Source organism: Adiantum capillus-veneris, chromosome 14, assembly GCF_014529385.1.
Source record: "Adiantum capillus-veneris isolate H3 chromosome 14, ASM1452938v2, whole genome shotgun sequence".
NCBI lineage: Eukaryota > Viridiplantae > Streptophyta > Polypodiopsida > Polypodiales > Pteridaceae > Adiantum > Adiantum capillus-veneris.
The window spans coordinates 64,294,677-64,366,765 of NC_140944.1; the positions used below are offsets into that span (position 1 = coordinate 64,294,677).

General features: G+C 42.1%; 2 protein-coding genes across 4 annotated transcripts; both read left to right on the forward strand.

Moving 5' to 3' along the window:
* The first annotated feature begins 48,535 nt into the window (after nucleotides 1–48,535).
* On the forward strand, nucleotides 48,536–51,859 carry LOC147442501 (uncharacterized). 2 transcript variants are annotated; one of them, XM_086528667.1, is made up of 6 exons: nucleotides 48,536–49,272; nucleotides 49,410–49,603; nucleotides 49,957–50,010; nucleotides 50,107–50,160; nucleotides 51,240–51,305; nucleotides 51,577–51,859. In XM_086528667.1, exons 2-6 carry the CDS (start codon nucleotides 49,451–49,453, stop codon nucleotides 51,682–51,684), a joined length of 435 nt encoding a protein of 144 aa, XP_086384793.1. In that variant the 5' UTR covers nucleotides 48,536–49,272; nucleotides 49,410–49,450; the 3' UTR covers nucleotides 51,685–51,859. The 2 variants fall into 2 exon arrangements, with proteins under 2 accessions (XP_086384793.1, XP_086384791.1); XM_086528665.1 differs by having other exon boundaries at nucleotides 48,540–49,272; nucleotides 49,405–49,603.
* Nucleotides 51,860–57,106: 5,247 nt separating this feature from the next.
* Nucleotides 57,107–60,532, forward strand: LOC147442502 (uncharacterized). Of its 2 annotated transcripts, none has more exons than XM_086529672.1 (4): nucleotides 57,107–58,158; nucleotides 58,254–58,920; nucleotides 58,999–59,838; nucleotides 59,916–60,532. In XM_086529672.1, exons 1-2 carry the CDS (start codon nucleotides 57,905–57,907, stop codon nucleotides 58,351–58,353), a joined length of 354 nt encoding a protein of 117 aa, XP_086385798.1. In that variant the 5' UTR covers nucleotides 57,107–57,904; the 3' UTR covers nucleotides 58,354–58,920; nucleotides 58,999–59,838; nucleotides 59,916–60,532. The 2 variants fall into 2 exon arrangements, with proteins under 2 accessions (XP_086385798.1, XP_086385797.1); XM_086529671.1 differs by having other exon boundaries at nucleotides 57,112–58,158.
* The last annotated feature ends 11,557 nt before the right edge of the window (nucleotides 60,533–72,089 follow it).

Here is a 72,089-nt window from a genome sequence, read left to right on the forward strand (position 1 = left end):
CCGGAATATTCTTTTTTGCCGGAATATTATGGCCGGACTAGGGCCGGAAAGTGGTCGGAAAACAACCGGTCGGTTGGCCGGTAGTCAATGGCCGATGGCCGGTGGTCGGAAGTCAATGGCCGGTGGCCGGTGGCCGAATTCAATGGCTGGTGGCCAAATTCAAAAGTGGACTTATTCGCACAAGGGCGGCTACACATGGCTGTCTCTCATAAGAGAGGGCAGCCCTTTTGGCCTATAAAAGGAGGCCATTTTTACACACATTTCATAGTGTGAAGTTGATGCAACAAGGTGAGTGTGAGGTGGTGAGAGTGAAGCAAGGCGGGAGCTCCATTAAGGGTATAATCCCTTTGTAAACTACTTCTTGTTTTGAAGTACTAAAGCCATTGAGTGGCTGCTTTCCCGTGGACGTAGCCCACATTGGGTGAACCACGTATATCGTGTGTACTCTCTCTCTCTCTCTCTACTCTATAATCTCGTGTATATAAATCTGTCTCTCTCCATTAAGTAATCTACTCAATTATCTATTTAGCTACGTCTTATTTCCTAACAACTGGTATCAGAGCAAGGTTTGCTCGTAGCTAAATTATCTCAAGGAAAGGATTCCTTGAATTGAGTGGGAGTTATGGCGGAGGAAGGGAAGCTCAAGATTGAGAAGTTCAACGGCAAAAACTACCAACATTGGAAGATGCAGATTGAAGACTATCTCTACCAGAAGGACCTCTATTTGCCACTAGGCGGTCTTGCGAAGAAGCCCGCAACAATGGCAGATGAATCATGGATTGTCCTTGATCGAAAGGCACTGGGAACAATCCGGTTAAGCTTGGCGTCAACGGTGGCCTTCAATGTTTTGGAGATGAAGACCACGGAGGACTTGATGAAGTCACTTGACGACTTCTACGAGAAACCATCGGCATCCAATAAGGTATTTCTTATGAAGCGCTTGTTCAATCTAAAGATGGCAGAGAATGGTTCAGTTGCAGAACACCTAAATGACTTTAACACAAACATAAGTCAACTTCGACCAGTGAAAATCAATTTCGATGACAAAGTGCGAGCTCTCCTTATACTATCATCTCTACCGGATAGTTGGGACAGCCTTGTGATGGCTGTAAGTAATTCTATCTCTGGCACAAATACTCTTAAGTTTGATGATGTTGTGGGTGTTCTCCTAAGCGAGGAAATGTGAAGGAGAAGCACAAGAGAATCATCAAGTGCTACACTATCAGTGGAAACAAGAGGAAGGCTTAAGGAGAGGTTCAAAAACCAAAAGGGTCGTGATCGCTCAAGGCGGAGCAAGTCATGCACAAAGTCAGTTCTTGAATGTTGGAACTGCGGCAAGAAGGGCCACGTCAATAAGGATTGCTGGTCTAAGAAGAAGAAGGAGACAGAGTCTCAAGACAACAAGCCAACATTGGAGGCCAATGTGGCAGGTAAAGTAGAGCAAGATGCTCTAATTCTCTCGTTAGACAATGTGTCTAATTCCTGGATAGTAGATTCCGGGGCTTCATTCCATGCGACACCACACAAGCAACATTTCCAAGACTATACCAAAGGTAATTTTGGGTATGTATACTTGGGAGATAATGAAGCTTGTGAGATTGTCGGCAAAGGTACAGTTTCTATCAAAACTGCTAACGGAAATGAATGGAAGCTTAAAGATGTTAGGCATGTTCCTTCTCTTCGCAAAAATTTGATCTCTACAGGACAATTGGACGATGAAGGTCACAACATTGCATTCGGAAACAAACGGTGGAAGATCTCAAAGGGATCTTTGGTGGTTGCCAAGGGTGAAAAAGTCGGTACACTTTACTTGTGTACTGTTAGCACGCAACCTTCAGCTTGTGCAGCAACTACAGAAGTTGACAGTGCGGTGTGGCACTACGGACTTGGGCATATGAGTGCCAAAGGAATGCAAATCCTTCAAACAAAGAAGCTTCTACCAGGTTTGAAAGAAGTGGACTTAGAGTTTTGTAAAGATTGTGTTTATGGTAAACAAAAGAGGGTAAAATTTCAAAAATCAAGAAATGAAAGAAAAAATAAAAAACTTGGGTTGGTTCATTCTGATGTTTGGGGTCCTGCAAGTACACCATCACTTGGTGGCTCATTGTACTATGTAACATTCATAGACGATGCGACTAGAAAAACATGGGTTTATGTCATGAAGAATAAATCCGATGTATTTTCCATATTTCAAAGGTGGAAAGCCTTTGTGGAGAATGAAACAGGTACCAAGGTTAAATGCCTCAGATCCGACAATGGAGGCGAATATTGCAGCCAAGCTTTTGAAAGCTTTTGTGCTAGCAATGGAATCGAAGGCAAAGGACAACCCCAAGGACACCTCAACAAAATGGGATTTCGGAAAGGATGAACAGGACAATCATGGAACGAGCACGAAGCATGCGGCTACATGCAGGCCTACCACTTGAGCTTTGGGCGGAAGCTGTAAGTACGTCTGTGTACTTAATCAATCGGTCACCCTCAACGGCATTGGATGGGGGAGTTTCAGAAGAGGCATGGACAGGTAAACCGGTGAATTATGCATTTCTCAAAGTGTTTGGGTGTGAGGCTTTCATGCACATAGATAGAAGCCTAAGATCAAAGTTAGATGCAAAGTCTAAAAAGTGTTTCTTCATCGGCTATGGAGAAGGAGACTTTGGGTATCGCCTATGGAATCCTAAAGATGGTAAAATCTTAAGGAGTAGGGATGTAATTTTTAACGAACAAAATATGTACAAAGATTACTTGGAAAGAAAACAAACAAAAGAAACAGGTGATGAGTACATGGAGCTTGAGGACGGTGAAGACTCAAGGACTGCAAACGGTGACAATGTGCAACAACGTCAACCAAATGAGGAGCCTCAACCTATTCCCCGAAGATCTACTAGAGCAAGTAGACCTCCAGAAAGGTTTGTTCCTTCCTTCAACCATCTCTTGATCTCAGATTCTGGAGAGCCGGAATCATATGAAGAAGCTATGCAACATGAATCCAAAGAAGAATGGACGAAGAGCATGCAAGTGGAGATGGACTCACTACATCGCAACCAAACATGGGAGTTGGTTGAGTTGCCTAAAGGTAAGCGGGCACTTCAAAACAAATGGGTGTACAAGCTAAAGGAAGAAGAAGGTGGGAAGAAAAGGTACAAGTCTAGGCTTGTGGTAAAAGGTTTTTCTCAAAAGAAAGGTATTGACTTCAATGAAATATTTTCTCCTGTTGTAAAAATGAACTCAATTAGGCTTGTCTTAAGCCTTGTGGCTGCTCATGATCTAAATCTCGAGCAAATGGATGTAAATATGGCATTCCCTCACGGTGACTTAGAGGAGGAAATCTACATGCTTCAACCAAAAGGGTATGAATTAAAAGGTAAGGAGAAAATGGTTTGCAGATTAAAGAAGAGCTTGTATGGTTTAAAGCAAGCATCAAGACAATGGTACTTGAAGTTTTATCGATGGATGTTGGATCATGGATTCACAAGATGCAACTCGGATCACTGCGTCTACACGGAGAATTTGGGAGATGGGAAATTCATCATCCTAATGTTGTATGTTGATGACATGTTGATTGCAAGTGATAACAAGCAGGACATCAAAGACCTAAAAGAGGAGCTGTCCAAATCTTTTTCAATGAAAGATTTAGGTGCTGCAAAGAGCATACTTGGTATGAAAATATCAAGGGACAGGACGAAGAAGACAATAAAGCTATCTCAAGAAGATTACATCAAGAAGGTACTAGAAAGGTTTGCAATGCAAAATGCAAAACCAGTTTCTACACCTTTGGCTGGTCATTTTAAACTAACGAAGGATATGTGTCCAAAGACACAAGAGGAGATAGCCTATATGTCTAAAGTTCCATATGCTACAGCGGTAGGTTCTCTAATGTATGCTATGGTTTGGACAAGGCCAGACATTGCACATGCAGTGGGAGTTGTGAGTAGGTTCATGGACAACCCAGGTAAAGAGCATTGGCAAGCTGTGAAGTGGATACTTAGGTATCTAAAAGGGACAACAACAAATGCTTTGTATTTTGGAGGAACTGATATTTTTCTAGAAGGGTATACTGATGCAGATATGGCAGGTGACAAAAATACTCGAAGGAGCACTACTGGCTATGTATTCACGGTTGGAGGCACAGCAGTAAGCTGGGCTTCAAAGCTGCAGAAAGTGGTTTCACTTTCTACCACGGAAGCAGAGTATGTAGCAATGACGGAGGCAAGCAAAGAAATTCTGTGGCTTCACAGATTCTTAGAAGAGCTTGGATTCAAACAAGACAATTGTGTCTTGTACAGTGATAGCCAAAGCGCTATCCATCTTGCGAAGAACTCAGCCTTTCATTCAAGGACAAAGCACATTGAGGTGAGATATCACTTCATACGCACTCTTTTGGAAGAGGGACAACTAAAGCTAGGAAAGGTGCATACAAGTGAAAATCCTGCAGACATGTTTACAAAGGTGGTCAACAAGGAGAAGTTGAGCTTTTGCTCATCTTCAAGCGGCATTCAAGGATAAGAAGCCAGAATGGAAAGCAGTCACAGGTTTGGTTTGGAGATCAGTCTCCAAGTGGGAGATTGTTAAGTATGTAGCCTGATTCACCCTTGTAATTTTCTGTGGTAAAAGCGCACATTTGTAAGGCCCCCATTATGAGGAGAAGCCATCGTGCGTGAAGGAAAATCACTCACCGGAAACCAAAATTTTCACGGACAAGAATCAGGGGCAACTTTAAAGGCCTCGGGGGCGGAGGCCCCCGAGACTTTTTTTCGCCGGAATATTCTTTTTTGTCGGAATATTATGGTCGGATGGCGGCCGGAAAGTGGTCGGAAAACAACCGGTCGGTTGGCCGGTAGTCAATGGCCGATGGCCGGTGGTCGGAAGTCAATGGCCGGTGGCCGGTGGCCGAATTCAAAAGTGGACTTATTCGCACAAGGGTGGCTACACATGGCTGTCTCTCATAAGAGAGGGCAGCCCTTTTGGCCTATAAAAGAAGGCCATTTCTACACACATTTCATAGTGTAAAGTTGATGCAACAAGGAGTGTGAGGTGGTGAGAGTGAAGCAAGGCGAGAGCTCCATTAAGGGTATAATCCCTTTGTAAACTACTTCTTGTTTTGAAGTACTAAAGCCATTGAGTGGCTGCTTTCCCGTGGACGTTGCCCACATTGGGTGAACCACGTATATTGTGTGTACTCTCTCTCTCTCTCTACTCTATAATCTCGTGTATATAAATCTGTCTCTCTCCATTAAGTAATCTACTCAATTATCTATTTAGCTACGTCTTATTTCCTAACAGAAAGATGCTACCGATCACAAATCTGGCACCGGCCACTCCATACTTAATAAGAAAGTTACTTTGATGGTTCAAGCGTTCCAAACGCTTGTGTAGAAGTAGGGACAATATAGGAGTGAGAATAGAAGAAAATCCTTCTTTGAACGAGTTTGGTTGGGCAAAGATGTGGGAACATTATTGCTCCAATATCCGCATGTATATCATTGAATGTGCCGGAGAGTCTATGTAGTGGCTGCTTCTCCACCAACGTGGATGGAAATATGACTATAAATGCATGACCAATCTTAAGTATGAATCCATAATAACATTACACTGTGATTTCACACCTAGCTTTGTATTCTCAAAACATGTACTTACAATGTGTTGGAAATCGAGGTGGTTGTTGCAAATGCATAGTTGACATTGAGAAAACATGTTGCACAATGGCTACGGTCCCCTTGTCTTTGCGATTCTTGAAGCCAAGGAGCTTTCCTTTCCAATGAAGATCCAAGTTTGCACGATTTCGCACACGATGAGGGCCAATAGCAGATGGTTGCATGTATACCCAAGCACCTTTGGTGAACTCTTGTGGCACCCACTCATCATCTACACCTCTAGTGTTGTGGCATGCAAGTGCTGTGACCTCATCCTTTGGCCGCCTTTGTGAAGTAGAGTTGGCCATGGTTGAGCAAAGAAAACTAGGAGGAGGAGAAGGACCTTGCTTGTTCCTACAATGTACAGAGGATAAAGTGATATGAGAAGGTGGATAACCCTTGTGGCAATGGGAGGAGAAGGTGGATAACCCTTGCTTGGTGTGGCAATGGGAGGAGAAGGTGGATAACCTTTGCTTGGTGTGGCAATGGAAGGTGGTAGGGGAGGAGAGAGGAGCTTCCTTGCTGCAGCAATGGAGATGGTGTAGAGAGAGAGAGTGTTGGAGTAGAGGATGAGTGTGATGGTTGCAACCAAGGAGGGGTTGGAAAAGGGGTTCTAAAGAGAGAAAATCACTTTTTGCCTAAAAACTACTTTTGGGGGAGCTCTGGATAGCAAAAAAATATTTTTCAAAAGTTTTTTAAAAAATTTGAATTTTAGGGTTTTTGGGTGCACGTTTTGACTTTTTGAGGTCAAAAAATGCTATTTCGACCATAAAATAGTTTTAGGGGGGTTTTAAGAAGATGAAATTTGAGTTTTGAAAATTTTGAAAAATTTCAAATTTTTGGGATTTTTTCAGAACCGGATCAAAAAGGAGGGAAGTTGGAGGTTCCATATGCCCCCCCCCCCCCCCCCCCAACTTTCTCACTAGGTAAGAGCCCATTTAAGAAGTGTAAGACTACTTTGTCCCCCTACATTTTTGAGGGCATAGAGTGTGTCCACCACCCTCTTCTCATTGGCTGGCCTCTAATTAACCTTAATCCCAAAGGGCCCCTAGAGGGTTCATATTTTTCCTAATGCATGCATCAAATGGAGCTTAAAAGACCTTATGATTAGCTTCATTAACGACCTCCAAAAGTTAGCGTTAAAAAGTCCTTTGACTTTAAGCAAGCTAGGACTGACCTTGAAGTGGGATCCTACCGAAGTATGAGGTGCTTGTCGGATTGCTAACTAAAGTGCTTACAATGTTTGTGGGAACCTTGCCCAAAGCTTTATGCTTAAATGACTAAGGCTCTTGAAGTGTTCTGAATCAATTCAAAGATAATCTCTCAAGAGGCACAAACGGTTTCCATGCTTAGTTGACTAAGTGCTTAAAGTGTTCAATTCAAACCAAATGATTTAAGAAGCATAAAAGACACATGTCAAAATCCTCCACATGTGGCTCTCATGATGTGCTTGAATCCTATTGGATAGGCTTAAAAGGGGTCCAATGAGAATTTAGATGCATAAAAATAAATAATCAAGTTCTTTCTCTCAAAGAGGAAAAAGAGGAGACATGTCCAAATGATATAATTAAATAATACGAGAGAGAGAGAGAGAGAGAGAGAGAGAGAGAGAGAGAGAGAGAGAGAGAGAGAGAGAGAGGTGAACCAAGCTTGAGAGGGAATATACTCTCCCACACACACACACATTCTCTCATTGTGTGGAGTGCAAAAGTGCAAGAGCTCCATCTCCTTCTCCAAGCTTGTTGAGAAGTTGAGAGCCTATACCAATAATCTTGGCTATGGAATGCAAATCCAACCAAGAGTCATGCTTCAATGCTTAATCTTGCCATCTTCTTCATCTTAATTACTATGCTATTATGCTATGCTAAGCAAGAAGAGTGATGATAAGTGAGGAACTATTTCTTTCTTCTATGGGCGAGTCTTCTTCCTCTTCCCTATCCTCATTCCTTGCTAGCTCTCTCCACCTTCGAAGGTGTTTGAGTCCTTGGAACTGAGGCTTGGGATAGTTAATGCTTTTTCAAAGTTTATGTTATGCTCATGATGCATGAAGCTTTCCATCTTATAGCATCACCAAGGTCACAAGGAACACAAAGATTGTATTGTACCAAGTCTCTCTTGATGGGAGAATCTATAATACAAGCGTCTTTTGGAGGGGGGACCGGCTCCAATTAAATTCGGTCCTCAACTATTGTAACGTTCTCTAATAATCTTTCTCTCTCTCTCTCTCTCTCTCTCTCTCTCTCTCTCTCTCTCTCTCTCGCAAAAGTATTGTTCATGCCAAGTTAATTAAGTACTATGTTTATGTTGCTACCATCAATTAAGTTCACCCTCTATGTTCTCAAAGTGATCTCATAAAAATCCTCACTTTAATTCTCTTAATTCCACTATTCTCAAAGTTGATAGGCCATTTTCATTACATTGGTATCAAAGCGTTTGATTTCTCTTTTCTTGCTTAAGAAGAGAGGTCCTTAAGTAACCTATTAAAAGTGGGACTGGGATCTATTATCGATTTTGTTGAGCCCACTGTGTAGGATATAATGCACACCTTGGGAGCTTTGGTATTAATAATGGGGTCTTTCTAGACTTGCCTACCGCTTTACCATTATTGAGCCATGAGAAGTTCAAAAGGAGCTATCCCTCGGCAATTTTTCTATGTTAGATCCACCCCACTACTCTCTATAAATTACCAATTCGAGTCGTGGGTGTAGATACTTAAGTGCTTATTTTCAAAGGCTAAGAGGAGTAGCAACTAAGGTTTTGAATTGCCAAAGGATACACTAGTAAACACATAAGTATAGTTAGCATGGCTGACAATAACCAAGAGAGTAGAATGAACATTAATAACTTTGATTTTGCACATGAAGGTGCTAATGATGATGCCCCCATGTTTATCAATTATCTTGTTACTAGGTTGCATCAAGCAATGGGCAACCCTACTTTGCAAGCCAAAGTTACCCAACAACTTTGTGCTTATGGGATTTCCCTTCCTCTCCAAGAGGAGACAGAGTTTAGGAGGCCTCTTGATGAGGCTCCCAAAAGAACACCCTCTCCAATAAGAGAGGAGGAATCCAAAGAACGAGAAAGAAGTGAATCCCTAAGTTCCTCTAAAGGTGTGGCTCCATGAAGATGGCGATCTAGACTATTGCCAACTTCTCCAAAGAGGAAACTGTCAACTCATAGTCCTTCTCCTTGTCACTCCAAAAGGGAAGAGAGTAAACAAAGGAAGAAAAAGGCAAGAAAGAGGTCACACTCTTCTCCTTCTTCTTCACCTTTCTCCTCTTCGGACAAAATCTATGACTATTCTCCTAGAGAGTACAAGAGGGGAGGACATCACAAATCATACCCTGCATGATGGCAAAGATCACAAAGCTCAAGAAGTTTAAAGAGGGAGTAAAGAGTATCTCTTTTCTCACCTATGATGGCACCTTTGGTACCATAGACAAAGTATTTGCCTTCATCCAACAATTTGATGCAGCCTTTGGAGACGAGGGCTTCATGAAGTCCTCCAAGCTACACCATGTAGCTATGCACTTCCAAAAATTTGTTTGTCAATGGTGGACTAGCCTTCGTGGCAATGGCGAGGCCCCAAAGACATGGAAAACTCTACGAGTTTCCATCATGAAGCAATTCCTTGCAAGCAATGCAAAGGACAAAGTGCTTACCAAATGGCAGAGCTTGAAGCTGCTGTTCAATGAGTCTATCTACAAATATGTAGACAAGTTTTGGAATTTACATCTCTAAGCTACAATCTTTCAAAGGATAGACTTCTCCGAACAAAAGCTATAATTTTGTTCGGTATTACCTGAAGAAATGGCCAAGTATGTCAACTCAAAACAGCCTAGCACTATCACCGAAGCCATCCACCACACTATGGTTGCTTCAAGGATCAATTTCCAACAAGGGGTCAGAAGAAATTTCAAGCCCATACAAAACAAGGATCGAAATGAAGCTAAAGGGAAGAGCAATGCTCAAAACTCTTCCCAAGGCAACACCAACACCAACACCAACAACAACAAGGCCAAGGAGAAAGGAGCTTACAAAGATATAAATAGGCTCCCTCCCAAATAATTAGAGGCCTTTCATAACGATCATAAATGCTTTGAAGTGTGGGGAGCAAGGACATGGTTATCGTTCTTGCCCCAAAAGAAATGTACACAATGACAGTCCTAGAGCTTCCATGGTTGAAGCTCCATAAGGGGATACTTATTGCAAAGGCTCATACCTCCTATGCTTGGGGAAAAGTAAGGGAGCATGATGCCCTTATTCTCTTTGACCCTTGCTCTACTCACAACTTCATATCAATGGAGTTGGCCACTAAATTGGGCATTCAAGCTTTTGAGATGGGAGATACTGTAATTGTCGATGGAGCTTTCAAGGGATAGCAAGCCTCTGTTGCTCCCTTGATTGGGAAGTTGAGGCTTCATGTCCAAAGCTACGTCGACAAAGAAGACTTTTTTTTAATCTCCCCTCTCCAACATGAGGATGTTATCCTACGGGCACAATGGTTCAACCGCATGGCTGCCAACATGAAGTTCCTTGAAAGGAGAATCTATTTCATCTACAGGAAAAAGAGCATGTATATAGATGCTAATGATTCGGGGAACACCATATCCCTGGTAAATATGCTTGCTTTTGATAAGTCAATGAGAAGCTCTATTTTTGCATATATGATTTTTGGTAGAGGATCTGTAAATGATTCTAATGTTTAAACAAGTAGTAATAAAGGGAATCGAGAGGAATTAGAGTTGTCTAATTTCCTACATTGATCCCAATATATTTTCATTGAGGGCATCCCTAGTGAGCTACCTCCAAAATGAGGGGATGATGACCATGCAATAGAGCTTCTACTAGGAAGCTCACTGCCTAATAAACCTCCTTATTGAGTTTCACAAGTTCAACAAGATGAGATCATGAGGCAAGTGCATGAATTGGTGGAAAAAGGGATGGTGAGGCCTAACTCCTCTCCATTTTGCTCACCAGTACTTTTAGTGCAAACAAAAAATTTCACATATCATATGTGTGTCGACTATAGAGCACTAAATATGATCACTATTTAAAAAAAATTATTTCCCGTGCCGTAGGTAGAAGATCTATTTGATAAGTTACAAGTTTTGGCATGAGAAATACTCCAGCCGCATTCAAACTCACGACGATGGACAAAAGTCTTCAGGCCACTAAAATTCTCTTGAGGATTATAAGTGACATTTCCAGGTAATCTTTCAACTTGTAAGAGAGATTAAGCTTTTCATTAATCAAAAGAAAAGTGAATTTTTCCTACAAGAGATTCAATATTTAGGTCACATTATCTCTCAAGATGGTATATGTATGAATCCATCAAAGTTGGAGGTAATAAAAGCATGGCCTAATCCAAGGAATCTACATGAGCTATGAAGCTTTATTGGTATGCGTGCATACTATAAACGCTTCATAGAAAAATTCTCTCAAATAGTAGGATCATTGCAGGACTTAATAAGAAAGAAAATTAAGTACTCATGGACTGCTAAAGAACAAAATGCTTTTTACAAGCTCAAAGAGAAGCTTACCTCCCAACCAGTCCTTATGCTTCCGGTTCTCTCAAAGCCATTTGAGGTCCAATGTGATGCTTGTGGTGATTGCCTTGGAGTAGTTTTGCTTCAAGAAGGGCATGCATAGCATATGAGAGCCGAAGGCTCAATGTTGATGAACGGGTCTTGGGCATATACAAAAAAGAACTTTTGGCTGTTCTACATACCCTAGACACATGGAAGCACTATCTCTTGGGGCCTTCATTCATCCTATGAATGGATCACAAAGCCTCAACAAATTCATGACACAAACCAAGTTCTCCGACACACAAATGAGGTGGGCAAATTTTCTTTTGCAATTTAAATTTCATATTGCTCACATTGCTTGCAAGCACAATCAAGTGGTCGATACACTTTCACAACAGCCAAGGGTAAAGGTGGTAAGTAATCAGGTCCTAAAGTTCTAACCATGTGTTTAGGAAAGAGAGAGAGACGTTTAGAAAGACGGTTAGAGGGAGGGCGTGAGAAAGATGACGAGAGAGAGAGAGAGAGAGAGAGAGAGAGAGAGAGAGAGAGAGAGAGAGAGAGAGAGAGAGAGAGAGAGAGAGAGAGAGAGAGAGAGAGACACCAAATTGCTCATTCATTAAGGTATATCCAATTACAATAAAAGCTTTCTTTTATAGAATTCCCATGCCCCTTGGTGCCTCGCCCTAGTCAACCCTTGATTGCTCGGACAACACCTTAATTAAAGGTCTAGGGATTAATGCATGTAACTTTTACGGTTTGACAACTTTACCAAATGATTTTCTCATATTAAATTGATCATTTAATTTGGGAAGATAAAAGGGGAACAAGAGTTAGGATATAGATATGTGCTTCTAGACCTATCTCAACAGGGGACCAAAAGGAGAAATGGTTGCATCTCAATAGAGATCCAAAAGGAGACAGTCTACCAAAGAGCAATGTGCAATAAGTGCTTCTAGATTTACCTCAGCAAGGGACCAAGAGGAGAGATGGTTACATCTCAATAGGGGTCCAAAAGGAGGTAATATATCAAAGAGCAACGTGCATCTAATGGAGCTTAAAAGACCTTAGGGTTAGCTTCATTAAAGACCTCCAAAAGTTAGTGTTAAAAAGACCTTTGACCTTAGGCAAGCTAGGGCTGACCTTGAAGTGGGAATCGTGCCCAAGCATGAGGTGCTTGTCGGCTTGTTAAATAAAGTGCTTAGAGTTTTTGTGGGAACCTTGCCTAAAGCTTGAGGTGATTTTTATGCTTAAATGACTAAGGTTCTTGAAGTGTTCCGAATCAATTCAAAGATAATCTCTCAAGAGGCATAAACAGTTTCCATGCTTAGTTGACTAAGTGTTCGAAGTGTTCAATTCAAACCAGATGACTGAAAAAGCATAAAAGACACATGACCATGTGGCCCTCATGATGTGCTTCAATCCTATTGGATAGGCTTTAAAGAGATCCAATGAGAATCTAGATGTATAAAAATAAATAATTAAGTTCTTTCTCTCAAAGAGGAAAAAGAGGACACATGTCCAAATGATATAATTAAATAATACGAGAGAGAGAGAGAGAGAGAGAGAGAGAGAGAGAGAGAGAGAGGTGAACCAAGCTGGAGAGGCGGTATACTCCCCCCCCCCCACACACACATTCTATCATTGTGTGGAGTGCAAAAGTGCAAGAGCTCCATCTCCTTCTCCAAGCTTGTTGAGAGCCTACACCAACAATCTTGGCTATGGAATGCAAATCCAACCAAGAGCCATACTTCAATGCTTAAGCTTGCCATCTTCTTCATCTTCATTACTATGCTATTATGCTATGCTAAACAAGAAGAGTGATGATAAGTGAGGAACTTTTTCTTTCTCCTATGAATGATTCTTCTTCCCGTTCCCTACCCTCATTCCCCACTAGCTCTCTCCACCTTCGAAGGTGTTTGAGTCCTTGGGACTAAGGCTTAGGATAGTTAATGGTTTTTGCAAAGTTATGTTATGCTCGTGATGCATGAAGCTTTCCATCTTCTTCATAGTATCACCAAGGTCACAAGGAACACAAAGATTGTATTGTACCAAGTCTCTCTTGATGGGAGAATCTATAATAAAAACGGCTTTTGGAGGGAGGACTGGATCCAAGTAAAACTATTGTCATGTGCTCTAATACTCTCTCTCTCTCTCTCTCTCTTGCAAAAGTATTGTTCATGCCAAGTTAATTAAGTACTATGTTTATGTTTCTACCATCAATTAAGTTTACCCTCTATGTTCTCAAAGTGATCTCACAAAAATGCTCACTTTAATTCTCTTAATATCGCTATTCTCAAAGTTCATAGGCCATTTCCATTACAATTCCTCACTTATCATCACTCTTCTTGCTAGCATACATAATAGCACAACAATGAAGATTGAGAATATGGCAAGCTTAAGAATTGATGCATGGCTCTTGGTTGGATTTACAATCCATAGCCAAGAGTGTTGGTGTAGGCTCTCAACTTCTCTGCTAGCTTGGAGAAGGAGAGGAGCTCTTGCACTTTGCACTTTACACAATGAGAGTGTGTGTGAGAGAGTACACCCCCCAAGAAACCCCCTTCCTTGCTTTGGTTGAGACCCCCATTGTAGCTCATGCTTGAAGCTCATTGGACCCCTCTAGACCTAGCCAATCACATGCAAGAGGCATATCAAGCAACAAGGGTAGCCTTGGGACAAGTGTCCCCCTTCCCCCTTTGAGAGACAGTACTTGATAAATGCAAAAATAATTATTTAAATAAACTAAATTATCATTGGACCCCTTGGGAGGCCAACCAATAGGATTTAGGCACACCATGAGGGCAACATGGGTAGGGGCTTGACATGTGTCCTTGCTGCTGCCTCTTGAGGCTTGGGCTTACCTTGTGTGTGTGTGTGTGTGTGTGTGTGTGTGTGTGTGTGTTCTGATGGCCATAACTTGATGTCCTGAGCTCCGATTCGCAATTTGAGAAGACATGCATGCTCCATAATTCAAGCTCTACACACGCATCCACTAACATCATCTTGGGCCACCTGTCCCCTGCTGCCTTGCCCGTCGGGGATCTGCTACACCTTCTAACTTTGTACTTCAGTATCCTTCACTCTGGGGCTCTGTTTGACGAGCCGTCTGGACCGGCTTCTATAGCACATCAAACACTACTTTCCAAGGCACCAAATCGGCACTTTGGACACCTTTATTTGCTACCCCATTTGGACCTTTCCTTTAGCTCTCTTGGCCTAAAAAAACGCTTTAAACATACATTCCCACTACCCTTTGCCTACCCAGGACCTTGGCACGTGCCCTAGCCTTCTGCACTGCACCTGCCTACAGCCTCTGCTTGGCATAGACCACTTTCTAGCTCGGACTGACTTACCTTGTGTGTGTTCTCTCTCATCCCTCTAGCTTTAGGGCTTGACCACTTTCTAGCTCGGACTGACTTACCTTGTGTGTGTGTTCTCTCTCATCCCTCTAGCTTTAGGGCTTGCCCCCTCATGAGTAGGGAGTACGTTGACTTTTGGAACACAAGCACCTTAGTTAGCAAGCACGACAAAGCACCTCAAGCTTGGGTAGTGTTCCCACAAGCACCTCAAGCTCCGTAGTCGGCAAGCATGACAAGCACCTCAAGCATCTTAGTCAGCAAGCATGACAAGCACCTTATTCAACAAGCACGAAAAGCATCTCAAGCACCTTAGTTAGCAAGCACAACAAGCACCTTAGTCAGCAAGCATGACAAGCACCACAAGCTTGGACCGGGTTCCCACCTCAAGCATAGCCCTAGCTTACCTAAGGCCAAAGGAATTTTAACACTAACCTTTGGAGGTCTTCAATGAAGCTGACCCTAAGGTCTTTGAGCTCCATTGGCTAGCCTTGCTCTTTGACATACCATCTCTCATTTGGGCCCCTTTACCATTGGCCCCGTGTTGAGATAAATCTATAAGCACATGTCTATATTCTAACCCTTGTTCCCGTTTATTCTCCCACATTAAATGATCAGTTTAATATGAGAAAATCATTTGGGTTGGTTGGATAATAGATTTTATGACACACCGTTACTTCTTTGGCCTTCCTTGCATATTACTCCATGCTACACCACCCAAGAAGCTTCTCTATTTCAAGCTATGGTTCCTGAAGCCACTAGGGCCCATGCACATAAGCCCTCAATGCTCTCATATAAAAATGGGAGGGACTCAAGGAGCCCCGTGTGAACCTCCACCCAAGGGGAACTCCAATGTTGCAAGCGACCACCGGCCATGGCTGCGATCACCAGCGCAACCAACACCACTACCATTGCTCGACAGCACCACAAAAGCGCGACGGGTGTCATAGCCATGAGCTCCATGAGTTCTATCTCCACCACTTGAAGGTCTATGGAGAGGATCCACCCCAAGTCTTATACTCCCCATTCCCAAATATCTTCATTTCATGTGGGTTAAGGGGTAGTTCCACATGGTAGCAACTCATGAAAACCTCCTTAAAGCCTTCAAAAAATCACCTTGAACTTTGTTAAAAAATCCATTTTTATTGGCCTTTTGGAGCTGGCATATCTCCTAGACCCCTAGCATGATGCACACAAGTAAATCCCCATGAAATTCCACAAAGCCACCTCAATTGCCATAAGCCGCACCGCATTTTGAATATTCCACGACCACAAACAATAGGTCCAAAAACTGAGAAAAACCATATGGCTCTACTACGTGAGCAACTGGCCCAAATATCAACCTTCCATATCTTGCTGCCCAAGACCATAATTGATGAGTCTTCAACTCTAGATAACTTCATATATTGCATACTTCCCTTTGGAACCCTCGAGAGCTTCAAAAAAACCTGGATGTCACACCTACCAAGGCGGTCAAATTGGCACATATAGCTGTCCTCATAACTTGACCGTTTGAACTCCAATTGTGGATTGAAAGGATCGATGTTCATTTTAGGTCCATGTATTCACTTCCACTATGAGCGTCCATTTGCTATTGCCCAATCCAACAAGGATCTACAAACCACTTAAAACTTCAAACCGCCATAACTTGCACTCCATAGCTCTGATTGAGGAGCCATTTGGACTGACTCATAGATCACGTGGAGGAACACCTCTGGCACTTCCATTTTTTCACTTTGACCAGCGACCTTTTATAGGCAACTTGGTAAGGCATATTGGCCCAAGAAACCACATCAAACATACACATCCCTTGCCCCTTATGTGCCCTTGACCTTCAGATCTACCTTATCACTTTGGCATGCCCTTGTTAGTATAGACAACCCTACATTGCACTCCTCATAGCATCAACCAACTTTAGCTACACCAACGTCAATTATCATGTATATTACCGCCTAGATTACCACATATATTTTGGTTACATGGATTTTCAAAAATAAAGATGCTCATTTGGGATGGCCCAAATGAGCATCTTTATTTTTGACCTACATAAACGTATCAAATATCAATTGCAGTTTGAAAAGTGTACAAAACAATAATATTGAACTTTGAAATTAACAACATTAAATTACATTTCAGACCTTACGTGCATAATTTGAAGAACAAAAGAACAATGTTGAATTTAATTACAAATAAAGCCAAAATTCCAAATGCATTATATGTACAAATGAGGGTTTTTTTGTGCCATATTCTCACTAGTAAAAGAGGACTCCAAAAAAAGTATCAATTTAAGTCCTCGTCCTCCTCTTTCTCATCAAGAGATACATAAGTTTGATTGCTTTGACTCTACAAAACCTAAAACTAAATTAGATAAATCAATAACTCAAAATGATTATTACAATCTTTATTAATTATACCTACCGCTTATAGAGATCTAATTGTAGAGTCAAATTTCTCATGAGAGATATGATTGTTTTCCAACAACCATCACCAAGTATCGAACTCCATGTGTCTCTCTCATACTTGACTAGCTTTCTAGTAGGACGGATCTAGTAGGACGGATCAATGATAATTCCTTGCCAGCTCTCTCTACCTTTGAAGGTGTTTGAGGTCTTGTGACTGAGGTCGGGGACAAGTTAATGCTTTCATTTAGCTAAGTTACGAGCATAATTGGGGTGCATGAAGCTCTCTATCTTCATTGCACCATCAAGGTTTCAAGGAACACAAAGCTTGTATTGTACCAAGTCTCTCTTTATGGGAGAAACTATGATACAAAATACTTTTGGAGGGGGGACCAACTCCACATAAATCGGGTCCTCAACCATTGTCAAGTTCTCTAATTCTCTCTCTTGCAAAGTATTGTTCATGCCAAGTTAATTAAGTATAATGGTTATGTTGCTACCTCTAAATCAAGTTCGCCCTCTATTTTCTCAAAGTATTCTCATAAAAATGCTCACTATAGTTTTCTTAATTCCGCTATTCTCAATGTTCATAGTCTATTCCCATTACAAATTGTAAGTCGTAAAACATTGTTGGTTGCAAGTTCTAAATGCTTGTTATTTGTTTTTGACTTGATAGTTTTTGTTGTTGTCATTGATATATTTCCATCCGACTTTGTTGAGGAACAACCAATCAATAGTCTCACCTTCACTGCTCTTCACGCCAACATTGGTTCTATGATGCTTCCCAACTTGCCACCTTCCATGCTGTTGCAATTTAGAATCTTCTTCTGCTCACATACGTATGTAGTGCTAGTGTCGGAGGATGGATATGGTAAAATTTTCTCTTGAAAAACCTTCATTAATGAGCATGCCTGATGTTTGGTCACTCTTCTCTGTGAAGGAGAAGATGCTTTTTGACATTTTTATTCATTAAAATTTGAGAAGGCTTCTAGATTAATAGCGCTCAATTGGTGTTGTCTCGTGCATACTTTTTTGTACACTTGTTCAAGACATTGCCATTCAATCTCACACCTACTATGTTCTATAGTAGGAATGTTATGTATGAAGCACTGAAACCTATATTTGGAGAAATGGTTGAGGGAGTGCACCAAGGAGATAAATACAAGTGCAAGGTTGGGGATTCCCGTACCACGATACAATATCTTAAAGTGTGTACTACTTTGTACCTATGCTTCCACTATGAGCATTGGATGTGTAAGAATGGAAAGTGAATACCCCTATAATCCAGTGTTCCTGACACAATTGTGCTGGTGATAGTGGAAATTCTCAATGCAAAGCAGAGTCATGTCATGGATGAGGAGTTTATTGCAACACACGCCAAGGTTGTTGCCAACCAAACTCCTATTCGCCATGATTCACCTGGTTCACACAGCCCCCGCAAAATTGATGATAACAAATTCTCTATGAACCTTGAAGCCACAACAACTATGGATGATGAGGATAAGCAACAAGAGGTAATTCTGAGCATCTTGTAATTTGATAATTCTACCTTTCTTCTTTGCATTTACTTAATTCCATTTTTGAAGGTTGTTTTGGACATGGACCTGTGGGCTGGCTAGAAAGGGGGGGGGGGGGGGGGGGGGGAGTGCATGGTGTTTGGGCCTCAGGTAGCCCTTGCACACTACATTGGTGGCAAACTACCAATGTAGGATGTATGCATCATACACAAGGATTTCTCCCCCAATGGCCATTTTGTTTTGTGGGTGCTTAAGGCCGCTAGCAAACTCCTATGCTTAGCCACCATCCTTCAAACAACCCATGTAATTATTATGGTTAAAAAATCCCTTGCAATTGCTGCTTTTGGCATTGGTTGTTGCGGCCAGGTTATGACACGCATAGCACTTAGTCAAGCCTTAAGGGTTGACAGTGCCCAAGCCATAGCTGCCTCTGTATTTGCATCCATCCTACCCAATGTTGAAGAACGTCGTAGAAAGATCGCAAAGTGCCTCCTGTCAAAAGATAGTTGAGTCTATTTGTTCGACCTTTTTAAATGAAAATAATCTCAACTTCTTCTTTTCCACGATCTATTGCAACTTTAGGGTACTATTTTGATCATGTTTAGTGACCATGTCACTGGATGCAATTTGTAAAAACTTCATCTTCAGTGATCTGTATTAACTGTTTGAATGTTAATTTTGTATATTGATAAGAAACTTTATATATTAATTTTTTTTGTTAATTTTGGATATCAATGATCTGTATTAACTGTTAAAATGCTAATTTTGTATATTAATAAAAATTTGTCCTATGATTGGCATGAAAATGTCGATTTGGTATTGCAGGTGGCTTGCATTTGCTAGAACATGGCAATTTTAGGCCTAAAAGGCCCTGTCCACGAGGGCCCGAGAAAATGCCCTGTATGACTTGTGTCTGGCACTTTCTTGCGCCCTTGTGGATAGGGCCTTTTAGGCTTAGATTGCCATGTTTTCGCATGAGCAAGCCACTTGGAATACCTATTGGACAACTAATTATCATCTCACCTTCAACCATTCAACAGAAAGAAATGTAGAGAAACAATCACTAAATTCATTGAGAATTATACCCTCTAGCATGCCAAGCAAAGGAGCTAAATTAGACAAACAAAAATACTTGTTTAAAGATCAAATAGAGAGACAATAAGAGACGTGATTTTTTTTATTGTGAAGTGCAAAATACACTAAGTTCCAAAGAAAACTTGATTCCGGTACAAGGGTTAGTTACAAAAAGGTTTGACATCAGAAAATATCACCCATGCCTAAGGCGATGTGCTAGTTGCATGTCCTTGGCCATGATTGTTACACGCTTAGCATGGACAGTACAAAGGAATGTTTCTTCAAAGAGAGTGACCAAGTAAGCCTCTACAGCCTCTTGAATTGATTCTAGGGCAACATCATACATCCGAAGCTCTATGCTATAGCTTTGGAGCACCTCTCTACACATCCATTCAAATGGTGACTTCCTAATAAGTAGCTCCACGGTCTTCTCGTAGTGCCATATTTTAGCGAACACTCTACAATACCATCGTGCTCTTTGAGTTCATCGCCATGGTGGCCTCTGAGCTCCTTGTGGGCATGGTCTTTGCGGATTCTTGCAGAATTTTGACTTGCAGTGGTGCTTGGGGGGTGACTCCGAGGAATCTTCATCAGGATTATAATCTTTATCATCGCTATTGTGATCATCATTGATGGGTGGATCAGAAGACATGGCACCCATCCCCATGGGCAATGACTTGTAGGCTATCTTTTGGTGACCTGGGCTTGATGGCCTCGTGCCCATCCCTCCTGGCAGCATCTTCCCACCCACCCTATGATTCACTAGGATCTCTTTCCCTTCCCATGGTAGATGCTCATCAAACATGTCTGTCTCTATGCATTTGGGGTTGGCTAGATCTTTTGGTTGTCGATTAGCATTCATCTGTTGCCTCCTACAAGTTGTGCTTGCAAGTCGTAGTATCTTCATCATCTTGTCAAATACCACCCAAACTTGTTGTTGGCTAAGCACACCGCTTGCATTTCTATCATTGTTTGTTGTATACTTTCAAAGATCCTTCCACAACTCCCACCCACCTTCAAATGTTGATGATCTTGCATGTGCGCTACTTTCCTTGGGTGGAACCCTCTTCAAACAGTGCCTTGCCTTTAGTCCACTCATGGACATTGGTTGGGTCACTTCCTCAGTGCTTGCATTGTTCGTCTGTGCAACGGTAGAGGTGTTGGTCTCATGACAACCTATTGAATTTAAGAGCCCTTCCACTTTTGAGATAGCATCAAGTGACTTCGTAGGATTCATTGTAAAAGCATAATCAATATGAAGCTTTAATAAACAATCAAAGATGTGTATAAAAGCATGAATTTGTGCAAAAATGCACATATTTGAGAGGGAAGTTAATTATAGGGTTCCATTCACTATCTTTTGTGGCACGATTAGGCTCCTCCAACATAGGACACCGTAGCACCAAATGCTCCCACATACGTGTGATTTGTGAATTGTCCTCTTCCTCTGCTTCGTCAATTGTTGCATTTTTTCGTGCATTCCCCTTGTAGCCCTTAATGTAGAATAAACAAGGAGACAGAGCTCTAGCCCCTTTTTTGCACCTAGTATGCACTTGATTGTTTTCAAATCGCCACCTAAGTTCCAGTCAACTTCAAACTCTCCTATGCCATCTACTTACAGTTTTTCCCGAGCTAGGTGTGCCTTTATGACATTTTAGTATCCACGGAATGCGTTCAAAAATCCAAGCAAGCACTTCATGGGTCTCCTTGGGAACATCAATCTTTCTCCAACTAGACACTAAACCATGGTACACAATCCACATTCATAGCTGTAGGTTTTGAATGAAATAATGTCTCGTTCATGGGAGTAATACTCATTCTTTGTTTCTTCACAATTTGACTTTTGTCTAGCTTGAGCACAAACACCAACTTTGATCCTAGCACTGCAAAATGTCCAACATAACAAATGAAAAACCATAATTTGGAAAAAAGAGACTATGCATTACTGTAGCCTCACCATTAGGTGGTAGACCATAAAATCTACCATTGCCATTTGAAGCTTTCTCAAATCAACAAGAATATTATTTGACATTGAGTAAGGAAATCCCTTGTCCTTTTTGTCTACACCTATGCTTGTATTGGTACATTTCCTTACTCCTTTTGACAACCTGATAAAGATGGATGAAGGAATTGTCTCCTCTATGTGCAATTAGCCCCCTATTCAAAAGTACACTTTCTCATTCAAAGCCTTCTGACCTTAAGTGGTATAGGAAAAACATTCTTAGTAATTCCTCTTTCCCTGAAAGCATCCTTAAGGAGACCATATAACACAATGTAGCCCTTAGTACTAATTTCCACTTCATTGCATGCCTTCTGCACATCAACATCCCTCACAAGATTTGAAAACTTTTGCATCACCACCTCCTTTGTAACAACATTGTTTGAAATGTTCTACATTTGGTGCTCTAGAAGGGCTATGACATATGATTTCTTCAGGCACAAGCTCAACAAATGAATGCGATCCTCCTCGCTGTGGCCACCGCCCAGCTCTTGGATAAAATTCCTACAAGAAGGAAACAAATCATTACCACCACAAAAAGCAACTTAAATCACAGATTGTAGCATAGCAAAATGCACCTTGTAGCTGTAACCGTTCTTTTGTAAGTGCCGCCTTCAAGGGCTAAAGTCTCTATGGATGAGATGCTCCTCTTCTATTCCCTTGCACCTAAGGGCTTCTTTTTAAGATGTAGGGTCTTATCTTCAAGCTTTGCAATCTTAGCATCCTTCTCTTCCACTTGTAGCTTAAGAGTTTCCACTTTCTTCTTTGCATGAACAATCCTTTTGTGCAATCCACTAGTGGTATGGGAAAGAAGTTGGCATTGATGCAAAGACCATTGTGTGCTATTAGCTCCAATAGTCGACAATCGCTTGCAAGACCTTGCTCCCCTCTACCTACATATTGTAAGAATGTAGCAAGGCTATTGAATGTTAGATACACATTGATGACTGGATCATTAGAGTAGAGGAAACCATGCACCAAAAGGCCCACATTGGTGTGACTTGCACTACGTCATTGTTGTGCAGTTTGCAAGTAATGACGCTTTTAGGGTACGAAGTCTTTGGTAGCTGAGGATGTAGAGAGACCATTTCCAAACTTGTCAATCTTACTGTGGATGGGATGTTTGTAATGTCTTTTAGCTCCATGGAGAGGGGAATAAAGTGACTCAAGCAAGAGAAGGAGAGAGGACTTGTAGAGGGGATTAGGCTGGACGTTCAATGAAGTAAAGAGCTATGAATTAGAGAGCTATGGGATGGAGAGCTGCAGCAAAGCTACAGAGTGGAGAGCTATTGAGAGGAGAGCTACGGATTGGAGAGCTATGGATTGGAGAGCTATGGGGGGGAGAGCTGCAACAAAGCTATGGGGAGTGGAGAGTTATGGAGTGGACAGCTATGGTGAGGAGAAGTGCAACAAGGAGACATGCAACAAGGAGGGGGAAGGAAGAAGAGTGTGTGCTGAAAAGTAGGAGATAGAAGAGAGAGGAGGGAAGAGGATGTGCTGAAAAGTAGGAGAGAGAAGAGAGAGGGAGAGGAGTGAGAGAGAGGGGAGTGATTTTGGAGGGAAATCCTAAATGTTATATGATACTTATTCTTAACTAACAAGTAGTCTTGTGAAAAGTACCTAGCTAATTGGGTCCACCCGTCTATAGGCATAGCTCCATTTGGATACTAGTCTCCAACTTTTCACACCAGAAATCATATGCTTTTTTCTTATGATAAAAAGACGGTTTAAGGAAATTTCTAGGCTTAGTTTGAGATTCAATATGTATAACAATGAAAAATTATAAATTTATCTTACCGAATATCAACATGTTTGACTACCTCTCGTGTTGGAGGTTGGGGGACTTCAAGTTCTTCCACAGTTGATACCTCCACTTGAGCTACAATTAGAATAGTTGATACCTTTGTTTGTACCTTCCTTGGAAGTGGAACGATAGGAGTATCCTTAGAGCTTCTTGTCACTCATTTTGAAGCCATCCATTGATATAGAGAAGAGGGAGAGGGAAAAGAGAATTCTAGAATCCGAGGGATAGCACAATAGCGGTAGAGATGGAGTTGGAGATGGAGATGGAGATGGTTTGAGGGTGAGAGCTTAATTAATGAGAGATATTGAGGGAGAGAAGGTAACTCCGACATCAAGGAAAGAGAGATTTTGCTTTTGAGAGCTTCTATGTGTGTCTTGAAACTGAGAGAAGAGGGGACTTTATATAGGCTCTCAAAGGCAAAACCAGAAGCTAAGAATAGTGAAAAGCAAGAAGGTAAGTTCACAAGTGTTCGTAGCTTTTTTTAATAAGAAAATGTATGCATGTATTTTGATGCATGCTTTGGAGACTCTAATTTGATAGAAAGCTTGTCTAAAAAGAAGAAAAGAAGCTCTAATCTTGACTTACCTCATTTGCTTCTCTAAAAGTACTCTTTCTTTGCTAAAAATACTCCTTCTTTCCTAAAAATACTCTTTCTTTCCTAAAAGCAGTCTTCCCTTTCAAAAACTACTCTTTCTTTCCTAAAACCTAGCCAAAAAAAATCTCTTTCTTTCCCATGGGTCAACTCATATCCTCATAGTCTTGAGGCATTAAATTGCTCCTAGCCTCAACAAAACTTATTGTCCTCAAATGAGTAAGGGCTATAATGAAAAGTTCCAAATTTTGATTTCTTATCCAATTATTCCATTAAAACTCTCTATAACTTGGCAAAACTGCGAATCTTAAATACCTTTGCAAAGTAATTGAAATAGTTTTTATTGATAAATCTTGAGTATGTTACAACTTGCCAACATGTGGTGCTATAGGAAACTCTGCAAAGGGTTGAAATCCCCTCTAAAGATTCCTATAACACCACGTGCTGACATGTTGTGCTATAGGTAGCTCCACAAAGCACTTAAATGAGCCCCTTTGAAGCTCCATATAGCACCGAGGGATAGCACAATAGCGGTAGAGATGGATATGGAGATGGGTTGAGGGTGAGAGCTTAATTAGTGAGAGATATTGCGGGAGACAAGGTAACTCCAGTGTCAAGGAAAGATAGATTTTTCTTCTGAGAGCTTTTATGTGTGTCTTGAAACTGATAGAAGAGGAGCCTTTATATAGGTTCTCAAAGGCAAAAGCAAAAGCTAAGAATAGTGAAAAGCAAGAAGATAAGTTCACAGGTGTTTGCAGCTTTTTTTAATAAGAAAATGTATGCACGCATCTTGATGCACGCTTTGGAGACTCTAATTTGAGAGAAAGCTTGTCTAAAAAGAAGAAAAGAAGCTTAATCTTGATTTACCTCTTTTGCTTCTCTAAAAGTACTCTTTCTTTGCTAAAAATACTCCTTCTTTCCTAAAAATACTCTTTCTTCTCCAAAAATAATCTTTCTTTCCTAAAAACCGTTGTGGATGATGCGACAATGTCAAGCCCCAATTTGCCAAAAGATTCAACCACGAAAAAGGAAAAAACTGTCTCGATCGAAAAGCTCCTTTTGAGGAAACAAGGGAGAAAATGGCCTCAGCTCAAGGGTTCAAATTCGAGGTAAAAACCCTCAAAGACGGGGTCCCTTAGGGTCCCATCTATACGAATGTTAAAATGCCAAGTACATCTGCAGCTCGCAGGCCAGACATTTCGCTTGCTCAAGGGGCCTAACCTATAAGGATTATGGAAAAGGCTCATCAGAAGGGATGTCGGGGGAAGGGGATATAAGAAAACTACAGAATACAAGAGCTAGACTTTAGCAAGACCTCATGGAAGTCAAAAAAATGATTAAGGCCAGCCCTAACAACAACAAAAAAACTTGCTCCCAAACAGATTACAATGGGCTGGTTGAAGACGGGTTGGCAGATCGGGCCTATTCTGCTTTAAGAAAGTCTTTGCCACAGCAAGTGGAGGTTGCCGAGGCTATTACTGTAGCAATTCCACCAACACTTATCAAAAAACAATTAGCTAGGCAAGCTCAGCTAACGTTGGTATTTGGGTTCAATGGAAGAATCCCGAACAGGTTTGAGATGATTCAATGGCTTCAAGGCCCTCAAATTCTTGGTCATGGAGGAGCAGTTGAAAGTACTTTTTACCTAGCTAAAGGGTTTTGTTCAGTGAGATTCAAAGAGGCCTCCGATGTGGAAAATATCCTCGACAAAGGGCCCCTAGTATTTAATAGGACTACGGTCTGTGTGGTTCCTTGGGAGCCAGTGTTCAACTCAGCTGAATCTCTACAAGGGTTTCATCCGGTCTGGGTTGAGTTTGTGGGACTGCCTAGCTAGCTGTGGGATAATCTCAGGATGCTCGATAGTCAACTGGGCACTCCCTTATTTATACCTAGCAAGAGAGGGTTTGACAGAACCTCAAACAAGGTTTGTATGGGCTGGGATGTGTCTAAAACGCCACCTAAGAGCATGGTAATCAATGTCGGAGCTGGACTTGTTACTATTCCTCTCAACTTTGGAACATACTTTGGAGCATGTTTTGAATGCAACAACTTTGGACACTTCGCCAAGGATTTCCCCTTGAAGTCTAAAGGTACTGCAGCTCCAGCAACACAGGACACCAGTGAAATGGAAACCCAAATGGAAGGGCTGGAGAAGCAAGGAGGTAGTAACAAAGGGGCAAATGCAGGGAAGGATAAAGAAGGTATGATGGATGTAAAAGTGCAGGAAAATATTGTGGAGGAATCGATTCCCATACAAAAAATTTCCGAAGGTGCATGCAATAATAATAAGATCATTACTCCCGCTGCTACCCCGAAATTTATGACAGTGACAACGGTGACGGTTGTTCAAGTCCTTGGTCTGAAAAGAGCCAAAAGGGTGAAGGCAGTGGCAAGAGACTCCAAAGTACTTCAAGTTGTGAGAACACTTGAGGTGAAAGGTTCTAGTCTGTGTCCTCCACCCCATTGAAAGGAGGGGGGTTCATTGTCCCACTGCACAATCCATTTGCAGCACTGTAAGAAAAGAAATCCCCAGACTTTGAACCCCCGGATTCTCTTGAGACCAAGGAAGGGGGGGGGGGGGGGGGGGGGGGGGGGGGGGAATGATTTGGATGCTGAAGAATTTGTTCCTCTTTCCCAATGAACCCCTCATTAATGATGGAGTCTCTCACTATCCAATATTGGAATGTAAAGGGGTTGAAAACCCGTAAGAAGAGTACCCTATTCTGGGAGGAAATAAAAAAGGAGAAGGCAGTCAAGTGTTGGGCCATCTAGGAACACCACTTAGATGCCCATAGCAAGAGAAAGCAGGAACTAGGAAAGAAACTTGTATTCTATGGGGAAGGAAGTAACGGCTTCAGTGGCGTCCTCAGCATTGTGGATAGAGAATTGGAGCCGAAGTTAGTTCTAAATGACCCATCCGACAGAATCCTGGGGATTAGAATCAGATGGGACGGGCATCCCTTTACCATTGTGAATGTGTGACCCTTGCAATGCAAAAGACAGAGCTAAACTATGGATGCATCTTAGAGATACTCCTTTTGAAGGTGAGTGGGTGTTGGTTGGAGACTTCAATATGGTAGAAAAGAGCAGAGATAGAACAGGATCCTCCAGTATGCTGGCTGGCTTGGAAAGGTCTAAATGGCAAAGTTTGTGCGAAAAATGGGTGATGATCGACTTATGGGAAATCGACCCATGGAACAACACGCCTGGGTTCACCTACACAAGCCTCCAGTATGCCCACATTACCTCCAAGCTGGACAGATGCTATTGCTCACACCAAGCTGACTAGATACTGTCATTGATGGAGATGAAGGTAGTCCCAACAAAAAGCCTTTTGGATCACATACCTCTGCACATACATTTTAAGAAGAATACAGGGGAGGAGCAGACCCCAAGAGGTGGAAAAAAACTGTTAGTAACAGGGGCACACCTATTCAAAGACCCTCTTTTTAGGAATCTAACCAAGAAAGCACTAGGTAAGCTCAAAAAAGATGTCGACCTCAACAAACAAAATGCGTGGGACCTCTTTGCTCGGAGCATCCAGAAAGCAATCAAAACCTCGGGCCCCCGAATCAAGAAAGTTAGGGAGGTACACCTTCTGCATCTTACAACGAAGATACAGTTGCTTACCTCCAAAAAAGCCAATGGGCTTGCTAATGAGGATGAGCACAAATGATGGCTTGAAGCCAAATCTAACCTTGCTAATGAGCAGTTAGAAGATATCAGAAAGGCAAGGCTTCTCTCCAGGGAGACAGCCCTTCAACCTGAAGCCTCTAATCAAGCTCATTTTTTTAGGGCTTTAAAAATCAAGAAGAGCCGAGGCCATGTCCGCTCGCTCGATGATGAGAAAGGGACAACAGTTCATATCCAGGATGAGATGGCTGGTCTGATGTTGAGCTATCTTAGTCAAATCATTGGACGGCCAGAGATCCAATACCAAGAAGTGGAAGAAGATAGAGGGTTTTTACTTCAGAGTGTCAAGAAGAAGATTCCCCACTCATAAGCTAATTTTTTGGAAAGGGCATTTTCCGAAGATGAATGTTCATTAGCATTGCAAGCCCTTGGCAAGGAAAAGTCCCCTGGTTGGGATGGGATGACGGTGGAATTCTATGGAGAATTTTGGGACGATCTCAAGGTCCAATCAGAAGGTTGGCCAATAAATCCATTGTCGGGTCGTTGGAGATAAGTGTAAAGAGAGGGCTTATCAAACCCATCCCCAAACATATCTGTTGTTCTCAACTGAAACACTGGTGCCCTATAACCATGATGTCGGTGGCCTACAAAATTATTGCTAAAGCTGTAGACCTCAGACTAGCCCCCTTACTAACCAAGATCATCTCTCCCCATCAGCATGAGTTCATCAAAGGAAGGTCCATTTACGATAACATCTTGGCAACAATGGTGGGCATCGAGTACAAAAGTGCCACAAAGCAAGAGTGTGTACTGCTACAGTTGGACCTGGATAAGACTTATGACAAAATAACATGGACATGGAAATTCTGGGCTTTGGGCCGCACCTATGTTGCCTGGTAAGTGTACTAGGAGCTGGAAGCAAGTCAGAGCTCCTTTTCAACGATAAAATTGTGGGCTCTTTTGAAAAAGGTCTATTAAGCAGGGATGCCCTCTGGCCCCCTTGCTTTTCGCCATAGGATCACATCCTTTAATCATGACGCTCGAAGCTAGTGCAGAACGAGGGGAGTTGCAAGGCTTGGCTTTGCCAAGAAATAGCCAACTCCTAGCAAATCTTTCTGCAGACGATTCTCTCTTCTTCTTGAAGGCGTGGCCCCAGGTCATCAAGAAAGCTCTGGAGATTGTACAAATATTCTCAGTAGCTTCGGGGTCCCAATGTAATATAGAGAAGTCAAGGCTGATCTCCTAATTGAAAGATGACTCATTTGACCCTTTTGACTGGTCAGGGGAGATTGTCACAAAAGGGAATATCTTCAGACATCTAGGAGCCCCCTTGGGGGTGGACGTAAGTCACAAGCAAAGATTTGAGTGGGTGCTTGAAAAAATCAAAACAAAAATGAGTAGGTGGGAGTATGCTCTTCTCCCATTCCCAAGTCCGATAAAAGTGATAAATGCCTTTATGATTCCTTATATTGCCTTCACTAGCACACTTCTCAAGATGGCTAAGTGTCACTAGAAAGAGTTCTTAAAACCAATGAAAAGGTTTCTATGGAAAAACAACACGAAATCCTCCAGGCCATGGCAATGGGCCCGTTGGGAATCAGTTGCTCGGCCGAGGAATCAAGGAGGCCTCAGAATTATGAACCCTGTGGCCCATGCAGAAGCTTGTTGCACCAAATTTGTTGTTTCCTTGGCTAAACAGGATCAAGTTTGGGCTGTCGTGATCAAAGATATGATAGAAGCAGCTAAACTTGGCTCGAAAGGTGGAAAGTGGAGAGGTGTGGAGGTTCATGACAAGCTGTTAGCCCCGATGTGGACTACCCTAAAACTCGGGGGCAGCCTAGGAGAATTGGTAAGAAAATGCAATAGAGCAGCAAGAGTCTTAAAGTGGGGGGAAAAAACCAGATACTTCAAGAACTCCATTTTGCATTGGTCCCCCCGGCTTTCCAAAGTCGTAGATCTACCACAAATTCCCTATTGGATAGAGATAGCCAGGAAGCTAAATAATAAGGGTCTGAATCGACTGGGGCACTTCTGGGACAGTGACAACAAAAGTTGGAAAACCATTGACCTTCTGGTTACCCACTACCAACTGAATAGCTTGGAGGTCTTGCTGGTCCACAAAGTGAGGAAAGAGATTGACAATATAGTGATGCCTATCTGTGATTCGGAGTTGGACTGGAACGCCTGGAAATGGACCGAAAGCAATCTCTTATGGAAACCCCATCCTAAAGAAATTTACCATACAATGATGCATAAGAAGAATTGGTCTAGCCCCCTTAACAAGATATGGAAAAAACAATGGCCGGAGGAAAGGTGGGAGCAAGTAATGGAGAACATCTAGAAGCCAAAGGTTACACATCACATGAAGGTATTGTTATGGAAGGTAATTTGGGGTGCTCTACCAACGGGGGTGAAGATTCAGGAAAGAGGGATTGGGTCAGATCGATGCTTGGGGTGCAGGTTGGCTAGTGAAGATCTGGCCCACCTCTTCATGGATTTCCCAACTATCAAAGGCCTCGCATGGAAAATATTCAAGTGGGTCCAAAGAATATGGAAAATTGGTTTTTACAACACTGATCTATTCCTTGGAGGGAAGAATTCAGTTGGTTCTGCCATCCTCATCAGCACTCAAATCGTCAGGTACTTCTTCTTACATAATGTATGGCAGACAAGGAACCACCGTGTGTTTGAAGAGGTCTTGAGGTGGCAAGCTTCCTAGAAATTATACAAGAAAGCAAAGTGCTAATATGGACACTCGAGCACAAGCAACACTTGGAGGATTGGTCTAGGACTACTTGTGGTCAGTAGAGGGTATGCCTAGGATGGGGGAAAACCTTGGCTTTTGATAATCAAAAGATCTCAGAAGAACATGATAATGGACCTTATGTATCAAGGATAAGGGGCCGAGTTGGTTGGGATGGCTGCCTTGATAGCCGATGTAAATTTGGTCCCTTGATGATGTCATGGCTCAACACGAGCATGACAAGACCTTGTAATTATTTGGGTTGATTAATATAATTCACTCACAATTGTGAGTTTTGCTTTTTTTTTTTTTTTTTAAACTACTCTTTCTTTCCTAAAACCTAACCAAAAAATTTCCCTTCCTTTCCTATGGGTCAACTCCTATCCTCACTCATAGTCTCGAGGCATTAAATTGCTCCTAGCCTCAACAAAACTTATTGTCCTCAACTGAGTAAGGGCTTAAATTAAAAGTTTTGAAGTTCAATTTCTTATCCAATTATTCCGTTAAAACTCTCTATAACTTGGCAAAAATGCGAATCTTAAATACTTTTGCAAAGTAATTGATATAGTTTTTACTAATAAATCTTGAGTATGTTACAACGTGCCGACATGTGGTGCTATAGGCAACTCCGGAAAGGGTTGAAAGCCCCTTTGTAGATTCCTATAGCACCACGTGCCGACATGTTGTGCTATAGGTGGCTCCACAAAGCACTTAAATAAGCCCCTTTGAAGCTCTATATAGCACCATGCGCCGACATGTGGTGCTACAAGAAACTCCATATAGTGCTTAAATTAGCCCTTATGAAGATTTCTATAGCACCACATCACACTACAGGCAACTTTGCAAAGGGTTTAAAGCCCCTGTGAAGGTTCTTATAGCACCATCTACTGACATGTGGTGTTATAGGTAGCTCTACAAAGCACTTAACTCCCCTACGAAGCTTCTTATAGCACCATGTGCCGACACGTGGTGCTATAAGTAGCTCTGCAAAGCGCTTACTAACGTTTTCTTCTTAGAGATTTAGCCATTGTGGCTAAGAGAAAAATTGGGCAAAAAAGGACTTCTTCTTAGTTCTATGTACCACCGTGTGTTGACACCCAGTGCTATATTTAACTCCGCAAGGGCTTAACTTTGTTTTTCTTAGAAATTTAGCCATTGTGGGGAAGAGAGGCACCACCATGTGTTGACACCCGATGCTATATGTAGCTCTAGAAGGGCTTAACTTTGTTTTTCTTAGACATTTAGCCATTGTAGGCAAGAGAAGCACTAAGAAAAAAACCTACAAAGACTCTTGTAGTACCACATGTTGGCACATGGTGCTATAGGTAGCTCTACAAGGGCTTCATTTTGTTTCTTAGATATTTGGGCCATTGTGGACAAGAGAAGAATAAGGAAAATAGACTCATTTGGACCTTCTTGTAGGACCACATGCCATCAGGTGGTGCTACATGAATCTCTATAAGCGGTAAAACGTTTTTCTCTTAGAAATTTATCTATTGTAGAGAAGAGTAGAATTGGGAAAATAAGAGCACATCCAGATGTTTCCATGTCTTAGACATTTAGTTGAGTCCTTGAAAAAACCTAGGTACTATATAGTCGCACCTATAAAATTTGAAATTTACCTCCAAATTTTAAATTAGAAGATAAGTACACCTATACAAATTAAAGAAATTCAATATAAGAAATTTAAATATAGCCAATCTACGTTTAGAACTTTTTACATGAATGTTTTCCAAGCTCTCTACTAGAATTTTAAAAAGAAGATAAAGCACTACTTTAGTCATTGTGGGTTAATGAAGAATTGGGGAAAAGAACCTAGACCTCTTGATCTGTCTATAATGACTAACCTACTTGCTCCACCATCCTCACATTATAGGGAATCTCTATAGATTCCTTATATTCACCTCTTGCATGCATCATACCCTGCCAAAATTCCCAATTCAGCGGGCACCTTTGAACTCAACACCCCACACTCAGGGTTGTTTATCTCAGTTGTCATTTCGCTATGAGATTAAACCTATTGGGTTTGGGATACCCCAAGTCTTAAGAAAAGAACTTCTCTATGCTTTTGCTCATACGTGCACATAACCCACCACTTGACCCCTTCATCTGGTTGCCATTTGCATTCTTTCCCATCCATGGCTTCCCCACCACGTGCCTTGCATTTGATGCACTTCACCCCTTCATCTGGCCACCACTTCAACTTTGTTTCCCTAATTGATCCAAAGTGGGGATCTGTTGACATTCCACTTAATAAAAAAATGGGCCCTCCCTATTGGAGGCTAATGGATATGGTTATAATTAATCAAGTTTAAATTTGAGAAGTTAAGAGTTAGTTGTCCCTTTTGTGGGGATATTTGTAGTAGGAGATTAATGGACCTACATCTTATGATTAATACAAAGAAATTTTCCTACATCTTATGATTAATACAAAGAAATTTTCATTTTGATAATCCTCTACAATGTCCATCAATCATTCAATTATCTTGTATTTAATTCCTCATCTTTTTTTTTTTCTTTCGTCGCTTGGTCTTGCACTCACTTAGAAATACTTGCTTGGGGATAGGGATTCCTTGTTATGTTGTAGAAGTACATGCATTATGTTGAACTAAGAATTTATATTTATACCAACAAGTGATAAAATCACAAAGCCTGTATGTAATGCAATGTATTGAAACAAAGGTGATTGGTCATGTAAAGTTCATAAAAAGAAGTGATAGAAATAAAAAATCATTCACATAAAAGTAACAAGAAACTTTATTAACGTAGTAGAGGAGTCATATTTGTCAAAGTGGAAATCCCCAAAAACCAAAAAATTTAACAAAGAGTGAGGGAATAATGTTTTTGTTATTGCACCATAGTAACAGAGCCATCTTTGTCACTGTACATTACAAGGTATCATTGATGAAAGCAATGAGGGTTTAAAGGAGAGGAGAAGTTATAAATAAGAGTTGCAATAATTAGCTTTGTGGGTATGAGAGTTTTGGGGGAATATACATTAGTTTAAAATGAGCCTTTGACATAGAAGTCATTAGTATAGGGATTTACTTCGTTGTAGAGAAATTGACCGTGTATTCCCTATAGAAGTGAGCATCTAGAGGCCTTGCTTGCTGAAGACCAAGCTGAGGTGCAAATTTAGGCATCCAATTCGTGCTCCTCCAAATAAAAAGTGGCATACATGCACAAACTTGAGACACAAACAAAACCATAAGTATCATGCGTGCGCGCACACACACACACACACACACACACAGACACACACACAGAGAGAGAGAGAGAGAGAGAGAGAGAGAGAGAGAGAGTCCCATCAAATATATGTGCCACACTTCAAGAAACTAAATACAAATGTCTGACTTGCTTCAACCTATATGAGGAAACTAAAAACGAGCATTGCTTGCATCCAAAGGACATAAGGGAAGGGAGGGCGCGGGGGGAGGGGGGGCTACAATCAAGACTTGCTCCTGCACCCCCATGAGCTAGAAGTGTTCTTTGAATGACCCGTAGACACAAATTTGAGTATTTGGACAGAAAAGACACAAAATGCTTCTAAATCAAGACAATTTGATCAGGAGATTCAAAGGCTATCAAGCAATCCTATGTAGACCACCAAACACAATCAACAAAGCCAAAGTGGTCACAAAAAATAGCAAGTAACTTTGATAGAGCTGAGCATGCATTAATGTCGGTTTGAGATAGGTATTTCATCAACCTCAATTTGAGAAAGGTATTTAATGAATGCCCACTTGATATAACTCAAGTCTACAAAGTCCACTTGTGTTCATGCTAGGTTTTTATTATCTAGTTTTTCCCATCTCACGTGCACTTGAGTAGCCAGAGAACTTGTACCTTGCTCAACAGTCTGAAGAGAGAGGAACGGTAGATGGCTAGGGGCATTCATGTCTCCAACAAGCCAAGGCTAGAGTGTATACTAGTGGTAGCGTTGCTCTTGCATGGTGATATCGATGCTGCAACAACAACTCCTTGCATGATATGATTCATTTCCTTGCCATTGCTAGTTACAATCAAGCCATCACATTGCTCAACAACATGTTCACCACAATCTTTGCAAGAGGAATTTCATAGATTAGGTGAGGTTTGGGAGATAGTGGTGAGATAAGATGGTGAGGTAGTGGTGAGATAAGATGGCAAGCGGCCAAAAGGAAGGAGCAAGGGACACATGTTCAAGTTTTGATTCAATCAGACTTGTTATCCAGGAGATGGAAATGAAGGATTGAGAATTGATGCCCTGGTAATTAAGGGAGAGAAATTGTAGGTTGGAGAGAAGAGAGGAGGAGGCAAGGATGTTGACCCAAGCAGTTGCAAATATAGCTCCAAGTCGACGCTCTACAAGAGATCTAGGGAGATGGATGCCGATACAATCAGATTCATAACCTAGGCTACTCTAAATTAGTAGAAAGGTTTCACAGTAGGGGCACCCTCTTTAACCAAATTAACATTATAGAACTTGGTTACCCGAAGGAAGTGGGATGCAACAGACTCGTTATTAGATTTATGGAAGTTACTGATGATGTTTGTAATTGTTGGTAATGCCCTCCCCCATGAGAAATAGTCACACCAGATTGGTGAGGGCAAAAAAGGTTGCACAGTGGGGGCACTCTCTTTAAACAAATAGACAGTATAAAACTTGGTTACCTGAAGTAATTGGGATGCAACAAACACGTTAGCAGATTTATGGGTGTTACTCATGCTATTGTAATTGTTGGTTATGCCCTTCCACAAGCAACAATTGGTATCTAGATCCCAATCGACGGAGCTCAATTTCAGCCTAGCATCGTCGTCAGCAAAAGAAAGAGGGCTTCACGATCGAGTAGGGTAGCACGCCCAAGTACTTCTAGGAGGAGGTCACCCCGTACCATTGAAGAGACAAAGAAGCTGGTGATACCGACCCTAGCCATGGTAGAAATTTTACAAGCGGAACCACAGAGAACGCATCGAGGTTGAACCCCAATGCCTGCTCTACCATTAGAGTCATCGATAGCCTCAATAGTCGACAATGAGCCTTAAGGGCTAGGTCTTGTGAGAGTTGCACTCTTGCAATCTTGTTAAGGCAGCTAGTCACATGCAAGCGAGCTTCGAATGATAGTAACACTTGAATAGTAGGTCAAACGTCTGTTTTTGCATCCAAAAATTGGTGACACCTCAAATATTCTTGGCGGCAACTATTTAGATCTGCACGATCATAAATTATCACACACCTTTTTAGGAGCAGCGGTGCATTAAGTCTCATGGGATGTAGGCTGGATGGCAAGCCCATGCTACCTCCTTAATAATAAGCATAGATAGATATAGATCTCATTCATGAAAGAAGTCTCTTCATTATTTTTCCTAGAATTCCTATCCCATCCACTCCATAAAATGAATGACCACTAACTTGATGCACCAATCAGAAGCTAGACAATTAAAAAAAACTATTTTTATAATAACTTCCCCTTTTTCATTATCAAAAAAGGGAGGCATTACTAAGGCCTTAACCCTTTGGGATAGGCCGAAAATACACATAGGAACAAACTTAAGCCTAGGAAGGACTTATAGTGTGCAGATGTCTAAAAGAAACAATAGAAGGGTTTCACATTTCAATTACTTTTGAAAAAAAAAAGATTTAGTAGGGTCAAGAGCTATGCAAGAGTAATTATATTTCAATTACTTCTGAAAAAAAAGGTTTAATAGGGTTAAGAGTAGAGTCAACTATGCAAGCAGAATGGAAACATGTAATAAGTTGCATCGATAACTCGAATGATACGCTCTAGAGAAAACCAAACCATTGATCTACAACAAGAGCTACTAGATAAGGATAAAATAGGGTCTCTTGCTAACAAATTGTACTGCCCTTTTTAAAATGTTATCCCCTCGAGGCACATATAGTGCTTGAGGTTCATTGTGCATTCTTTGCTCAATTAATAGAGTGCTTGACTTTCATTGTACATTCTTTGCTCAGTTAATATAACATCTCCACTTTTTGTTTCCTAAGTTATGCTTTGCCTTTGAGTTATCTTGTAAATTGTGTGGAGCAAGTCGTACATCCATAACCAAATTCTCATATTGTGTTCTCCACCAAAGCACATGGTGCTTATGATGAACAACACTACAAAGTAAAGACTATTTATAAACAAGATTCACCAAGTTGTATGCATGCATTTTGTGTGATAATGCTTCACACACTCAAAACTTTTATACATAGAGACCATGGTTATGTGTACTTTTATACATAGAGACCATGGTTATGTGTATGCGTTTTTGGATACATAAGTAGTCCTTAGTAAAGGATGGATTTTTTTGTTGCAAATCCAAAAAGATTGCCCATTAATGCCACATGGCAAGTTAGTGATAGTAAACTTTTTTTAAAATTATTATTTTTAAGCACCTATGAGAGGTGTTGAGATTTGTGTATCTTTCTTTAAACATTATTTTTTATGCTTTTGTAATATATTGTAAACTAAATAGTTAAATAGTTGATTGTTGTGATGGTTTTTTTTTTTCAAAAAAGTAATCTTTTATTGTGTTACCACATGTTTGCTAATAGTAGTCACTTTCTATTCTTTCCTCTCACAAAGAAGCGTTTACTATGAAACTCTTCTCAATAGCCTTTTTTTTTGGTTTTTTTTTGGGGTCACGCTCACAATTGTGAGTTGAGAAAATTTATATTAATCAAAAAATAGTACAAATTTTCTCAAACATTACATGTGCCTTGAGGGGGCTAGGTTCCATCAGAGTCTTATACACATAGAAAACCAATCACATGTGTTACTCCTACTCTGTGGAGTGTTCTAAACATCTCAAAGCATGCATCCATCCTTCATCTTTGTCAACTACCCCTCTTCTAGCTCCTACCATGTTACTCTTCTCAATAGCCTTATACATGCCAGAGTGATTTTCACCCTTTTTTTTTTTTTTTGGGGGGGGGGCTTATTAAGAACCCTCCTATATAACATGTGTCCGTGGGGTACTTTAAAAACTCTTTTGTTAAAATGTGGACATGAAGAGATTGATCCCCTTTTCCAATGAAATTAATAGATTTAAAAAAATATCTTTCTATTAGTAGTTAAATTGCTTTAATCATCAAAAATAAAAATCCCTCTCGTTGAACTCACATGGTATATTAACATGACTAGTATATGGTGTCATCTTCGACAGTCTGTAGAACAATGGGTCAAAACAACGAGTTCAAACAATGGGTTAGAACAATGAACATAGGTTAAAACCCAAGAGAGTAGGACACGTGGGAGGAGGGTCTCTCGGAATCCCTCTCCCCTTTATGTGTAGTATAAATTACATAAGGAACCTTGGGGATAGAAACATGGAAAAGTATTGTGTTTTATGTGAGCAGTGGTGCTATGCCCATACCACACTCCCAGAGTATCCCACTGGAGGCACTATCTTGACAAATTTCCATCTTTAACAACTTTTGCTTGATTCTTTGAGTTCATGGAAGTGCCTTGTGTGAAATTTGAGTACGGTAAGTTCTTCACAAAGTAGTGAAAGTGAGAACAAAGTGAAAATACTTGAGGGTGCCTACTCTTTGCATGTGTATAACCTTGTGCTAATGGGTTCCTATGCAAGCACTCTTTGAAAAAGTTATCTCCATTGCACTCCTCACTGTTGTCCATTGCACTCCTCACTAAGAGCATAGAAGAAACTTTTTTGCAAAGCAAGAATAGGTTGAGTGTTGCTTTGAATCGAGCCGGAGCTTTTATGGCCCCTTTATAAACACTTTGCGACTAGGCTACAACCCCATTGCCACTCTTTTCAAAATGTCTTCCTAATCACGTATTGAGCATGGCGGCCTTGGATAACATCTAATTTTCAAATTAATGTGTTGTTCCTGGCAACACTTTCAAAAAACAAGCCACATTTTCTCGCGAGGTAGGGCACGATAAATATGAAAAAAGATCGGAGATGTAATTTTGTCCTCCCCCTCTTACAACGATATTACTTGAAATTCCAATAACGCCACCTAGAAGAAAGAGGAAAATAAATTAATTTGCCTAGCATTTAAAAAAAAAAGTGTAAACAAGGGAAAAATAGGTCAAATTTGTATCATTTCCTCATTGAAAAAGCACCAAACAGAATTGTGTAGGGCTAGGAAAAAGATTTTTTCATGAATCAACCAACTAACTAACTCTCTCTCTCTCTCTCTCTCTCTCTCTCTCACACACACACACACACACACACACACACACACACACACAAGAGTCTCTCTCTCTCTCTCTCTCTCTCTCTCTAAACTCATGCACGTGCATGCACAAAAGGCATTGTACCCACAAAGGCCAGCCCTAGGCTTTATGGAGACTATCTTTATGTGATTTTGTGTGGGTATTCAATGCTTGTAAGGAGCGCCTTTGTCCCCTTTTGGTTAGTGGAGTGCTTATAAGTGCCTTTCTAAGCTCATGGGTGCTCAAACTTTTGTCCCACTAACTTCCCCTCAAATGAGATTTCTTGTACTCCTAAAAAAGAAACATGGCACTCACCTTTGCTTTTTATGGGTGGGTGCGGAATGCATGGCAGGGGCGAGCATTGAACTCTTATCGTTGCAGATTAGGGTTGCCCTTCAAAGACACAAAATTTTCAAAATCTTCCTTTAGCACAAATTTGTGTGATTTTGAATGGCACCTTGGTAGGTAAAGGGGCCAATAAGTGTCCGGGTCCAAAGCAAGGCCACCTTAGAATCAAATGGAAAATATTACCTAAATATATGCGAATTATGATTGGGATGGAATTGGTAATGGAAAGAGCTTGATATGATCTATCTTTTTGCATCAATTTCATTGGAAATTGTCAATCCTATCATTTAATCCCGATCTATTGGCCCCCATGTTTTAAGTGGCCTTATACTTGCCCATTTACCCTATGCCACTTTACAAATGATGGCTAGATCAATGAGACTGTCTATGACGACCTTCAAAAGACAACATCAATGGTGGCAACGACGGGAAGAAAAAGGAGGGAGCAATGATGGATTAAGAGGTATAAGGGCTTCAAGTGAGGAGAACATGCAAAGCTGGATGAGAAAGAGAGCAAGGCTTGAAGGCAAGAGCCATATAGTGGGTAAAGTTCACAATCTTGTCTTGAAATAAAGATAGGGATGGGGGCCGCTCCTACGAGGACCACGTGTAAAAAGAAGGTTCCATTTAATGGGCTTTCTCTTTCACTTTTTGGTGTGCAACTGTGGTAAGGGAGATCTTATATTGTGTGGAAGGGGGACCCCCTTTCAAAGCCTACAAACGTAATAATCCATGCATGGCACTGTGAGGAGTGGGTCATGCTAGTGAAGTTTGTTGAAAAGGGTATGGGCAAATAAAACAAAGAGGAAGTGGGATGACAAGGGGTGAGTGGTGTGAGCACTAAGGGTTATTGGGTTTGGGGATGGAAGAATGCGTAGAGAGAGACAAAGTGGGTTGTAAGAGGAAGAGAATGAGGGTAGAGACTTGCACTGCGTAGGGTTTTGTGAAGAGAGAAAGTGGATTCCATAAGGGAGAGAGTGGGAAGGAAATTTGAATTGGGACCAGCTCACTACACATATCCTTCCTTGAATTTCCTAGCATGCACAACTTGATAGATTGTCTATCCTTCTATGACAACCTCAACATGGATAGAATTAGAATGTGGTCATGCAAGCACCAATTATCACATGGATAGAATTAGAATGTGGTCGTGCAAGCACCAATTATCACGTTATCCGTAATATGTTACTAGTGCACCTATTTCCAAATTGGTGCAGTTTGCATAGCTGCATCCAAGACGGATAACTTGTGCTTGTATGAGGCATAGTTATTTCAAACATTAATTGATAACTATGCATCACATGAGCAGTGCCTTATAGCATATTATATGTATACGGGTATATGTAAGTGTCCCTGGAAAAAAATCTGATTGTGTGCATGAATATAGTCAAGACTAAAGAGCCTCAAGAATGTGAGACGGTATGATGAATATCGGGACACTAAATAATTTACTTTTCATTGAAACAAGGAGGGCTTAATTCTTTACAGGTCCACTCATTCTCCACACGATTAAGTAAATGCTGCTCGTGTGATAGTTCAATAGCTTTCTTAACGTGGATAGTTTACATACTATATAATTACCTATCCTACATATTTTTTCTTTTTTTTGCAAAACTCACAATTATGAGCGATTGTATTATAATGTCACCAAGAAATATTCAAATCAGTCTCAAGCTCAAGCTGAGCCTCCAAGGACAGAAGGTTTTTTGTGGTTAGCAAGTAGGCATGGCCTCGCTATCAAGCAAATAATTCATGTGACGACATGAATAGATTAGAGAGTCTCAAAGGAGGTAATCTCTTCTTTGAACATCCCAAAAAATCTAGTATAACCACCTTCTTTAGGGTGTTGGAAATCTTTCTCTTTTGTTCATAGAAAGATTTGATTATTTCAAAATCTAGTTGTGAATAAGATTCCAACTTGAGAGGATCTATTGTTTCAATTATAACACTCATTGTGGCTATAGAAGTGGTATTTCAAAGGGCATGACCCAACAAATGCCAAATCCCTCCATAAGTGTTGATGGTCATTGATTGGACTCTTTATAGTTGTACTTTCAAAGAAAGTAGTCATTAATCTACCAAGGGGTAATGGATAGGTTTAACTTCACAAGTTGATTGCAAACACTTTTGGACACGATAGACTAAGTTGGTCATCCTACTTTAAGCAGTTTCCATGAAGAATCTAACCAAGGGGTTGGACATTGTAGAATCTAACCAAGAGGTTTAGATTGCCAAGGCAACACCCAAGATTACCAGTTCAACATTGCTTATTTTTCAATAATCTCTAATTTAGTGTTTCATAGGTTAAAGACATACTAGGTCTTTTCAGGGAGGATTTTTGGTCATAGCTTCATTTTGAGATCCCTATTCTTGCACCTTTTGAGCATGTGCATATAAGCTTTGCGGAGAGGATAAGCCATTCTAAGATTTAGGCTTTGGGAAAGAAGAGACTATTGTAGAGGGTGGCAAATATTAACACTACTAGTATTGTTGGCCGCCTTCGGCCACCTCTCTTTCTCTCTCTTCTCTCTCTCTCTCTCTCTGTGAGCGCGCTCGTTTCAGAGCACACTGGCCGGAATGAGGAGGGAGCGACACATGATCGGGGGAGGGAGCCAGAATCCTTCCCCCTTTTATAATACTATAGATTTCTTTTTATCTAAGAGGAATCCACAATGAGCATTGAGGGTGATGTGTAAGGGGGTGGTCGAGTTTTGGCTCCTTTGTCCTGGTGGAAATGTTGGTTTTTTTTTTTTTTTTTTGTGTTGTGGGGGGGGGGGGGCTTCCCTTGTTTTTTGAGGCTCCAAATAGAGAAGTTGAAAATCTTTGATAAGGATAAAATCCTTCATCCATTGGTTTTCTTCAAGGTTTCATAAGTGGCACCACCTTTTGACACTTTTGTTGTGAATTGGGAGGGTAGCCCTTATGCCTGCTTCCCTCGTAGAGTAGATGTCCACTGTACTAAGTCATTATAAATGTTATAACTAGCCCCATTAGATTAAGGTTTCACTTGAGGTAGGGAAAATTGACATTTGAAGTTGCCATATTAGTGGAGGAGTTTTGACCCTTAAACTTGTTGAAGAAAAGGGTGGAGGAGTTTTGACCCTTAAACCTGTGGGGAGTTGTTCTAGCCTTGAGGTTGTGCATATGTAAAGAATCAATTGTTTGAGTAGTAGGATGACTTAACCATTGAGTGAGCATTGCAGGCCTTTGCTACCCATTTTCATAATGAGGTTGTTTGCAACTCATGCAACATCTTTGATTTTATGGCCACATTTATATTTGCAATGTAAGCTTATATCCTCCTCCATCCAAAAGGTTGAGGTAGGATGTTCTATACTTTAAACAATCACAACAAGTGCCCATGGGTGAATTGGTTAATATTACACAGGTTCCAAAAGAGCACCTTCTTCCTCTCCACACTTAGTTCCTTGTAGGAGGCAAGGAAGGTGAAAGAATTACCCTTATTCTTTTCTTTATTAGAGAAATTTGATCTAATGGGAGATAGGAAAATCTCGGTTGGCCTTTGAAGCTTGAGTGTTGGGAGGAGCTTTTGTGATCTTGAGAAGCTAACTGCTTTTTGTTTCAGGGGAGGCTTGAGAGAGGGAGGGCTCTTTCGCTCTTTTCTAACTCAGATAGTCTTTGATGAGATGGCCTTGCAACTCACAATGGAAGCAAGCATTAGGCATATGCTTAGGGTAGAGGAGCCAATAAAAGTATTACCCAGTTTAGAAACAAACATTAGAAACATTCTTGCACCAAATAAAATGTCCTCTTGTTCCAAATACAACGTGAAAGTCACTTTCAAATTGAAGCTGCACATGTCCAAAAACTAGCTCCACACTACACACAAAGAAAAAAACCAATCTCAGCAATCATGGCTCTCACTCCTTGAAATGGATTAAATGTCTACAACAAACAATGATGAAAATCCTTCATTCACGAACAGTCTTAGTCATTATTCGAGCAACACATAGATTTTTTCCCGCCCATTCACCTTATTTAACTCTTACAACACTTAAACAAGATTTGACAGAAACTCAAATACAGCTTGCGTACTCAGCCTCAAGATTACAAATCATCACTTTTCTCCCTCCCCAACTCTGTTGAGACAACAATTTGGATAGAATCTTTACTAGTTGCAGGTGTGTATGCACCTTTCCTTTCATTGCTTCATGCCTGCACTTTCACCTAAACTACTTGCCTGCACTTTTACATGCCATCAACCATGTACAATCTACTTGAAGCTCTTGTAGTATGGTGTGTAGATACTCACTTTCAACATTCTTCCACATTTCCACATGCAAATTAAGAACTATGGGTCCTATGGGACCTTGTGAGTGTAAAGGATAGAGAGACACCCTCAGCTTGCTAACTTATTGTGCACCTGTTAGCTAGTACACAGACATGGTGGACAGGTATGTTGTTGTGGACATGTTCATGTGAAGCCATTCTTCCTATGCACAAGCCCAATGTAGAAGGCACACTTTACAATTCCCAAGTCTACTTTATCAACCATAGTACAACCTGCCAAGCGAAATGGAAGCCCTGAAAAGAGCTCTCCACCAATTCCAAAAAAGATTTTTTTTGTAAAGCAGTGTGCGCACTCTCTCAAAAACATAGGAGATTGAAATTTAAGTTCTCAAAGTAAGTATGGAGCATGAATTTATGAGTTCACAAATTGCTACCATAATGAGTATTGAGTTCATCGTGTGCATGTGTGCATTGAAACACACTTTTCGGTCTTACGTTTGCAACGATAATTTATCTGTGCTTTTAGCTTACTAATAATGCTTATCTGGTCCAATTTAGATGCACAAATGGCAACAATTATCTAATCTCATTCAGATACACAACAAAGCAACATAGATGCCTATTCACTTCAGTTTACTTTTCATCCAAAAGAGCAAAAGTTCTTCCACAACAGGGTCAAACATTTCTTTTACCTCCATCTATGTTTACAGCTTACCTACCATAATGATTATCTAGCTCAAAAGTGTGTGTGTGTGTGTGTGTGTGTGTGTGTGTGTGTGTGTGCATGATTAAAGACATTTTCCAGTCCTTATCTGGTGTTATTCAGATACACAGCTCACAATGCTTATATGTCATTATTTAGATATACCACAAAAAACAAACATACTGCCTGTTCACTTTTGTTTAGTTCTTCAAGTTTACATTTTTTATCCCATTTTCTTAGGTGAAATTTATTAATAACTATTACCTTGTTTGATTTAGACAATGGTGAGAAGTACAAGAAGAAACCAAAAAACCAATGGCAAATATGCATCAGTAGACCAATCCACAACTATATCACTGTCTTCTAGACAATCCCATGGCAACAAGCATATTGGAAGGACCTTTGGCAACAAGATAAATAAGAAACCTCCTTTAGTACTTCAAGCGAAGGCCACATTTCTTGACAAAACCTAGAAGTGCAAAGTCAAGATCCCACTCTAGAACTACTTGACAACTTGCCTCCAAAGCCACGATCAAAACAAACGCGGGCAAAGTTCTCTTGGACTGAACAAGACATGGCTAGGGCACTTCACGCACGAGAAGAGGGCCTTCTTTACACAATGCTCTATGCAATTTGGCAGAGCAAATCAACAATAATAAACTGCGAGGAAGGACAGGCACAAAAGAAGAAGAGAGGACCATCAACAATTAATGCTCACATTGGAAGAAGAAGAGGCACTATTGAAGTTGATCTTCTTGAAGTGCGATTCGGACTATGGTGTTTCCATAGTTGATATTAAGTTAAAGGTTGTTGAGCTCTGTCAAACAAGGCACACACTCTTCACAAATGGAATTCCAAGTAGATATTGGTGGTGGGAAGGCTTTCAACAACGACATCCACAACTTGTTTTTTGACTCTCTAAGGGTTTGTAATAGACAAGAGCTATACGATTCAGACTTGAAATTGTCAAGAGTCTCCATGAAATTCTTCAAAGGCTCTATGATAAAAAAAACTATCCTCCTTCAAACATATGGAACGTTGATGAAACTGGATTTCAATCCTCAAAAGATAAAGGTATGAAGATCCTTGCCAAAAAGAGAATCAAAATAGTTTATGGTATCACTTGTGACTCAAAGGGAATGTATGAAGGTCTTGTGTTGTGTTAATGCTGCCGGTTTTGCGATTCCTTCATACTACCTATTCAAGAGGAGCAGAATCAAGGGAAATTACATTCAAGATTGTGAAGAAGGAGCAACAATGGCAATGCAAAAAAAAGTATGGATGACTGGTGAGCTATTCCAAGCATGGATAGAGAACTTCCAAAAGTCTATTGCAGAAAACATGGGAATTGGGAATAAGCATCTTTTAATCCTCGATGGATACGTAAGCCATGTCTCCCTGGAGGTTGTGGCAAGAGCATTTGAGGGAGATATTGATATCATCACTTTTCCAACGGACACATCACATAAGCTTCAATCCTTGGATGTGTCTGTCTTCAAATCCCTTAAACTTTCATAAAGATGGAGCAATATGGCAGCAAACAACAGCTTCTACCCAAGCTAGCAAGAGAGAGCTTGCCTCTATTATCTCAAAGTCTTTACAAGTATCCTTGACAACGGATTACATCAAGGTAGGTTTTCATGCCACAATAATTTTGCCACTAGATCCCTCAACAGTACAATTCAAAGGTATGCCATGCAACAATATACATATCATAGAGGAGGAAATTGATCAAATAGATGAAAACCTATCTCAAGTTTCAAGAAATTCACTTAATGGGGACATGGAAGATAAAACAATCCTTGCTCTACGTGAAACACAAGAAGAAGAGCTCAAGGGATAAATATAACAATGAGGTCTTGTCAACAAAGCCAATCAATATATCAAATTAGCTTTACAAAATTGCTCCAGGTTGGGAATTTCATTGAGAATCCAAGTATTCAGCTTGACCTTTACGAAGAAAATGCCTTGGACAACATGGTAGGATTGCACCAATAAATCCATTAGCAGGTGTATCAGGTCCATCAGCAGGAAGAGCAGCAAGTTCATCCGCAAGTGTATGAAATGCATCAGGAAGAGCAACAAATGCATAAGCAAGGGCATCAGCAAGAGCATCAGCAAATAGGGCAGCAACAATCACTACCATTAGAGCAACATCACATCAACAAGCAAGGCCAATTGGAAATGAGAACAACAATCCATCTTTAACTATCCAACATTCACAGATGAGTCCTCCTTCAGAGGAGAAATCCCAAATTATTGACCTTCTCCGAACACCCAATGACAAAGGTTTCAATGAGACGAGCTTCACTAGAAGCATTTTTCCATTACACTAACAGCTTAATACTTACCTCATCGCAATATATCGAGAGCATGCATGCCAAGAATGCTAAAAAGGAGGATATTGCGAAGGCTAGACATGAGAAAAAGTTGGAAAAGTAGTAAAAAAGACTTCAATCACTTGCAGAGAAGGATGAGTGGGGTCAACGAAAGGAGACATCAACTCAAGCAAAAGAGTCCAAAAAAGATTGGGAAGTCCAACAATTGTTTTTTGAGAGCAGGATGTGAGCCATCTTGTGGGAGCAAGGCTCCCTGGAAGGGTTAGTTTTGAAGCCCTTGCATGTTGATCAGCCGCAAGCGACAATAATAGTCTGGTTTTCTTGCAAGCGACATCGAAAGAAATTGCGTAGGTCTCGACGACAAGCCATAAGGCACTTGTGATCAACATGTCGCTTGCGGCTGACCACGCAGTTTCTCAACAAATAGTCTGGTTTTCTTGCACAAAGGAAAAAATATAGAGAATTAGAAGAAAAGCATGCAAAACGAGCTAACAAAGAGAATATAAGGAAAGCAAGAGGAATACATACTCATAGCAGTGAATGCTGGCCAGATAGAGGGTTGATATGCCATTGTTTTCTCTACCTTTTGCCGGGAGCAGGTCGGTTTCAGTGGAGCAATGAAGACTTCATGTAGACAAGCCTTCAGAGCGTGAGTTTAGAAGCTAGGAGCATTCATGTAGAGGTCCCAAGGCATGTTGAATGTACTGTCGGCCGGTGCCCATCACAGTTTTGTGGGTGTACATGGACCAAATGCTCGAAGCACTAGGGCAAGAAGCTATTGTTTGTGTGCTTCTCCATCACGCTGTCTGCTATTGACAACTCTAATTCTCTGTGGGTTACAGTGTTTGCGTAAGCATCATGCAACAAAGTATGTGAGGGTGGCCAAGGTGGGGCTATTGGCCACCCTACAACTGTGGATAGGGGCAACAACCAAATGATGGGTTTTGTTGATGGCACCATGGTGTGTCGGCCTTGGGAGATGATTATGGGAAACCGCCATGGACAGGGGCATCGATCTGAGGATGGGTGACGCTAATGGCACAACACAAATGGCACACTACACACGCCTGTGGCAACCTTGGGAGATGACTATGGGCTAGGTAGGCAATACAACGATAGAGCTATGAGGGAATCACATCTCCCAAATGATGTGCAGACGAAGGCACACGTCTCGAAACTCACACACACACAAATTTTTGAGGCACAGGGGGGTAGCATTGCTCGAAGCGCACATTTGAAAACTCGTTCTCGAGAGGATTTAAATGAAACTGCCATGAGTTTTCTTGGGTAGTTACTTGACGTGTCTTGGGCCGTTATGATCCTAGTACCTAGCAATGACGTGGATGCATGTGAGGCCCAGGGCCACACCCCCAAAATTTTAACACACAAAATGGAAAATTACTCAAAAAACCCACGTCAGCACATCACCAACTTATTGCCATGTGTAGAGAGGCACGTGGCTCTCCTGATCAAGCCCCTACTTATCCAATTTGGACAAAATTGATGTCCACTATGCTGCCCCCAATTTGGGCATCTCTAATATGGCTCCTCTACCCCATAGCAAAACGTTGACACTGTCATCCCTTTGAATGAGGATGTGCTTGTGAAGCTTCGTCTTTCAAGAGTTCAAGCTCATTTGGAACTTGAGGATGCCATCTAGGGATGAACACTTGTTGACGTCTGATGCCCAAGACGTTGCCTTGGGGGCTAGCAATAGTCTTGATAAATGGTCGATACTAAGGAGGCAAGTTGGGCAACTCCATCCATATTGGAAAGAAAGAGGGTCTGATGTCTGGGAGAAATATGGCGACGATATTAGTAGGTAGATTGGGGAGTTGCGGAACATTCATCGACCTGCCCCAAGAAGCGTCGATGTGGAGGCTACCATCATCTCTAGGGTTTACAAGAGTTGACGGGTCTAGTTACACATCGCATGGCCAACGTTGAGTGCACTTGCGTGGATTCCAACCGCGAACACGAATTTGTCGAGCAAAAGGACCAGCGCCCAAAAACAGGGACATCTAAACTCCCTTGCCCATCGTTGGAGAGGGGTGGATCTCTTGTATGAAGTTGGCAATTTATGGTAATTTATATAATATATAATTTTCATTTGAAATTGGGCAGGCTCGAGCGCTCGCCCATTGGTGTGTGCCCCTTCAATTAAGCGTTGTTTGCACGGTGTGTGTGTTGGGGAGAGAGAGAGAGAGAGAGAGAGAGAGAGAGAGAGAGAGAAAGAGCGCCCTCATTAAAATTCACACTGCCTTATGTAAAGTGTTGATTGGTGCGGGGGTAGTGGGCAACAGCTACAACTTAGAGAGAGAGAGAGAGAGGATAGAGAGAGAACCGTGGTTATTAGCTTACGAAAGAGGATTTGAGAGAGAGAGAGAGAGAGAGAGAAGAGAGAGAGAGAGGGTGGGTGCGTCGTCCAGCGGCCAGCAGCCTCCAGGAGTCCAGGTGCGGCCCGGCATAGCCTGGACTCTGGGAAGAGAGAGAAAGAGAGAGAGAGTAGTACACACGCGAGGCTGCACGTAGGAATCTCAATGTACGCCAACAGCTGCAGCTGCTTCTTCCAGCCTCTGAATTCTGATTTTACCCGCGCTCTCTCTCTCTCTCTCTCTCATCTCTCAATGACCACCCACACTCATTACTGCGGCAAGCATGATAGTCCCTCTCGCTCGCACTCTTCGCACTCGCACACGGAACGCTGTCCAAGTCAGGCCTCCACTATTCTCTCTCCCCCCCCCCACACACACACACACAGACACGGGCACACACACAGGCACCTCCACCCACCATGGCCACCCCCGTCTATGACACCTTAATTGAAAAGGATGAGGCCACTCCCACTTCCTATAACTATCATCACCGCCACTTCGCTCCCCCTCGCCCTTCCCCATACTGAGCTCTCAGCGCTCTCTCTCTCTCTCTCTCTCTCTCTCTCTCTCTCTTTCCCTCTCTCTCTCCCTCTCTCTCTCTCTCTCTCTCTCTCACACACACACACACATATACATTGCACACCCACATATATACATATGCGCACGGGCTGTAGTTTCTCGCAACTGGATTCAAATCTGCAGCTCTCTTCTTGCAAGCCTCTCTCTCTCTCTCTCTCTCTCTCTCTCACACACACACACACACACACACACACACACAGCTCTCAACTACAAAGGCTTTGGACTAAGGTACGTTGAGTCCAATTGAATGCTTCTGTTTGGAGCAAGTTTCCTTTCATTTTCTGCATGCAATGGTGGCTGTGGATGATCGAGGCCGCAAGTATGCCTTAATTCGGTGCAAACGATTCAATGATTGTGCAGAGTAGAGGGAGAGAAAGAGAGGTGGATAATTACAGAAAGATAGAGAATGGCATCTGCCCCACAAATGGCCAGTGTGGAGGAGAAGGAAATATATGGGTTTGCCACCAAAAGAGTGCTGCCCAATTGCTCATCAAACCATCATGTGCTCTGCTCCAAGAAGCTTAAGCTGGATGAACCTCCCTCTTCATCACCACTAGAGGTAAGCCTAGAAACCTAATCAATTGCCTCATTTATTGCACTAGTTTTTATGACTTACATCATCTCATTTATTGCATTTGTTCATATATGACTTCAATCTGCAGGTTGCCTTATCCAATTTATTTTCATTTGTGCACTCTTGCCTTTGTTACCCTGTCTTTCAAGCTGGCAACCATACTATGAAGCATAATAATAGTGTAGTGAAGCTTGAATTGCTGCATTCAATTCCTGTAATGGCTGCCTGGCATGGTAGATTTTTATTGCTCATTGTAGTGATAGCATGGGCGTATCAGCATTCTTTTCTTGTTTGTATCTTTCAAGCTTCCCGGCTTATATAGTGCTCTCTCTTGATAGGCTGAATATAAATCCGACGATGAATCTGACCAATGGGGAGGATCTCTTTCATCGGTAAGTTTCTCGAAGAACATAAAAACCAGTGAATCTTTACGGTGATGCGCTTTTCGTGGCTTTTCTGTGAAATGAGAATCAAATTGGACTGCACAGGCTATCGATGAGCGTCTCAGCACATTGCAACTGCTCCTTCCTCAAGGCCCTAAGGTACTACTAACAGGCTCTTTGTTTTCTGGATATGTTGGTGGTGGCTTGCTTGCTTGGATATGATATATGAAAGTCATGTATGGTTTCTTAATACTCCAATTGTACTTGGCAAACCTCTTATCTTAATTTAGTAAGACGGATAGCCTGATACCATCGTCTCAAAGAAATGGCATATCGGATTGGAAACTTCATTCTCTTAGTCACATGTTGCTCTTAATCATTTCCCTTTTGCCGTTTAGAAGCTGCTGTTTCTTATCTGTTTCCATTGCAAAGAGCAAGTTGTTTTCATCTTAGGTAGCATTGCTGGCCTCGTTCCATTTCCATGTTCCATGCCTGGCTCCATGTGACTATACCCAATATGCGTTGGGGCGGGGAGAATAGTTGGCAGGGGAAGCCCAAATATGGGTATCGTATGATAGTATGCCCAGAAGAGCTTCGATATGTCGTGCCGGGACTGGGACAATTGATGGTTCACTATGCCACCCTCCTAGTTGTAGATGATGTATCAAGTTGCTCAAGGGTGGAGCCCCAGTGTCACAAAACTACAGCAAATTATTATAGTTGTCCCTGTTTTATAAGAGAGTAGATGATGTATCAAGTTGCTCAAGGGTGGAGGGCAAGAGCCCTAGTGTCGCTAAACTACAGCAAATGATTATAGTTGTCCCTGTTTCATTAGAGAGTTTGAATTTGCACCTCTTGTCGGCGGTATACACGATTTTTGTCAGCTTGTTCCTCCTTGTCTGAAGAAGTTAATATATGGCTCTAACTTTCCATGACTTCATAGATGATGAACAAGAAGGCAAAATTGGTTATATGGACAGAATATTGAAGGAGATAGATTTAAAATTGAATGGATTGCAAACACATGCACCGGGTGCAACGAAGATGCTGCACGCATAGAGTGAAAGCAATCAATGAACTCCTAACTAAATTGCTTGTGACACCATGTATAGATTGTGATTCTTGTGGAAGTACTTTGATAGCTAGAGGGCTCTTTAGTCCTCACTAAATTGCTTAAAATAAAATCTATTAGGTCAACGTTACAAATTGCTAAAGTACTATATTCAAATTCGTCGCAGATGGAGGGTGATGAAGTGTTAAGAGTACTGATAGAGTACGTGAAGGAGCTTGAAAGTGAGATCAAGGTAACGAATTGTATATGTGTATATGTATATGTATATATATACATATATGTGTTTGTGTACGTGTGGGTATGCATATGCATATGTATATGTGCGAATTGTATATGTATATGTACATATTTATGTGTGTTTCGCGTGTGGGTATGCATATGCATATGCATATGTATATCTGTATATATGCATGTATGTACTATGTATAATGTGTGCTTAATCATTTGTATTATTGTACGTCATACTGATACTCTTTGTGGATGTATGGTGTTTGAATGTTTAGATGTTCAATAGCTCATCAACAGATGGGGATCAAAGTATTGATGATTCGCCCTTGCAAAGGAGGGGATTGTGCATAGTGCCCCTTTCTACTTTGGCCAAAGCTCTGTAAATATTGTGTAGTACATAGCCATCCTTTGCCCACCTGACTAGTTTTAGCTCCATCGATATGACTCAATGCAAACCTTTGGAGCGAGCGGACGACCGTTCCTCGCTTGTGTAATGGTCCCTTGCGAAATTGCCAAAGGGTCTTTCAATCTCTTGCTCACAACAGCCTTTGTTTTTCAGTACTTTGCATTTCTTCATTGGGAAATTATATGCCTAAGGTCTGGAATCGAAAAAACAGAACAAGTTCGCAAAAGTGTTTGATATAACAAGGCGTAAACAAAGTCGTAAAGTAAGCGCTAGTCCAATATATACGATGGAACTGTAGGAAAAGAAGTGTAGATGTATTTATTAAGAATATACGATGATTGTCCAAAGAAGCTAGCTTCGTTGTTTGAGCATTCATACTTGTTGGTGACCAGAGTCATCGGATTGAATGCAATCAAGTGCCCCGTTGGCGCTCACGAATGTTGCTTGTCACCTTGCACGGGAGTTGTGCAATTTGCCAGAAAAAAAAAGAGAGTTCCATTGACATTGAGTATCAACTAGGGAGGAAAGAATGTAGCTAGACAAAATCAAAGAAAGCTTTGGCGAATTGAAAATACAAAAAGCATTGACAAACTCTAAAAGTTGAAGTGCACTATTAACTTGGTACACATATTTGGGTACCTAAGTGTGCAAGACAAAGGTAAGTGTGTTAAGCTACATGAAAACAATGTGAATTGGTAAACATTTCGACATGCAATGAGGTATAGAGTGAAATTGTTGAAACTTCATGCATGTCCCCCCAAAAATTATAAAACACGAGAGCCGTGCCTTGCTTTGTAGTCTTAATCTGTTGTCTAAGCTATTACACTTGGACACTTGGACACTTGGATGCAAATTATGAACTTTGTAATTTTGATGGGTGGAGTCATTCTTGTCTACTCATATATGCTTCTTATGATACTCGTACAAATTAAAAGTCGTTCAACTTATGATTATATGCAAATCATGATATTAGTTGCTCCTACTGTGAAGTAGTGTTAGTGTTGGATGCAAGCCTTTGGGACAATGGAGTACCATTTGCATACGATCCTCACAAATGACACATCAAAAGTCTTTGTTTGTCCTTTTAAGAAGGTTGGTTTATTCTCATTGAGCTCAATTTCAAGCTTCTCTTGAGTACCTTTGTCGTGATACAAGACTCCATATTTATTCGTATCATATCCAAGATGCATGTCGCTATAGTTTCTTAGCTTCTCATTGCTCAAAATAACTCGTTCTCTTTAGTGGTCGTCTAGAGGTGAAATTTTCATCCTTCTATGTGATGATAATTCCACAAAGCCCTTTGCGATCTAGTGAAGGCTAATTCATACTAGATGGATTAGGTTCCTCATCCAATTTAAGACCTTTTTATAGATAGGAGCTCTCGTGTTGAGTTTTGGTCCACATCCATCATAGAAAGGCTGATTTTATGTTCAGCCATGGAAAAAGATCCTTTCTCTCTTCACAACACTTTTTGCATTAGCAATCATACGTGTAGAAAATTTCAACACTTGTATAATCCCTTCCTTTCGATCACAAAGCTTAGAAGCTTTACAATTCAGCCATGATCCATGACATGTAAAACCTTACCTTGGTAAACATTGAATAGATTAAGTTGTTATGGTTACACTCTTAAAGAGCCAGGGTTTATATCAACTCGATGCCTCATGGTCTATTCTATGCATTCATCATCGTAGTCACTGTCAACATATCCATCATATCTATCTTTTTTATAATCATGCTCTCTGTGGGTCCTTGCATCGCCAATGAGAGAGAGAGAGAGAGAGAGAGAGAGAGAGAGAACAAGAGACACAACATGTACACTTCCAAAGACTTATTTATATTGAGGACAAGATACATATATATAGGTGAGACCACGTTGAGTAGAGTGAGCCATATATAGCTCCAACACTCCCTCTCAAACAAAGATCTCTAGCTTTGGATGTAAATACCTTTGGGGAGTACAAGGAAAAAACCTAAGCCTCTATACAAATGTGAAAATATGAACCAGTAATGATGTGAAAGTGTTCTCTATATCTATGTACAAATATACAAGCGACCAAGAGGTCACAATATGCAAATGTGGAGTGTACACAATGCATGGTACCTATATGATTACAATGTCATATGTACAAAGCTACCATGATTATAGCAAAGAGGCTAATGTAGAAAGAGTGAGGCTGAAGCAAATCCAAGCTCCGAACGCAAGAGGATGAAGCGAGACTCGTTGAGGCCTTTGGTAAACTTATATCTGCAATCATTTGGTCACTTAGAGAATGTTCAATCATGATAGTGCTTTTGCGTACTTCATATTGAACATAATGATAATGCACAATAATATGCTGACTTGTTATGTTGACCATAGTCTTTTGCAAAACTAATAGCACTTTCATTATTACACCGCAAGGGTGTACTAAAAAGAGGAGAATGACCAATATTAACCAGCATTTATTGAAGCCAAATCAGCTCACGAGCTACAAGTAATGCGATAACATATTCAGACTCTGTTGTAGAAATTGTAACACAACGTTGTTTTTTGTTTGTCCAAGAAACAAAACAACAATTAATGAAGAAGCAATTGCCACAAGTAGATCGTATAGATAAATGAGAGCTTGCCCAATTTGGATTAGTGTAACCCAAAAGAGAGATTACATTGAGTCCGATGTCAATTGTCGTCGATTGACCAAACCAAAATCTGTAGTACCTTTTAAGTATTTGAATACAAGTTTTGCTGCAGACGAATGCTTAAGAGAAAGATGTGCAAGACATTGCTAAAGATAATTAGCAGCAAAAGAAATATCAGGACGAGTGTTAATGCCAACAAGCTGAAGTTATCCAATCAAGTTCGCATAAGGTTGATTTGTGACAAGTTGAAGGTTGTTGCTTTCAGACGTGTTTGTTTTGTAGAACTCGCAAGATAAGGAGTATTGACCAAATGTATAGACTGCAAACCAAATTTTTGAATAGTATTTGCAACAACTTTGATTGTTGAAGTAACACACAAAAACACAAAAGATCATGGGAACAATGTCCATATACTTTGAACAACAAGTTTGATAAGTCTCGATCATGATCCATCACCTTTGGAGCATAAAAATTGAACTTTTGTAGATTTTGAATACTTAATATTTTAAAGAATAATTTTTCACCATTAGAGTGCAAAAAGAGTTGTGAAACTGCATCAAAATTAAAAATTTGTTAAGACTAGCAAATTCAAATTCATCGGACCAAATTAGAAGGGAATCTAGATATTTTGAGCTCCAAACAAGAAAATAGGAAAAACCCAAGCCTTTATACAAATGTGAATACGAACCAGTAATGATGTGCAAGTGTTCTGTGTATCTATGTACAAATATACAAGCGACCAAGAGGTCATAATATGCAAATGTCGAGTGTGCATAGTGCATGGTACCTATATGATTACAATGTCATATGGACAAAGATGCCATGATTATAATAGAGAGGCTAATCTAGAAAGAGTAAGGCTGAAGAAAATCCAAGCTCCGAACGCAAGAGGATGAAGTGAGACTCGTTGAGGTCTTTGGTAAGAATATCTGTAATCATTTGGTCACTTAAAGAATGTTCAATCATAATAGTGCCTTTGCATACTTCATATCAATTATAATAATAATGCACAATAATATGCTTTGACTTGTTATGTTGAACATAGTCTTTTGCAAAACTAATAGCACTCTGATTATTACACCGCAAGGGTGTGCTAAAAAGAGGAGAATGATCAATATCAACCAGCATTTATTGAAGCCAAAACAACTTATGAGCTGCAAGTGATGTGATAACATATTCAGACTCTGTTGTAGAAATTGCAACACAATGTTGTTTTTTTGTTGGTCCAAGAAACAAGACTGCCATTAATGAAGAAGCAATTGCCACTAGTAGATCTTAAAGATAAATGCGAGCTTGCCCAATTTGGATTAGCGTAACCCAAAAGAGAGAAAGGTTAAGGGATCATGAAAGTGGTTTGTCTGTGAGGACGCTTGCTACTGTTGAATGGCCCCCCCCCCCCCCCCCCGCTTCGCCTTCGCTATCACTGCCCCCCCCCCTCCGCCGCCCTAGCGTTGCCCCCCGCCCCCGCCCCCGCCTGCCTTTGCGCGCTGCAGCCCGGCCCGCCCATCCCCTTGCTGCGCGTACCCGCTCGCTGCCCCCATTTCCCACTGCCTCCCTCTCCTGCCGCCATCCCCCCCCCGCTGCCTCTTGAGAAGCCACACATTGCCCACCTTATCCGCCCTCCCCACCCCCGGGGTCTTCTTCTTTTTCGAAGCCTCCTGCAATTGGCTCTGGCAGCACTGTTTCTTTGGGTAGTGCTTGGCGCGCTCGATTGCACAGTCTCTTCACCGCCCGCTTCTTTGCCATAGCAGTAGACACAGATGGAGGCTCCAGCTCCGCCACAGAGGGACTCGTCCAAAGACCCCTCGCCCGACCCCGCTGAGCCCACCATTTGACATCGCTCGCCATCACTGAGCCCACCCTCTAGGCCCGCCTTCTCGTAGAGGTGGGCAAGATCTTGCACGTACAGATACTCGGACGAGGCTACTATCAGATCGAGTTTGAGACCTACGAGATGGCGTCCAAGGTCATTGCCATGAGTCCATTGGCCATCCGAGCAGCACGAGCCCACTTTCGACAGTGGAGACATGGTTTCGAAACTGCTTTGGATGTTCTAGTAGAGGAGGCAGACATCCCCATCTCCGTCTGCTTTCCGAGTTTGCAGAGGGAGTACTTACCACTTTTGTCCAGGATCGGCTCAGCCATTGGGACTGTCCTGGAGACACCATGCACAACAGCCTCAGTAGTTGCCAAGGCGGCTGTTATTCCCTCAGTTCGCGTTTTGGTCAGAGACACTCACATGCTCCCGAAAGTTATTCTTCTACCTCGGGTGAGTGGGGGTTGGTTTAGACAGAGTGTAGAGTATTCGGGCCTCCCGAACCAGTGCTTCATTTGTTGACAGATGGGCCATCTAGCGAAGGCCTGTCCACGGAGGAGGCTTCGACGTACACCACAGCCTCAGCCCCAGCCTGTAAGGGCTGGCCAGCAGACACAGACAGAGACACAACGCACACATGCAGAGCCACCCTCTGAGCCTGGGGCTCCAACGGAGGAGGGATGGCAGCAGGCCCGTGGTCGACGACGACAGGGGCCACAGCGACAGCCTGGCACTCACAGTGGTCTTCAGGCGCCTACTCAGCAGTAGTGGGTTCCCACGGGGAACCGGTTTGGTCCTCTTGAGCAGGATGAGGTCCCTGCTCCAGCCCCCATCCCTGCTTCACCCTTGATAGCCCCTCCTCCCCCATAGTTCCCCCCCCCTTTCTCCTCCTCCCCCCGCCTCCTGCTCCCGCCGCCTCTTCCCCCCGTCCCTCTACCTCTGCCGCTCCGTCCCGTCCCTCTTCTCCACCGCTCTCCCCTACTCCTTCTCCCCCCCCTCTTGGTTCAGTTCCACAGTCGACCCAGGGGGCAGGGCCTTCTCCGGCTGCTAGGAGATCTCTTGCATTAGGAGAAAGTTGGACTCACTTTTGGGCCCTGTAAGAAGTGCCACGTTGGCTTAGAGAGAGAAAATGAAAATGTTAACTTGTGCATTTTATGTGATACTTTTTTGCACAACAAAAAGCCAAAATGACATTCTTTGGTAGGTAGCTGCGGTCTTTATCATTCTTATCCTTCGTTCTCTTGTCAGGAATCCAACTAACCGTATGACTAATGATTTGAAATGCCAACTTACAAGCGTTCCCTCCAGGAACATAAGCCACACGAACTCTATCAACTCTAAACTTGAGAATATGGCTTTCCCTCCCAAAACCTGAGACATTTCTTCGTCTTCTTCTCTATCAACTCTAGGAACGGAGAACACATCTTTTCCTGATGAAAACACTAATTTGAACTTACAATCCTCGGCCCCTTCATCTTTAACACTTACCCAAAGAAAGAACACACATCATCTTCATGTTGATGTATTGCAAGAGTACGCACCGTTGCAGAAACGTAGGAGGGAGTCTTTCTTATCTCAACGAGAGAAAGAACTTAGAAGAACAAACAAGGAACATCATTTGGATTTGTGGACCGATGGGTCTATTTATCCAAAGGATCCTACGACAAATGCGCCACCTCCCTTTGCTAATATCACTAACCTCTTACATTTCACAGGCGATGGCAAGGATGGGCTATTGGGATACACCGAACATTTAGAAATGAGAGGATTGAATGCGGAAAGGCAAAGAAACGTCCTAGCAATGGAGAACATGCAGCTGAAGAAACTTAATGAAGCATGCTCTGAAAAGATTTCATCAAACAAAGAGACAATCCAAGGCCTTGAGAAGAAGATCACAAGTTTGCGAGAGAAAGACACCGTGCTTGGTAGTCGGAAAAGAAAACGAGATCTGTGCAACCTTGAGAACATGAAGGTTGGTAGTGGTGGCTCGAAAAAACGAATACGAACTTTAAGGTAACTCGAAGTTTGTTTCTTCAATGTGCTTCATTAAGAAGTGGATACACTTACTTTCCTATACATGATCATAACACATTGTGCTTTTTTGGCAGGTCTTTACTGCATCCAAACTCGAACGGTGCAGGCTTCAATGCCGGAGTGCATTACAGCCGTCTAGTTCCAAAAGAAGTAGTTGAAGAGATGATAACTTAGAAAAAATTTCGTAAGTTGAAAGGGAGGCTACTTACCTCCTTCATGAACGAGAATTGGCTGGAACCAATGGAAGTGCAAGCAATACTTGATGAGAGTGGCATCTCGCAGATGGGATACAGGGCACTCTTCAAAGCATTAGCTAAAAAATCTCAAAATAAACTATAGAGAGGATCATTGTTGCCAAAGCCATCACATGTAAAGGCTGCTCGCTGGCACGTAAACGATGAGGTGTTTGAGAAACTTGGGTCAGCATTCCATATTGAAGCAACGTTCTTAGGCAAGGGCGGAAGAAAGGTACAATTTAACGAGCACAACAACCTCTTCGTTGATCTTGAAGCATTGCAAAGGTAAGCAGTTCACTTCTTTGACATCAGTCGAGACGAGTGCGGTGGGGTTCTCAAGTTTGTTTTGAAGCTCGACGAGTGCGAGGTCCTGAAGAACAAGAAGTTGGAGAGAGTCACCATTACCCTCATGAACAGAGCTCTGGATCCATCAATAACGAAAGAGGATCCACGATACTTCAGCGTGCAATCAGAAAACAACATTCTATCTCTAGGATCATTTCAGGTATACTTCGTTCAATCTCTGATAACAAAAACATTGATTATTTGGTTGTTGATTTTGTGTTTTCATTTTTCACTGCAGGTTGATAAGGAAAATTTTGAAATCCTCAATTGGGTTTTTAGTCAAACCCAAATTCCTTCTATCATCAGTGAACAAAGAAACGGAGCCGTTCTTTCAGTGGAAGGATTTGGTGACTACACAGTGGAATGGCACATGGCAGGTGACTTAAAGACTCTTAAGTGTATGTACAACATAACACACGGAGCAGCTGTGGCAAATCCATGCTTATATTGCATGGCTGATGCACAATCACTTGAGAGTGTGCAGTGGATTAGAGCTCCCAACAGACATCTTCAAGATAAAACTTTTAAACTAGTGCTTGATATTCCTCTGAGTAGAGTTCACGTCTGTACACTTCATGCACTCTGTTGAATAATTGAAAAGGTGGTTCATTTGTACATATGTTTTGCATGGACATTAAAGACAGAGAGTGAGTCGAAAAGAGTGATCAAAGTATTAGAGGGAGTGCTCTCAGACATTGGTTTGCATGGAGGCAATGTCAAAATCGAAGAGGATCCTAAGATGTCTCAAAGTCGGTACAAGGTACCGAGGAAAGCATCGATAGGCAGAGTGAAGGCAAGAAGGTTCCTTGGGTTTAGCCTCAAAGATTCAGATAGAGAAGAAAGGAGAATCCTGTTTAACAAATGGAAACAGTTACATAAAGTGGTTAAAGACAATGCTGGTGGTGGGGCAATCTAGAATCACAAGGCGAACGTGTGGAAATCACTAGATAAAATTTTCCACTACCTTGAGCAACATTCTTGGGACCAAAGTAAGCTCACATCATTTCAAGCAGCCTTGCTGGATTGGAAAAAGGCTTACCTTATAGGGTGGGGTGGGCAACATATCACACATTACATGGTAGGTTGGCATTCTACGTATACAAAAAAAAATTTTAAATTGTACTCAACTGACCATTTTGTTTTATTTCAATGCAGCACATACTGTTCAACCATGGTCCATATTTTGCCAAGACATACGGCTCACTGTCAATATGGTCACCACAAGGCATGGAAAAAACCCACTACATGGCAAGAACAGGTTATTTTAAGCACACTCGACATGGGGGAGGAAAAGAAAAGGCCAATAGCCTATTAGAGTTACACCAATGGACTTATAGACGACTAATTCATAGAGCAAGGCAGAAGGAACTTCTTAAGAGCTCAGAAATTACACGGTCTTTACAACACATCCGCAAAGAGAAGAAACAAATGGCTTGGGGAGCTTCAAATGCGGCAGAGCGCCATGCGAGGTGGCGCCGGTCACGAGTCAGGAGTGGGAGAAGATGGACCTGAGCCCGTCGTTTTTATCCTCTTCATGGGCATCATGCATCTTCTTTCCCTCAGAAACAGCCACTTATTGTATGGATCTAAGCTTTCCGGGTCTTCAACCCCTGCAGCCAGAGCCTGAGCTGTGTAGGACATGAAATAGGGGGCTCTGAGTGCCTGGCACCCATACCCAATGCCAAATACACGTAGAGGGAGGGGGTGCCCACCACACAATCTTGTAATAGCTTTCATTGCAAACAAAGGGAACTTTGCATTGTCATCGGAATATTCCTTGTGGTATATTATGATCTACATAATAATTGCAATGAATTTATGGGCCGTAAGTGAGATGAGTACAATTTTCAAGTACTTGAATTGTTTCTACAAACCTTTTTGTGGTTGAAATGCCCGATGTAGTGAGACAACGCCGCATCCTTGCCTTGGACTCCAGTGACAAGCCCTTGGCGTGAGCCTCCCGCTCTTCTAAGGAAACTATCGTCATACACTAGCACCTGGCAGCAAAAAAAAATGTTCATGATATTTTATCACTCGGCCATCTCTAATACCATGTGAATGATCGACAAAAATTACCATCTAATTCTCGTCCATTTCCAGCATCGACCTCCCCCACAAGTGAATAGACTGACTATTCATTACATGATCTTCGGGTGCCACGTGTCTACCCATGTTTTCCAAGCCGAGTTGTTTTGTTGTCAATTCAAACTGCTCATCTGTTGGCAAATTGCTGTTGGAAAATTGGCCTCTCCGAACTTCGCCTCATATAACGTATCTTTAATCAGTTGCGACCCTGAAGTGAACTATGAGTCGCGGACAGCTGTGTCAGCAATAAGATATTGGTCCACTCCATCATCGTCCACAAACCCATGTCTGCTTCACAAAAAATTGCAATTGCCGCTAGGCAGTAGTCCTCCCGTATATTGAGCTCATGCATGATATCTGTGAGCAGAATATAGTGGGTGTCGCCCGCCATAGCAAAGCTGGGGGCACAATTGAGAGGCAAAGTCGTTTCCATACTTGGGCTTTCTTGCTTGCACCCTATTGCTGCATCCGCAAGAGAAACAAGAGTTAAGCCCGCATCAAATGTTTCCTTTAATACCTCTTCTTGCTCTTCTTCTGGATTGAATTGCACTTCCACATCCTCTACCTCTTCCTCTGGCGCCAATGGACAACTACTGAAAGTTGTTGACTGTGAAGTCTCTGATTCGCCATCCGTCTGCAAGTATAAGTAACAGATAAACCCATGGTAGAATTCCAATAATCCATATTTTTTTAAGTGCTTCATACACCTGTCTTGTACAAGCAATGCATTGGAGGGACACTTTTCAAGACAGCGATTCAGTCTCCTTGAAGCACTCTTGTCAGGGTCAAGGTTGGCAGGGTGCACATATCTCATGCCATCAACTGTCATGGAATTGTCACAAGTGACTGCCTCATACTGTTGAAAATGGTTTTGTAGGTACTCAAAGGAGCAATCTATAATCCTCTGTATAGAAAACTCTGCATTGAACATTCCTGATAGTTCTGGTGCACGGTGATGAGCACGGGCGTTATATAAGAATGTGAATAGTTTTTCTTCACATGTATCCTCGCTCACGTCTGTCTCCAGGACTATGATCCCCATGACTGAAAAAAAACCAAGCCAAAACTATTTGGTGTCATAACAAAGCGAATGTTGGGCCTCGAGTACCCCTCAATGTTCTATTTTGCTTGGTTCGGCCCCGTACGCTCAAGTCATAAGAGGTGACGTTAGTTGAGTCAAAACCAAGCGAGTTGGGTCCCCAAGAATTTCCGAAGGATCCTCTTCGCTTGGTTCTGTCCCGTGTGCTAAAGTCATAAGAGTTGACGTTAGTTGAATCAGAACCAAGCGAGTAGGGCCCCCAAGAATTTTCGAACAACTCTATTTGCTTGGTTATGTCCCGTGCGCTAATGTCATATCGACGGGTTATGTCCCGTGCGCTAATGTCATAAGTGGTGACGTTAGTTGAGTTAGTACCAAGCGAGTAGGGTCCCCAAGAATCTTCGAAGGGCCCTATTCGCTTCGTTCTGTCTTGTGGCATTCGGAACAGGTGGATAAGAACAGAGCATATTATGTTATCAACGATAGATTTATAGGCCTACTCACTCACTATGCCCAAACTCAGGCACGGTCATTATTCCAACCATGAATGCGATACGGTCACCACATAAGGAGTAATTATTCCAACCATGAATGCGATACGGTCACATAATGAGTAATTATTCCAACCATGCATGCGTTTTTACCCTAACGCAGTGGCTTCGGTGCGCACACAGTCAACAACACACAGGAAGGGGGGAGGCAGGGAGAAAGAACCTGTCTTTGCAATATCCAATGGTGCCGAGTTGGATGGTGATGTCGCAGGCCACCGACAGCAAGAACCAGTAGGGGGGTGATGGCGATGGCGACGTGGCAGCAAAGGACTCGACCTAGTGGAGGTCACTCAACGCAGGATCACGAGAGCTGGGCAAGGGGAAGAGCGCAAAAAATGTGAAGGCAATGGCGAATGCAAGGGCGATCGGCGTTTGACTCTAAACGCAGGATCACGAGAGCTGGCCAAGGGGAAGGGCGCAAAAAAGGCAAAGGCGATGGCGAATGCAAGGGCGATCGGCGTCTGACTCTAAACGCAGGATCACGAGAGATGGCCAAGGGGAAGGGCGCAGAAAAGGCAAAGGCATGAGAGCTGGCCAGGCACGAGGTGCGAGATGGAGATGGAGATGGCGACTGCAAGGGCGATTGGCGCTGTCTGACCCTTAACGGTCACTCAAAAAGGCACGTGGGCTGCGCTCTCAAGGACAACCAGTATTAAATGGTCTCAGATTCCCATGCAATACGATTTACCAACCGCAATCTCGTACATAAGTGAAGTTGTCACCCTCCCCGAGGTAAGCATTCTAAGTTGAGGCATTACCCCCACCAAACATCTCAAGTTTCAACTATTCTACCTCTTTTTGCATCCTCTACTGCGCATCATTCTAATTAAATCTACCCCCATCAACGCTACGCGGTAAGCAAACTCCATCACCTCTTACTCTCGCGCATCCTCCTTCTCTTACTCTTGTTTTGCAGTGCTTCAACGACGTGGAACTCTACACACAGTGAAGAGGTATGCTACTTACTACCCTTCTGTGCACTTGTATTTTGTGTAGTTGGTCAGTACCAAGCGAATAAGGTAAGGTCACTTAGTCCGAAGGGCCCTATTCGCTTGGTATTGACCAAAAGAAAAGTTAAGTGATGTCTGCTAGTACAGAGTGTTGGGGTATAAAGCCCAATGTGGTCGCCCAGGTAAGTGGGCGGGCCGCTAGGTATGTACACATGTTCTTTTGTAAAAACCTAATAAGAACTCACTATGCTCTACACATTACAGTAGAGAGAGTTCACCATATTGTCATGCTCTTCTTCTCGCACTCTCTCTCTCGCGTCCCACTTCCGCTCGTACTCCTTCAACTAGTATCAGAGCTCAGATTGAGGCTCGGGGCAGCACTGCAGGAGGCTAGAGCCACCAGCTCATATTGGAGTGAAATTCGATAGGCAAAGACACGGCCCCAAATTCTGTGGATAAGCCCGAAGGGCTTGGTGTTCTCAGAATTTCATTCTGAGGTCATCTCGGCCACCGTTCGGCTTCGACAAAGGTCTACGCAGGCCATTTTCGACTACGTGGTCTCGACGGGTGCAGATCCGACTCTGCAAATTTGGGGTTTTCGTCCTACGATTGCAGGTGCTGAGGATATCGACACTCCCAGAGTGTTGATTTGTGGCTGTCTACACACCGAAGGACGGCTCACAGTTCTTGGAGGCGTGTCACATACGACACGGGCGCATCTACACACAGACTGTAGGCGACATCCACTAGTTCATCAGATAGCTTGTGTTTGCTGCTTGATATTCCAGATTTCATCCTGACATTGCAGGTACTTCCACATGGGATGTATTGTCAGAGATGATGTATGTCTGTTGAGGGTTTGCTGGCTGTGAGTCACGCAGCAAACAACCGCCGCAGCGGTTACAGCATATAGTGGGAAATTTGTGGATGTATGACTTTGTGGGAAGTCTATGTACTGTCAGATTTACTGCAGCCTTTGTTGAGGGTCGAGTGAGGTTTTATTTAGCTGGGGGATTCTCGAATGTTGAGATCCTTTTGGTGATACAGGTTTTGGAGTGATCCCTCGAGCACCCTTAGATAGGCAGCTAGGATGTATTGACTGTGAGTTAGACAGTTGGGATTGCATCTTTGCTTTACTGCCGTTGAGGAATTGTTGCAGTCTATGCTTATAGGACAGTGACAGGACAGTGAGAGACAATACAGGTGCAGGACAGGTATACCCGCAGCTTACAGTGTCAGAGAGACAGTGTTTTTTGAGCTGTTTTTGGTCTGTTTTTTAGTACACCAGAGCCATTTTACAAAGGAGACTCTGCCAAAATTTCTGCAGAATCTGAAGCTTTCTTGGTTCATTTGACAGGTTGATATTGGTTCAGAGGTCAGTTTACAGGGGAAACTCTGCCGAATTTTTCCCAGGAAAGTAAACTACTGTGAAGTGTAGCTATGGCTGGATCACAGGACACTGCTCTTTACAATATCAAGAAGCTGGATGGAACCAATTTCCCATTGTGGAAGAAGCAGATTTGGCATGCGTTGGTACAAAAGAAGCAGATAAAACCTATAAAGATCAAGGGGATAAAACTAGAAGATATGGACGAAGATGAATGGAGAGAAATGGATGAATTGGCACTTTCTACCATTATGCTGACTTTGGCAGAAAGTGTTTACTTCAATGTAGCAGACGAGATGTCGGCTTATCAAGCATGGTTAAAGCTGAGTGATCTTTATGAGAAGCAGAGTGCAGCTTCACAGGTATACTGGCTTAAGAAGCTTGTTGACTTGAAGATGAAAGAAGGGACACCTATGTCCAATCATCTGAATGAATTCAACACAATCTATAGTCAGTTGTCAGCTCAAGGTGTCAAGTTTGATGAACTTGTTAGAGCTATGTTCCTGTTGATCACATTGCCGGAAAGTTGGGACACTTTTCGCACAGCTTTGAGTAATTCTGCACCTCCAGATGGTTTGAACATAGCAGGTGTAGAAGGAAGTCTGCTGACTGAAGAAACCAATAGAAAGACAATGGACAAAGGCAAAGGAACAGCCTTAGTTGTCAGGGGAAGGACCAAAGAAAAGTACAAAGGTGGAAAGAGGAATCAGTCTCGTAGCAAGTCCCGCAGTGCTAAAGGCAAGAGTGACATAGAATGCTACCATTGTGGCAAGAAGGGTCACATGAAAAGAGACTGCAGAGAATGGAAAGCAGAAAAAGGCAAAGAGAAAGCTGAAGACCACGGTGAGAAGAACAAGCCCTCAGTGAAGATTCAAGAAATAAATGTGACAAACACTGTTGCAGAGGATGACAGTCTAGTGTCAGGAGACATCTACTTCTTGAAGAATACAATGGACTCAGCTCTTCTTACAGCATCTGATGGAAATGCACTGAGTGACTAGATTATAGACTCAGGGGCATCACTTCATGTGTCTCCAAACAAGGAGTGGTTTACCTCTTATGTGACCACTAAAGATCATGTTCGGCTAGGCAATGGGCAGACATGTGAGATCTTAGGTGTTGGAGATGTTCAATTGAAGTTTCAGAATGGCTCTTCTTTCACGCTGAAGAATGTGAGACATGTTCCTGCAATTACAAAGAGCTTGATCAGCACAGGTTTACTTGATGATGCTGGCTACGTCACCACTTTTGGACCGAACATGTGGAAGATATCCACGGGTTCTATGACAGTAGAACATGGAGTAAAGTCTGGAGGACTTTACATGATTTATGTATCAAATGTCTCTAAAAATGTAATCAATGTAACCGAGCAGCCGAACGTTTCTTTGTGGCATAGCCGGTTAGGACATATGTCCAAGAAGTGAATGGAAATCTTGTCTCGTTCTGGTTATTTTCCTAGATTTTCATTTAATGATTTTGAATTCTGTGAACATTGTCTGTATGGTAAGCAAACACAACAGCCACATAAGCATAGAAGCAGTAGAAGAGATACACGGTTGGCACTTGTTCATAGTGATTTGTGTGGACCTATGCCTAACCTATCTCTAGGGGGAGCTTCTTACTTTATGACATTTATAGATGATTACTCGAGGAAAGTATGGGTTTACTTTCTCAAGCACAAGGATGAAGCATTTAGTGTTTTCAAAACGTTTGTGACACTTGTGGAGAATCAGAGTGGCAAGAAGCTTAAATGCTTACGCACTGACAATGGTGGAGAGTATGTTTCAAAGGCCTTTCAGGACTTTTGTGAGTCAAAAGGTATAAAACGTGAACTTACTCCTCCTTACAATCCTCCTCAAAATGGTGTTGCTGAGAGGATGAATAGGACCATACAAGAGAAGGTCAGAAGTATGTTGTCTAATGCACAGCTGCCAAATGGGTTTTGGGCTGAAGCTGTATCAACAGCTGTTCATCTTGTAAATAGATCTCCTAGCAAGGTTTTGCAGAAGGATTCAGTGCCAGAGATGGTATGGTTATGCAAAATGCCCTCATACAAGCATCTCAGAGTCTTTGGCTGTGAGGCATATACTCACGTTCCAAAGGAATTTAGGAACAAACTTGAGCCAAAGAGTAGAAAGTGCATCTTTCTAGGCTATGGTAATTCTGGTGAGATGGGATACAGACTTTGGGATCCCGAATCCAGAAAGGTTGTCCGCAGCAATGATGTTCACTTTAATGAATCCAAATATCATTCTAAACCAGAGAGGGTTGAGGAGATTAGAAGAGTTGTCTTCCAAGAAGATGGACTTGCACGTGCAAGACAAAATGTCAGGGCTCAAGAGGAGCAAGGACAGGATAGAGTGGAGCCACAGGTTGTGGCTGAGCCTGAGCCACCTATTGTGTGTAGATCTGGACGTATCACGCGACCTCCTGATAGGTTTGTTCCATCTATGAACTATGTCATGTTGACTGATTGCAATGAGCCTTCATGTTACAAGGAAGCAGTGCAAATGAAGGACTTCGGGGATTGGCAATTGGCCATGCAGTCAGAGATGACAGCTTTGCATAAAAACCAGACATGGAAGCTAGTTAAATTACCACGGGGCAAAAAGGCTCTACCTTGTAAATGGGTTTACAGGTATAAGATCACCGCTCATGATAGTGAACCAAAGTACAAAGCAAGGCTTGTTGCCAAGGGCTTTAAGCAAGAACAAGGCATTGACTTTGATGAAGTCTTCTCTCCGGTGGTCAAGATGACTACATTGAGATGCTTTCTTGCATTGGTTGCCATATTAGATTTGGTGTTGCACCAAATGGATGTCAAGACAGCGTTCTTGCATGGTGATTTAGATGTGGAAATTTACATGCAGCAGCCAGAAGGGTTTGTTGAGAAAGGCAAGGAAGATTGGGTATGCCAGTTGTTAAAGAGTCTTTATGGCTTAAAACAATCACTGAGGGCATGGTACCATAAATTCCACAAGTTTATGCTTTCTCAAGGCTACAAACGTAGTGAGTTCGATCACTGTCTATATACAAAGAAGGCTAAGGATGGCAGTTGGATGATCCTTATTTTGTATGTGGATGACATGTTGATTGCTGGCAAGCACTTGGAAGAAATTTCAGCTTTGAAGTCAAAGATGGCAAAATCGTTTGACATGAAAGACATGGGTGAGGCAAGTCATATACTTGGTATGCGCATTGAGAGAGACATATCAAAGAAGTTGATTTGGTTATCTCAAACAGAGTATATTGACAAGGTTTTGCAACGTTTCAATATGGAGAAGGGAAAGGCACTGAGTGTTCCATTGCCACCATATGTGAAACTTAGCAAACAAGATTGTCCCGTGTCTGAGGAAGAACAGGCTGAAATGGATAAGATTCCATATGCGTCTGCAGTGGGTAGTTTGATGTATGCAATGATTGCTACTCGCCCAGACATTGCATTTGCAGTGGGAGTAGTAAGTCGATACATGTCAAACCCAGGCAAGAAACATTGGGAGGCAGTGAAAGGAATATTGAGATACCTGAGAGCTACAAAGAGTATGCGTATATGCTATGGGAGTCAGGAGCTAAGTGTAAAGGGTTTTACAGACTCAGATTATGCAGGTGACTTAGACAACCGAAGGTCTACGTCAGGGTATGTCTTTACATTGGCTGGTGGAGCAGTATCATGGCGTTCTAGATTACAAGATTGTGTTACTCAGTCTACTACAGAGGCTGAATATGTTGCAGTATTAGAGGCATGCAAAGAATCAATTTGGCTTAATCGACTAGTAACAGATTTGGGAATCAAAGAAGAGATGCCTGTGTTATATTGTGATAGTCAAAGTGCTATACAATTGGCTCGCAATCCAGTTTATCACTCAAAGACAAAGCATGTGGACGTGAAGTATCATTTCATCAGGGAAATGCTCGAGGATAAGCAACTTCAGCTTGTCAAAGTTCACACCACAGAAAATCCTGCTGATCTACTTACAAAAGGACTTCCCTCAGAGAGCTTTGCGCATTTTTGCAAGCAGTTAGGTGTAGGGTAGTACATCACTTCTCTACATCTCTTGTATATTAGCTTGTATAGTAGCTTCTCTCACACTTAAAGTACCACATTGGACTTTAAGTGGGAGGTTGTTGGGGTATAAAGCCCAATGTGGTTGCCCAGGTAAGTGGGCGGGCCGCCAGGTATGTACACATGTTCTTTTGTAAAAACCTAATAAGAACTCACTATGCTCTACACATTACAGTAGAGAGAGTTCACCATATCGTCGTGCTCTTCTTCTCGCACTCTCTCTCTCTCGCGTCGCACTTCCGCTCGTACTCCTTCACAGAGGTCAATACTAAGCAAATAAGGGGAAGGTAACCCCTGCTTGTTGCGGATTAAGGGTTTTCTTTTGCCAAATACGCCTTTTGATTTCGGTCCCGTGCGCTTTAATTTTGTGTAGTTGGTCAGTACCAAGCAAATAAGGTAAGGTCACCAAGTCCGAAGGGTCCTATTCGCATGGTACTGACCAAAAGAAAAGTTAAGTGATGTCTGCTAGTACAGAGGTCAATACTAAGCAAATAAGGGGAAGGAAACCCCTGCTTGTTGCGGATTTAGGGCTTTCTTTTGCCAAATACACGTTTTGATTTCGGTCCAGTGCGCTTGTATTTTGTTTAGTTGGTCAGTACCAAGCGAATAAGGTAAGGTCACCTAGTTCGAAGGGCCCTATTTGCTTGGTACTGACCAAAAGAAAAGTTAAGTGGTGTCTGCTAGTACAGAGGTCAATACTAAGCAAATAAGGGAAAGGAAACCCCTGCTTGTTGCGGATTTAGGGCTTTCTTTTGCCAAATACGCGTTTTGATTTCGGTCCATTGCGCTTGTATTTCGTGTAGTTGGTCTGTACCAAGCGAATAAGGTAAGGTCACCTAGTCCGAAGGGCCCTATTCGCTTGGTACTGACCAAAAGAAAAGTTAAGTGATGTCTGCTAGTACAGAGGTCAATACTAAGCAAATAAGGGGAAGGTAACCCCTGCTTGTTGTGGATTTAGGGTTTTCTTTTGCCAAATACGGCTTTTGATTTTATAAGAAAGAAACAAAATTACAACTGAACACCGGGTTTGAGTTAGAAAACACTTATGACTTTACAAAGAGTGGCCTATTAATTTTCGGGGGGTTTAGGGTTTAGGGGTTTAGGGTTTAGGGTTCACAGCCAGGCTATCTCTTCGCAAAGCATGTTTGCAAAGTTAATGGCTTCCTCATATTTACTGGCTAGCTCAAGCACTTTATCCTTCATTTCCTGAAGCCAATTAATGATTGCCTCCATAGAGCCATTCTCGGCGAGCAATCGCTGCATGTCTTGAGGCCTTCTTGCTTCCAGAGAGTTTTTAAGGATTGAGACCCTCTACCTGACGATCAGCATTTGCTGCAGCTTCAGGCTAGCATCCTGCACAGAGCATTTAACAAGTAAGCTCTTCAAACTAGGAGCTTGGAAATTGGGAGCAGAAAGCAAAGAATTACCAGCAACTTACCTCGAGAATTGACTCCCATGTTGACAGCAGCCACTCCCGAGCTGTGTCAGTCGAGAACATTAAAGGTAACATCGGGGGAGGGCCAAGGGGGGACCTCATGAGGAGGACTCGGATGCGGTGTTGCTGGCGCTGCGGGAGTATACCTTGGAAAGGCATCGCCACTATCCTAAGCTTCTTTTAGTTGTTCTGCGAAACCCTGAGGGAGGTTCTGAAACAACTGCTTCTTAAATAGACTTTCAGACATGCCTAAAAAGCAGAGCCTGGGCTCTGGCTTATGAGTGAGTGGTCTGTGAGGGGTGGTACTGCCATGAGGTTTCAAGAGAGGTGGACGTGGGAGAGAGAATCAATGGTATCATCCCCCCGATATTAGGGGAGGTGATCGGAGGGAACGACATGACAGTTAGAACCGCATCGATTTAAGATCTCCTTCACATTGCTATTTTGTATCAGCGGATGCAAACCTGTTCGCGTGCTTGTACACTTTTCTGAGGTCACCACCCAACGAATAAGGTATTTTTTTGTAGGGGTTGCAAACCTGTTCGCTTGGTAGTGATATCTGCTATTACTATTTTTGAAGTCACTACTGAGAAAATAAGGCAAGACAAACTCTTTCCTATGCACCTATTCGCTCGGTAGTGACCTCAGAAAATATAAGTCATGTCTACCTTTACTATTTTCTGAGGTCACTACCGAGCGAATAAGGCAAGGCAACTCTTTCCTATCCATCTTTTTGCTTGGTACTGACCTTTCCTTAAATTTGAAGTCCCTTGTGCTGACAAATGAATTGTCTTTTGGTGTTATTGTATTTGTAGAGATGCCTCATGTAAAGGCCTGCACTAGGAGGGCAACAGGTGAATCTTCGAATGCTCAAGCAAGAAGACGTCGATATGAGGCGCACAGAGGTGTACTGCAAGAGCTGCGCAGGATAGAACGACACGTTCAACCTGCTATTCCACGTCTCCCTTTCCAGCGAGTAGTGCGGGAGATTTGCGAGCAGTGGAGAGTCGGCATACGATGGGCCAGCAGTGCACTCCTCTGCCTTCAAGAAATTGCTAAAGACTACCTCGTGGAATTCTTCAGCGATGGATATATCCTGGCTGCCCATGCACACCGGGTCACTATCATGCTGTGGGATTTTGATACTCTTCATAGGCTTCGTTTCTGCTACGATGGGCTGCTTCAGCCAGTGCCTATCTGGGATAGTAGAACCATGGATATTCTCAACATCCCCCCTCTCCATCCTCGTGCATGACAGACAGAGCCGTCTAGGGCTGAAACAAACAACAGAAGGACCCGATCATGGGTCGAGAGAAATGACACAGATGGGTAGGCTGAGATAGCCGCAGAGGGCCAAGAGCAAGCCAGAGTGGACCCCGAGGCAGTCATGGAAGAAACAGAGACAATTATCGAGGAGCCAGCTAGACACCAAAATAAGCAAGTCATGGAGAATTCGCAGCCCATCGTGGATGATGAGGGACAAGAGCAGGTCAGGGTGGAGCCTGAGGCATCTATGGAGCAACCAATATTGAAGGAAAATGATCCGGAGCCTGAGGCTGTTAGGGAGGCTGTTAGGGAGGAGCCTTAGACAGCCAGGGAGCCAGTTCAAGAAAGGGAAGGGCAAGACTCTGCATCAGAAGGGCCATCCAACGTATCGGATGAGTCAATTATTTTAGAGCAAATCAACGAGGAGAATGAAGAGGAGTTGAGAATTTTGTTGAGCTCAGCACCTCTGCATGCGCACATAAAGCTGCCTGCAAGGTCAGAGGAGGCTCGCATTACCAACCTCGATAATGTAGACTTCATGTGCATGTGCAAT

Excerpts from the sequence above, each read along its gene's own strand:
- LOC147442501 (XM_086528667.1), top strand. The coding sequence starts at position 49,451 with ATGGCATCTGCCCCACAAATGGCCAGTGTGGAGGAGAAGGAAATATAT. Across the intron at positions 50,011-50,106 it reads GGGGAGGATCTCTTTCATCG|GCTATCGATGAGCGTCTCAG; the intron begins GTAAGTTTCTCG and ends TGGACTGCACAG. Across the intron at positions 51,306-51,576 it reads AGCTTGAAAGTGAGATCAAG|ATGTTCAATAGCTCATCAAC; the intron begins GTAACGAATTGT and ends TTGAATGTTTAG.
- LOC147442502 (XM_086529671.1), top strand. The coding sequence starts at position 58,825 with ATGAACAGAGCTCTGGATCCATCAATAACGAAAGAGGATCCACGATAC. Across the intron at positions 58,921-58,998 it reads TATCTCTAGGATCATTTCAG|GTTGATAAGGAAAATTTTGA; the intron begins GTATACTTCGTT and ends TTTTCACTGCAG.